The 71,156-nt window shown below is 38.4% G+C and overlaps 4 protein-coding genes and 1 long non-coding RNA gene across 7 annotated transcripts; 3 read left to right on the forward strand and 2 right to left on the reverse strand.

The window, feature by feature from the left end:
- Window positions 1–715: 715 nt before the first annotated feature.
- On the reverse strand, window positions 716–9,114 carry LOC121633373 (solute carrier family 22 member 2-like). Its single transcript, XM_041975313.1, has 11 exons — window positions 8,007–9,114; window positions 6,317–6,420; window positions 6,019–6,173; window positions 4,383–4,551; window positions 4,031–4,145; window positions 3,682–3,782; window positions 3,355–3,569; window positions 3,164–3,272; window positions 2,687–2,799; window positions 2,258–2,357; window positions 716–948 (listed from the first exon to the last, which is right to left on the reverse strand). Exons 1-11 carry the CDS (start codon window positions 8,406–8,408, stop codon window positions 852–854), a joined length of 1,680 nt encoding a protein of 559 aa, XP_041831247.1. The 5' UTR covers window positions 8,409–9,114; the 3' UTR covers window positions 716–851.
- Window positions 9,115–10,082: 968 nt separating this feature from the next.
- Window positions 10,083–53,534, reverse strand: igf2r (insulin-like growth factor 2 receptor). Its single transcript, XM_041975297.1, has 51 exons — window positions 53,298–53,534; window positions 51,785–51,924; window positions 46,466–46,584; window positions 43,780–43,878; window positions 43,151–43,283; window positions 41,148–41,259; window positions 40,728–40,836; window positions 40,415–40,574; window positions 39,327–39,510; window positions 37,846–37,949; window positions 37,345–37,509; window positions 36,985–37,128; window positions 36,671–36,820; window positions 36,412–36,549; window positions 35,118–35,268; window positions 34,823–34,991; window positions 34,627–34,742; window positions 34,297–34,456; window positions 33,151–33,327; window positions 32,970–33,065; window positions 32,756–32,857; window positions 31,986–32,148; window positions 30,851–31,024; window positions 30,240–30,386; window positions 29,376–29,554; window positions 28,013–28,100; window positions 27,627–27,839; window positions 27,374–27,504; window positions 27,151–27,254; window positions 26,766–26,896; window positions 26,425–26,633; window positions 25,525–25,651; window positions 25,218–25,349; window positions 24,021–24,180; window positions 23,396–23,504; window positions 22,716–22,797; window positions 22,466–22,599; window positions 21,026–21,175; window positions 20,765–20,923; window positions 20,459–20,669; window positions 20,118–20,270; window positions 18,962–19,196; window positions 18,531–18,673; window positions 18,205–18,322; window positions 17,274–17,420; window positions 15,944–16,128; window positions 15,222–15,408; window positions 14,972–15,115; window positions 14,822–14,891; window positions 13,440–13,715; window positions 10,083–13,358 (listed from the first exon to the last, which is right to left on the reverse strand). The coding sequence occupies exons 1-51, from the start codon at window positions 53,429–53,431 to the stop codon at window positions 13,206–13,208; spliced, it is 7,476 nt and encodes a 2,491-aa protein (XP_041831231.1). The 5' UTR covers window positions 53,432–53,534; the 3' UTR covers window positions 10,083–13,205.
- Window positions 53,535–56,145: 2,611 nt separating this feature from the next.
- Window positions 56,146–59,202, forward strand: LOC121633375 (high choriolytic enzyme 1-like). 3 transcript variants are annotated; one of them, XM_041975315.1, is made up of 12 exons: window positions 56,146–56,254; window positions 56,333–56,383; window positions 56,466–56,528; window positions 56,600–56,650; window positions 56,738–56,788; window positions 56,898–56,941; window positions 57,092–57,161; window positions 57,448–57,562; window positions 57,799–57,971; window positions 58,709–58,790; window positions 58,872–59,018; window positions 59,093–59,202. In XM_041975315.1, the coding sequence occupies exons 1-11, from the start codon at window positions 56,191–56,193 to the stop codon at window positions 59,002–59,004; spliced, it is 897 nt and encodes a 298-aa protein (XP_041831249.1). In that variant the 5' UTR covers window positions 56,146–56,190; the 3' UTR covers window positions 59,005–59,018; window positions 59,093–59,202. The 3 variants fall into 3 exon arrangements, with proteins under 3 accessions (XP_041831249.1, XP_041831251.1, XP_041831250.1); XM_041975316.1 differs by having other exon boundaries at window positions 56,185–56,254; window positions 56,339–56,383; XM_041975317.1 differs by lacking the exon at window positions 56,600–56,650.
- Window positions 59,203–61,510: 2,308 nt separating this feature from the next.
- LOC121633609 lies at window positions 61,511–63,852 on the forward strand. Its single transcript, XM_041975748.1, has 11 exons — window positions 61,511–61,578; window positions 61,708–61,802; window positions 61,911–61,936; window positions 62,101–62,122; window positions 62,216–62,243; window positions 62,342–62,426; window positions 62,787–62,933; window positions 63,017–63,228; window positions 63,318–63,421; window positions 63,520–63,638; window positions 63,751–63,852. Exons 1-11 carry the CDS (start codon window positions 61,511–61,513, stop codon window positions 63,850–63,852), a joined length of 1,008 nt encoding a protein of 335 aa, XP_041831682.1.
- Window positions 63,853–64,270: 418 nt separating this feature from the next.
- Window positions 64,271–64,752, forward strand: LOC121633984. Its single transcript, XR_006009160.1, has 3 exons — window positions 64,271–64,312; window positions 64,403–64,515; window positions 64,687–64,752. It is a non-coding gene; the product is annotated as an uncharacterized LOC121633984 (long non-coding RNA).
- Window positions 64,753–71,156: the final 6,404 nt, after the last annotated feature.

Consider the following 71,156-nt stretch of genomic DNA (forward strand, 5'->3'; position numbering starts at 1 on the left):
CGAAGCAGCTAAACCTAAAGGAAAAGAAGACTAACAGTTCAATCTCAACAGTGTTTATTACTGTTTGTCTACTGTACCTCGATGGCTCTTCTGGCTCATCTGTAATAATTCTTTGCACCTAAAGTAAAACAAATGTATTCCTTGGTGTCTGTTAGTTTTAATCTGCCTCTACTGTCACCATATCAACCACTGATGCTACCAAGTCAATCAGTTCTGAACTCTTTCAGATCACAACTAAGTGAAAGAAAATGACTTCATGTCTTGTACTATATGTCAGCAGCAATCCTGCTGCCACATCATCTTAAATCAAATATGCGATTGGGATGTGCCGGCATGTCCGTTGAACATTTAAACTGAGTTATTTCAAGCATAAACTCATGGAGAAAATAAACCCAGACATCAGACATGTTTCCCCCTCATGGCCATAAAACAGAATCCAGATTTAAGGAGCTGAAGCTTTGGCTTCACTTTTCAGACCATGAGGATTTTTCCTCGTGGTCTGACGTATCAGTTTGATGCTTTTATCTCTCAGTAGAACTAAAGCAAGATGATGGAGTCAGTCTGGGCTTTTCATTGGGAGTTGGCAATTTGGCTTAATTTCTTTTTTCTATTACAGGAAATGTGCTTTAACAACCTTTTTTATTATTTATTTAATGAAAACAGTTAGAGGTCCAGTTTTGTTAAAAGAAAAGTCTTTAATAAATTAAAACTGCAGTTCCATGGCAGAAAACACAACAGATTAATCTCAACACAAACATCTTACAGACACACACACACATTAAGGAGATAACTAATAATAACAGGAAACACTGTTTAACAACATAAATAAATACTTTGGTCACTGAAGAAGATTAAACAGTTGACGGATCTTTGTTGGATGAAACGTTGTTGTCGTTGGGCAGCAGGTTGGCCAACTGCTGGTTCTTCAGTACAACCTTCTCCTTCACTCTGGAAACCCAAAGAGATTTATTTTGTGCATCAAGTACAGAGAATCAGTTATTCATATACCAGTAAAATCTTGCTATTATTGATGTAAAAGTAGAAACCATAAAAGGCATAATTGGTTATTTCATATTTCATTGAGAAGATAAAAATCTGCAAATGAATCTATAGCTGATTAAAAACCTTTGCTTTTGTATCCCTGATGCTGTCCACATCACTGATGAAAATACAACATGAACACAGTATAAACAGTCATATGAAAAATAAAGCAAACCCTCTTTTAGTCCTGAGGTTTATGTCTTTGGATATAATGAAAATAAAAAATCTGGTTCTTACCAGGTCTAAATATTATACAGATACAGCTTCACATGAAAAATAAAACAAGCCCAAAATATCAGCCGTCTTCCACCAAGCTGGAGGTTGGGTGTGAAGTGTTTGTGATTATATTTTTGTTTGTGGCCATTTGCGTTATTACCAAATATCTCTACTTCAGTCTTGCCTCTCCGAAGGACATTGTTCCATAAGTCTTGCCGTTTGTTCTGATGCAGTTTTGGAAGCTTAAGCAGCGCTACCATGTTCTTTTTAGAAAGCAGAGGCTTTCTCCTGGTGTTTGCTCCAAACAAGTCATACTAGTTCTGCATTTTTCTAACTGTACTGTCATGAACTTTAACAAGTTAACACTTTAACACCATTTAACAAACTAACAGAAGCCTGGAGGGTCTGAGGGGTAGCTGTTGTTTCTTTTACATTTTCTTTGAGCATTGCACGGTCTACCTTTGGGCTGAACTTAGTGGAACGTCCACTCCTGGGAACACTGGCAGCTGCCTTGAATGTTTTCCACTTGGAAATAATCCTTTTTTCTGTAGATGGACCCTAAGTAGTTTGGAAATTACCTTATAACTGTTCCTAGATTGATTGGCAGCAACAGGTGCTTCTCTAATATCATTACTGATGTCTTTCCTCCTTGACACTGTGTTAACATACATCTAAATGCTCCAGACCAGCAAACTATCAAAACTTCTGCTTTTATAGAGGCGCTCACACTGAAGATGATCAGTTAATCAAGTGCATTTGATTGGCAGCATCTTGCTGTTAATTTCTGTGGAAGCAGTAAACTTTGATTCATACAGTTTCTGCATGATGGCTCAGTTTTTGGTTAATGAATAATGGCACAGTGTAACACGTTATGGGCTGTTGCTCATCTGAGGTTGCACTTATCCAACTTTAGAAGCTGGGTAAAGATAATATTTTGCTATGTGCAGAGACATAAAACCGTGGTACATGTCTTGTAGATCTTCTTTTGTGGACGACTTACCTGTCGGGGAACTCAATGTCATTGATGGTGTCGGGTAGCGGCACACCTCTGGTCTCAGGAAGTAGAAGCACTAAACCACCAGCCAGGAAAGCCAGAGACCCTGTGCAGCACAGGACACCATAACCACAACCTTAACTTTAATAACAGGTTAGCTCTGTATTTGATGGTGCTGGCATTTATCTACAGCTAGTTAATTACCATCAGGTAGTTTTAATTTTCTGTTTCTTTCTTTTCTCAATATTTCTGTTTCCAAAGAAAAGAAATAATACACTTTTCTGCAGTGGTTCAGAAAAATCTATTTTGTGGTCAACCAACAACTTGTACTTACAATTTAAAAAGACATGTGCTAATGTAGATGGAGGAGTCTGTGAAGCACCTTTTTGCCTCTACTGGTTTCTCAGATGAGCCATTTCATAATTTAAAACTCACCAAAAATGATGAGTGGCAGTTCCAGCCAGATTACAGCCAGTCTGTAGAGCAGGAAGGGAGCCATGATGCCTCCAACATCACACAGTGTGGAGCAAACCGATACTCCCAGGTTCCTGCAGACACAGCAACGAGTCAGCAAATAAATGTGGGGTATCTGTGACTTTTTTACATTGTTAAGCAGCTTTTCTGACAATGAATGGTGGATTTTTATCTTCTTAAAAAAGATATTCAGCAGCCATCTAAGCTGTGAAGCTGTCATCAAATCAATGTATACAAAACTCTGGTTTTAAGTAGGCTGTCAAACTGAAAAAGCGGCAATCATCTAACCATCCAAAGACCCCCAAAGCCCTGATTAAAGGGCTAGATGACCACCGCTGCTCATTCCTAAAAGAAAAGGGACAGCTTACCTCTGCAAACCAGTGTGTAGGAATAATTAAGATCGATCGATGTAGAAGTGTGTACATGTTCTAATCATACCTGACAAATGTTGGGTAGAGCTCAGTGTTAACAAACACAACCATCTCAAAGGCCATGGTGATCCCCAGCCGTCCAATGCAAGCCACCACGGTCTTAAACCAGAACATGCCTACGGAGATGGAGAATATAGGGAGAATATTTGACTTCACAAAACATGGAAACAATGACTTGATTAAGCATCAAAGACTCACTGTCAGGAATGAATGCAGTGATGAAGCAGGAAGCTCCGGCTATGATGTTGGCTGAGGCAAACGGGATGCGCCTTCCAATGCGCTCAATGGTGAAGAGGATGAGGAAGGCGGCAGGGAACTCCACCAGACCAGAGATGAGGAAGTCAATGTAGACATTTCCTCCCAGAATGCCCAGTCGCATGATCAAACCCTGGTACACCACAGCACTGGTAAACCTGGAAGAGGCAGAGAAAAGTAACTGCGGCCTCTAAAGCTCATAGATGGACATCTATTACATTTTGTAGCTTCATCTTTGGATAGATTATCTTAGCACTGATAAATACTCACCAATTGTAACTCAAAATTAAAGTGTGTTTCCTCATTTTTGGAGTTCTGATTAGGTCCATAAAGGAGGCAGTAGAGGAGTCTGCGTTATCATCAGTCAGAGTCTGCAGGGTCAAACAAGCACTATGTTATAGTTATTCCTCCTTTTAAACATAGTTATTTAAATATTTTAAAATCTGAATATGGTATTATCTCCGTGCTTTGTCACAGCTGTTAACATCATCCACCAAAAACCACTTAATCCCCCTTCTTTAACACCAACCAACGCCAAAGTATGTTATGTTGGGGCTGAAAAGATTCAGGAACCACTGATAAGCAACTTGCTTTATGTTTGCGATGACTCAGCAGCTACCTCGATATTCTTAGACAAAGTCATGCCATTTTCTTTGGCCATGTCCTCTGTGATCTTCACAGCTCTGGACTTCTTGTTCTGAGAAAGGAGCCACCGTGGAGACTCTGGGATAAACCTGACAATTAAAAATATCGACAACAGACAGGACATTGTTTGTAATGTGTTTTAACATGATGTGTTTGTATCCAAAGAAAAGCTGCAAAAAGTTTTAAATTTCACAAGAACTGATGTAAAATGGTGGGCGGTGCCTGATCAGGCCAATGAAGCTGACCAATCAGAGCAGAGTGAGCTTTGCAGGGTGGTATAGAAAATGTGGTGCAAACTTTAAGTTGTGTAGTGATTGTTTTCTCACCAGTAGTAGGACATGAAGATGATGTAAGGGACGGTAATGACCACCTGCAGCCAGCGCCAGTCAGTGATGAAGTAGGCAAGCAGAGGGAGGATGAGGATGCCGACACTGAAAAACATCTGGTAGATGACACCCACTGTACGTCTGAACTCCACCCCCACAATCTCTGTGACTGGGAGAAATTCGTCATGTTAATTAATATTAATTTCGGTCACGTTTACAATTAAAAATAGCCTAAAAATGAGACTGCTTTAATTTAACATAATATTGTTTATCTCATGTTGCAAACTCAGTAAATGTGTTCTTCACGCTGGCATGCTGTGGGAAGATGTGAACACAATGTTGGTGAACGGTCCAGACAAGCAGAGGGTGATAACGAGAAGTCAGTGGTAGGAAAAACCAGAGGTCAGGTTTTACATAAAACATGACGGATAAAACGGATATGGATTAAAAAAAATGAAATAAAGCTTTAAAGAAACAGCTGGCTTAGCAGCATTAAACAGAAAATCAGATTCTGATTAAGTCCATGAAACAAAAGGACTGAATTATTTGGTAATAATTGTAATTAAAACAAATATTTTGCAAGCACTAAAGAATGTTTCAGCATCATTTAAAGGTCCCATATTATGCAAAATTCACTTTTTAATGGTTTTGGAACAGTCATACTGGTGTAGGAGACCCGTAAGTGTGAAACTCTTTCAGGCGCTCTCTCTCCCCCCTGCTCCACCTCTAGGGAAGTAAGCGCTGAAATGAGCTTGTTTGAAAGCGTGTACGTTATGACGTCATAAGGGACAATAACCACTCCCCACAGAGCGATGGACCCGTCTACCGGCTCTCAAAGCCCGCCCTCTAAAAATCACCTAGCGCCCAGTGTTTTTCCCTCTTCGGCAACCCTCGTTAGCGGACATGGCTAAGCGACAGAAGCACTGTTCTGTTTGTGGCTGCATAAATGAACACGAAAACGTTTTTTTACTTCCATCCACTGAACCCACGAGGACTGAGTGGATTAATTTTATTTTTGGAGGAAATGTACCCGGAAAACTTCCAAAGGTTTTGCATGTCTGTGGCCAGCATTTCAAAGAGGACTGTTTCCACAACATGGGTGCATGGAAAGCAGGCTTCGCCAACCGTTTGAAGCTGAAGCCAGGTTCAATACCAACTGTCCGTGACACAGCTGGAGAGGTAAGAGCTGTACTGTTAGTCTTCTTGCTCGAACTTCTTCAGGAATGGGTTCCGGTGTTCCGGCGTTTGTTTATCCTTCACTACGCTGTAATCAGCGTCTAGTAACCGCTAAGGCCTAACCTGTCAATCACCTCATGACGGGCGATGCGATGGGCGGAGCCAACAGCTGAGCTGCTCCACCAGGGTTCCGCCCACCATAAACGGCACATTTCTGAAGCTGCTAAAAAGAGGGAGGTGAAGAGAAGCCGCTGCACTCAAACTGAGGGTCGATTTGTCCATACCATGGCGGAAATATTTCATTTAGATATTAATGAATGGTCTCAGATTGGGAATAAAGTGTATAATATGGGACCTTTAATCAACATGATGAGAACAAAACAAAAAGAAAACAATGGCATATCAAACTTTTCACAGATGTGCAAAATGTAATACAAGGGTTAGGACTAAACCTTCTTACTCAGCACATATCCAGCCACCCAGCCTCCTTTCACTCCAAACCCATAAAGGGTCCTGAAAACCAGTAGAGCCACGTAGTTTGGAGCTATGGCCACCAGGATGCCTGTGATGCCGTTCAGGAGGTTGGACATGAGGAAGCTCATCTTTCTGCCAAACCTGAAGACAAACAGTGATGATGCAAATTGTTCTTTAAGCAAAACAGAGCATTATCATCTTACTTTGTATTTTCAAATGAAGATTACTTAAGAATTTGAAATAGGAGGTGATGAAAAACATTAAACTGTCAAATGCAGCCTCACCTGTCAGCCAAGTAGCCGATAGCAATGCTCCCAATCAGAAAGCCCACGTTCAGAGTGGCCTGATACATGTCCACCAACCATCCATCAGCACACACCAGGTCAAACTGCAACAAGGCACAAAGTTAAACTGCTTCAGGTTTGTGACTTTTGGAGGATTTTGTGTTTATATACAAGGCTCATCATTCACATTTAGTGATCCAGATCCCAGTTTGAACTTCCAGTCTGTATTTCAAATGAGCTATATATATGATATGATTAAACCCTGAATAAAACTGCTGAACTGGTGTTTTGGTACCTGCTGGCTTCGTACTACTGACTGTAACATGAAAGTGGTTCAGAAAAGTGGATACAAGATTTGTATCATTTTTAAATAGCTACATGTGATCTAATTGCTTTTTGTCATTTTATTGAATGATCATTTTTAGCATTTTTATTTTGGTGCATTTATGATCGTTGAAGGGTAATTTGGGGTATTGTTTTCCTTTTTTCATCTAATTTTTGTAGTTTTTATTTTTTAAGCGGTATTTATTGGTGATTTTATTGGACAGTCATGTTTGGTATATGTAAGCAGATTTTATTGTTTGACGTTGTAATGGCTTCACTGTGGACCTGTATGTAAACAAAGTTTCCCATTAGGAACAATAAAATGACTTGACTAGATTAAATAAATGCCGTGCAATAAAACTTCAAATTAGGTTTAACTTGCTACGAAAACGTCTGCATGTGTGGAGGAAAAAATAAATATCTACTTATTAGATAATCAGTGCACAGAACATTTGACTAAGTTTTACAATAATTCATTTATTTTTAGCAACGTTACCTTTAGACATGTTGATTTCCTCTCTCAGCTATAGACTTTTAAGAAATGTATAGAAGGTTCTGACGTTGGGGGACCTGTTCTGTACTGAAACCATATCTAATGTTTTTGTTCTGCTTCTCTTCATCAGAGTTGGTCTTTCTAGAGATAATGTTCACATGTTGTACTTTGATCGTCCAATGAAAAGCTACAAAAGTTTAATTTTACAGTTAATGCAGAATAGCTCAGATTTTATTATGATTTGATAGAGGTTTAGAGCCACAGCTGCAGAATTACAAGGGAATACTCATATTCTTAATATGAATGATGCTTTTGAATGTGTTTTTGTTTAGTCTTTTTAGGCAAGCCTGAAACTTTTTTTTTTCCATTTGTGCTTTGTGCCATCTTAAATTATTCTTCACCAGTAACACATGCACTATGTATATATTTATACATCCTAACAAATCTCACACATTTTCCCTAAAAAAGTACTCAAATAGACCTTGTGGTTGCAGCGATATACTGATTTCATTATTCATTCAATAAACTTGTTTTTCTGCAAACACAAAGCGTGAAGAAAATGCTAAATTTATATCTTAGATGGACATGTTTGCATATACAGTGTATGACTTCTCTTGATGTTAAATAAAACAAGTTGTCCTTTAAAGTTTTTATAACTTAACTAGCTAATTACAATACGTTTTAATGTATCCATAATTAATTAGTTTTTCAAAGAAATTGTGTTTAATATTCAGTTTTATTAACCTAAAGCATCCAATGTTGTTGGTGAATAAATTATGGACAATAATGCATGATTAGTTTAACTAAAAAAATATGGATAATTTAACTTGTATTTTTCAGATTTTTCTTTTTTCCTCCTAAATATTTCATTACCTCAGTAACAAAGGACTGCCTTCCCTCATAGTCGTACTCCCAGCCCTCTGTGCAGCCCGTTGTGGGAGTCCTGCTGAGATCCAACTTCTGTGCACCACAGGTAAGCCCCGTGGCATTCCAGTCCACCTCGTACAGCTCGCAACTGCTGTGTTGTAGCACACCAGAGTTGTTGACCACAGGCACCGTCAGCTGGTGACTGTCTGCCAGGCTCCAGCCGCATGCCTGCCTCATCTCCACCACTGCACAGTCCCGGCACCAGTGATCCGGGGTGAAGCCCTGGAAGACGATCCCGACGTAAACACCGGCCCAGGGCATGGACACCATACACAGCAGGGTGAAGATTCGCTTCTGGCAGCGTCCGAACTTCCCAGCTTCTTCCAAGATGTCATCAAAAGTGGTCATCGCTGCAGAGATTTCTCTTCTGTAAACAGCTGCAACAAACAACTAAGTCAAAGTGCAATTTGTATGCAGAGCCTCCTTCTGCACAGTGACCACTGAGAGGCCACCACAGTGGGTTTTTAACAGCACAAACCAGAGCAAAGGTCCACAGAAATACGTTGGTTCTTTACACACCGTGCAGCGGAGCATGAAGACATTTTTGGTATCACTTTTACAGACGTCAATCCAACTGTAAGAACTTGGCAGAATGCCTGCATAAATTGCTCAGAGTTCATTAACATAAGTGCATCGGTGGGCCTGAAGGTGCTGCCTGTCCCTGCATCTCCTGCATACATTAATGTTGTCAGTCAGTTAACACTCAAACATAGAGCACCGTTTGGTCATGAGGACATGAGAGAAAAATGTGAGTACTTTTAGATTTAGCAGCAATTTAAGATTTTAAAAATCTGAAAGTTTCAAATTCATACAAACAAGTCAAACGCAGGACAAGTTATGTATGAACCAAAGTACCCGGAGCATGAGATAAATGGAACGTCTAAATCAAGTTTTTAGCAAGTAACACCTCATACCAACATGATAGTGGAGGGCTCATGATTTGGGCTTTGCAACCACAGGACCAGGACACCTTGTAGGATGGCTGAAATAGAAAATCATAATGGGTGTATTTTGTTTATACTTTATATCCTGTTCTCATATGTCAACCTGCAAAGAGAAAGAGGGTTTACTTTTTTTTCCTCACAAGCCTCTAGATGAACAGCTTTATAACAACTTCAAATCAAGTCTGATGTATCACTGTTGTCTTTTCTTGTTTAATACGTTTTGTTTATTCAGTGACATGTTGCACATCTAAATTTAGGATTAAAAGTCAAATTATTCCAGAAAAGTCTGATTCATGTTAGCGATTAAATTCAAATCTTAAATTCTCTGAAGCCTGAAACATAAATATAGAATAAATAAATAAATACATTTAAAAAAAGAAGCTGATTCTGGGCATGTAGGTGCTTTGCCACAGCGGTGATCCACCAAAAAACTCTTTATCCCCCTTATTTGTGAAGATTCTGACAGTTTTCCAGCCATTTAGAGACCGGCTGCAAGAGGATCCATTTGATACATCACACAGTCATTAAGCCCTTACGTGGGGGTGGTGGTCGCGAACACCAATGCATCTTATATTGGGGGTCGTGGCTTAAAAAGGTTGAAAACCACTGCTTTAGCACATATAAAACAAATCTCATAATACAGTTTGAAAGCTAAGAGGTTCTCACTCCATACACAGAGTTGTTTGTCCATTCAGAGGCACCGTAGTAAAAATGGTGGCACAAACACAGCAGCTGCCATGAATGTGAACCCACAGCAAGTAGATATAAATGGTTCATTCTAAGAGAATAAAAGAAAAGTTATTTTCGTAAAGTGATTAGATACCAGTAGAAACAGTTTTTGATGATAGATGATGATTAAATTTTTCTGTCATTTATCTTTTGTTACGAGCTGCACATTTAAAGAAAACCTGCCGGTGACTCTGGGTTTGATTTACTTCTTTCTAGAATGAAAATCCAGACTTTCCCTCAACTCAGGGTTAACGTTCTCAGGGATACCACCCAAGTCAACATTTCTTCTATTTCCCCCATGTTTTGGTCTTACTGGTCACACCGGATGTGATTGAACCACAACAGCAGGTAACAGCAGATCTCTTATTTATTCAAATACATTTTTTTACATCAATTTTCTTTTAAATAGGAAAACAGGCAAAGAGCTGCAAACATATCAGACTACAAAACTTACAACAAAAACATAATAATGATCTCCAACAGTACCAAATCATCACTGCTGCTTTAGTCACGGTTTCTGCCCAGTGTATCGCTCCTCTTGATTTAACCCATAATTTCAGTGAATTAACTTCACCCAACATAAAAGATTTTTCAGTTTCAGACAAAAAAGCACAAGGATGTTCAGGAAAATCTTCAGGAAGAGATGCCTCAGTACAGTACCATGCAGATGAGCCACACAAACTTTGGTGCCACATAAAGCCGAAAAAGACTCGATGCACTTGTGAAAAAACAGGACTTCACACACTGAACAGAACCTGCTGCTGATCTGTGACGAGGAGTGCTACGTCGTCTCCTCAGGAGAGCTGAGTTACAAAGATTTAAACACAGACAGTTGCTTCCACTTGATATAAAACTGCCTCCGAACAGGGTCAGGGATTTACTGACAGGCTACAATCAAAACTCCACACGCTGAACAAATGACGATAAAACTAAGTTCGTCAAGTCTGCTAACAGGCTGGATATCGTTTACCTTTAGCTGGACTTTTCACCACATATCAAAAGACATGAGTTCATGTTGATATTTTGTTTGTCTTTGGACTTAGGTAAAGTTAGCTCCTGTTCTTACGCTTTCAAAAGTAAATTAAAAGCTGATAAAATTTCATATCACTAATGAAATAACTGACCAACATAAAACAAAATAAAATTTAGAAACAGGAATAGTGACTGAGACGGCAACGTGATGTTTTCTACTTGTTTGTCAGACTATCGTGGAACAAGTCAAGCTAATCTGTACAAAATACTGAGGTTTCCAATGCAATCGCCAATTTTTTTTTTTTTATTCTTTTGGTCAGTGTTCTGGGCAAATATTTTTTACAAAACCTTGTTTATGAAACGTGTGTACAAAGCTTTAGAAATACCCTGACTGGTAAAGTTTATGACTGAGATTTCAGCAGGTTACAATGTTTTGTTGATAACTTTTGGCTGAATACTGAGAAAAACGGTTAATCTGCACTATAGATGAGTAACTGTCTCCTTCCAGATCAACGGGTTCACTCCTGAAGATTCACCTAATTCCAGGATGTTTGGAGGACTTAATGCCTGGATTGTTCACATCTTCTAGTTTGCTAGATATGAGGAAAAAGGCCTCAACACATCAGCCAGACTGAGACCATGTGAGTAGCATGTATATGAGGAGGTGGGTGATACAGATAGCTAACGGTGCTGTGTTTACTTCTCTGGTAAATGGTTTAGAACATTCTGTTTTGGCCAACCAGCAGTCGAAAAACTCACTTGTTTGGTTTTCAGTGAAATAAAACAGGTAAGCAGCCAGAGATGTGAGCCAATAAATGGGAGTTAACTTATCAGGTTAAATCTCTTTTCAAGAAACAAAATGCAGAAAAATGATTAAACCAGAGTTGAAATAAAGATCTTAATAATGAAGTTGGGTTTATCATTTCATTCAAAACTGTGTGAGAATGTGGTCGCTTTTCTTTTCTCAAGTTTGAATAAAACAAAGTTTTCAGATGTCATGTGACAGATTAAAGATAAAATATGGCACTGTTCACTCAGGATCACACGTTACCAAAATCAGGAAACTTGATCCGTTTGTGATTTTGCAAATTCAACCAAATGTGAGTTGGCGGGATGAAAATCACAAATACTGTTTATGAAACACTGCAGCTAGTTTGTATTATCACTGACACCTTCTATGGTTGGATTACTAAGGAAGAAAATACTTTAAATGTAGTTTAACATCCTGCATTTTTTCTTTGCTTCTTTCTTTTGATTATTTCATGCATTTGGCTGAACAGGGCGACTTCGGCACTACAAAATCTTGGCATTACGGAGTTAAAATCTCTCTTCAATAAACCAAGCCTGTACCATACCAGAGAAGTAGCAAAATCTCCAACTTTCTAACATTCGTACCAGCGGTGGCAGTAGAAATATGGCTTTAATGGGGGGGGTCGACTTCAAACCAACACAATCCAGACAGACATCTCCCGTTTCCCTTCAATCAACTATCCATTCACACTTAAGGCCAAATTCATTCTCACACACAACTGAGACAGACAGAAAATCAACTCAGAGAACCATTTAAAAAAATCTTGAAAACAAATGTGAGGATTCACTAATGAAAACAAAACAAAACATCCGCTTTATAGACATTATCTTCTATGTACAATGGTTCTGATCAAAACAAGACGAATGGATCTTTCGCTGGACAAGATTCATAGTCGAAAATGTAAATTCATCATCAGGAAGGCATCATACTTTCTTTTCAAGGGGAAAGAAAGAGAAAAAAACCTGCTCTAATAGCAACTGTAAACAGCAAGAAGACAGACCGGTGTCTTCATTCCCTTTAGAAACACCACCAGCCGACACCTTCGCTACCTGGAGCTGAACCTGCCTGCCATCATTTTAAATACAGTCCAAAAGGGCAAAAAGAAAAAAACACCTACTCCCTGTCTGCAATGAGACATCAGTTCATCAAAGTGCTAAAGCAACAGCACGACTTCATCCTAAACCACCAGGAGAAAACAAAGACATCATATAATTTAATCTTCTTTCACATCTTTTCACCAGTATGCCTCGTTGCAGAGCTAACACCCTGAGGAACCAACCACGCTCCTCCAGGATCAATGTTAAAGACTTCCAGCTGTTTGTGTTTTTATCATTTATAAAAGTGATGAGACTGAAGTAACTACAATGACTCAAGTTCTGCTGATTCAGAATTGTGAGAGAAAACTGGAGAAAATAAGGTGCAGGTCAAAACTGGCCTGAAGAACAGTTTAAACGCTGAGCTCTCAATAAATAAAAACCAACATTGGCAGTTTGCAGATGGAACTGAAGGAGTCAGAGTCGGCCCAGTAAAAGGTGTGGCCCGAATAAAAAAGAAAAACATCCCCAGAAAGAGAGAAGGGTTTCTGCTTTCACTACGTCGTCGGTGTTTTGTTGTTGTTGCTATTATGAAGACATTCACTGAGAGAAGAGTTCAGATTGGATGGAGGGAAGCAGGACGGATGAGGTGACACTACACCCGAAGGAGGTCCTCGTCACTGTCATCCTCGTCTTGTTTCCTGTTAGCCGCTGTGTTGTTAACGTGGTTAAAACCTGAAGGTTTGCTGCCCTTCCTCTTCCTGTCTGACTCATCCAAGAGGCCGACCAGGTCTTCGTCGCTCTCCTCCTGAAATTAAGACCTTATGTGAGGTTTTGGGAGGCGAGCCGGGATGCACGAATATATTTAGAATGTGGGGACGAAACTCACCTGTAGGAAGGCGCTGCGCTGAGCCGCTGAGCTCCTGGAGAACACGGAGGATTTTACTACTCGTACCCCCGGGACGCTCAGCACCTCGTCCTCGCTGTCGTCCTCCTGCTCGTCCAGTGAGAAAGAGTGTAGCCCATCTGTGTTCACGGGCTTGGTCCTGATGTGACCATTGCTATGGTTACTCCTGTCGCGATGCACGGATGAGGATGTGGGAGGGGCTTCGAGCTCCTCCATAAGCCACTCCATCTCCTCTTCACCACCTTCATCAGTGTTGACCTGCAGATTTAATGTTGAGGAACGAGAGCAGGAAGGAGAAACGTGAGGAGATTTTTCTGCATGTTTCATCATCCTTGTTACTTTTTCATGCTGCAACCAATTTTTTTTTTTTTTTTTTTAGATAAAAACCAAAATTTACCAGAACTGCAAATATAAAAAGTAAAATCTGCACCAGAGTTAAATTTAAACATAATCTCGAAGTAATCAGTTCATCATCGCTGGGTTTGCAGCTACAAACCAAGGACCAATCAACTGTTTGCAGGCTAAAGAGCCTCCAAATGCCAACACAGAAGAAGAAGAAGTAGTGTCGACTCTTCGTGTTTTTTATGATAGTGTTAAGGTAATGTTTAGACATCTGAGAGAGAACACAGTGCACAGAACATGAGCAGTACTTCGCCCACCTTCCAAATCAAGTTGAAGGGTCACATTTTTACATTTACAGCAGGTTAAGTGTTGTTAATATAAAAATGTGAAAATCAATGCAAAGGTTCAAACACCTCCCAGGTTCAGACTTTTGGATTCTTTTTGTTTCTTTGCTTTGTCAGACTATCTCCTGCTTTTCAATTCAGAGTACAGCCTCATTTAGTCTTAAAATTGTGTTTTTGGTTGAAGCTCAAGCAAACATTTAACAAATAAGAGATTCCTGCTTCTAAAACCCTAAAACAAAAATTAAAAATTGTAAAATGTGGCTCTTCATTTCCTCCAGTTGAGTTTTAGGGATGAAGACATGGAGGATGGAGTGAAGAGAGGACACAAAAATGGAAAGGCTAAATAAGCAGTTAAACAATGGTTTGAACCTTTTCACTGTACAGCACACAATGTTGTGTCCTTCTGACCTCATCCTATCTTACAAAAATGTGTGTTAAGTTACCAGAGAGAACAGGATTTTCAGAGAAATGGGGCCACTCTGCAAGTAAGCTGTGACTGATTACAGTATTGCAGGCTGCGAGGACGGGAGTGTGACGTGAGCTGCTGACAAAGCAAAAGGTCACACGCTACTGAATCAGATGCAGCTTCTTTTAAAAGCAAAATCTAATCTAATGTATGTAGCTAAATAACATAAGTTTTCAGCTGCGTGTTTGAGACGATCAGTTTGATCAACAAACCTTGGAATATTTATATGACACTTGGTTTCTTCTTCTACAACAACCAACAACCTTCTGCATCACCAGCTCCCTGCAAGGAGACAGAATGATTAAAGAAAGGTATGAATAAAAATCTACTGATGAAAGAAAGAGCAAGCTGAAGATGCTCACCTCCTTTCTCTCTTGTAGAGCAGAAGTCCCAACAGACAGACAGTTAAACCTACTAACAGGAAGCTCAGCACCACCCCCACCGCCTGGCTCCGTGGAGAAAGCGTTGCATTGCTGCCACCATCGTCTGTCTGACGATCAACAGTCCTGCAAGGCAGTCAGGAGAGGACACGTTTGTCTACTTCTGCCACATGGAACAAAAAACTAAATAAAAGATATTTTTCATGTGGAATTTAGAGCAAAACTGACTCACGTTAGACCGCACACAGCGTTTGTGTACCATACAAACAGATAATGGCATTCATCAGTCTCCATCATAAACCTGGGGATGCCGACGCCTGCCATGGGGTTGCAGTAGAAATTGATGGTGGAAGAGACGTTTTTGGTCTTCTCTTTACCACACGGGGAATTCGAGGGTACATTAACGTCCAAGTTTCCTCCTGAAGAAAAGCACAGCATTAACGTTCGTCTGCTGTTAATGTGGAATGGTTGAGTGGAACAACAACAGCAGATCACTAAAAGCATCACATTCATGATAACACTAAGACTGTCACACTTGACTTATTATAAAGGCTAAAGTTAGCATAACGCCATAAGAAAATGCTGGAATCAGCCCTTTGAATGCATCATGCAGTGGAGGGTGGACTATAATTAGTCATGTTACACATTGCCAGGCAGATATACCGAGTGTAGGTTAAAATATGCCTCCGTGCCATGTCCTCATTTATTCTATAAACTTCCAGATGAATTTACAGCCACATAATGTACAGAAATAAGAATTAAAGTAAATTTATGTTTATTTATAAAAAAAAAAAAAAAGCCTGTAGCTGTCATATTTGTGCAGAAAGGATTAAAAGTTTATGTAAAAAAAAAAAGAGAAACAGGGTCCGGTAAATTTTTTACAAACAATCTTTGATTTTTTTCCCCATTTACAATGACGAATGATTTAAGTATGAAATGAATTACATAAATTACCTCTGATGTAGTATGTGGCTTTCTTAGAGATGCCAATTCTGCGTGTGAAGGATCCGTTCAACTTGACCTGGCAGATGGTGGCACCAACACAGCTGGACAGGGAGTCGTCGGTGATGCCTGACAACTGGATGTGGTAGATATATTCGTCGCGATTGGTACGGATGTCTCCAGATGCCTGATGGTGGCTTAAAGAAAAATATAACAATGAATTAATATAGTATTTAAACTAGGAGGTTTTCCATGAAAGAGGTTTCAGTGCTGGTTGGTAGCCAGAACTAAATTTAGAACTGGTTCTTTTTTTGTTTTCACCACCGAAGCACAAGAAGTGTTTCTAAAATACTGTTGCTAAGAGTTGCATCAACTGGAGTCAGAGACTGGGGGCAGGGATATGGAGACTAACCAGAACAACTCAAATGTTATGATGACCATGTTTAAAAATCTTAAACATTAAGCTTAATTAAAGAGAGAAGACTATACCAGCAGAAGAAAGTTTTATACCCACCAGTGAAGTTTGTTCATGCTGCCCAGTGAACGTATACAACATCTTTATTGCTGTTTCAGCAAAATTTATAAATAATGTTTAAAACTTCCTTCATAATTATTCATAATTATTGTCATATGTTTTAAATTTGCCAGATAGTATTTACAGATCATTCTCTAAACCAGCCTTTCCCAAAGTGGGGTCCCAAGATAATATAGGGGGTCGCCAAGTCGCTATATATACATATATATATATATATACATATATATATATATATATATATATATATATATATATATATATATATATATATATATATATGTATAAAATAAATTATTAAGGCTATCAAAATTTAGACATTAATGCAAAGAGATTAATCTGTTAAATTAACGCTTTAATTTTTTTTTTTTTAAGTATTAACCCATAAACAACAAAGTTTCTACTTGTGCAAACATTTGCTACTTACTTTATAAATCTGTACCTAATTTTCCAGCTGGCATGTTTATAAAAGCTGTGTAGAGAACAATCTAAACAACATGAGCGACATTTATAAATGCTGTTCAGGGTTTGCAAAGAGCAATCACAAACCTCACGTTAAAACAGCTAGCGATATGAGGACATTATTTTTGCAGGTAAATGAGACAAATACTGTTTTGTGAAGATAAATGTTCTTTTAAAAATTAAGAACACACTTTCCTGATTTAGAAAACTAAACCAGTTCTTTGCTGGTTCTCTGTAGAACTTATGTAGAACTCTAGCATCTATCCTGATCCACTTCCTGGACCAGTTTTATCAAAAAGTGTTACTGGAGAGTGCACTGCGAGAACAGTGAGTGTTTTCCTGTATTACCTGAAGTAGACCTCACCGAGGCTCAGGCTAACCCCAGTTTCAGGAACTTTTATTGTCCCGTTCACCATCTCCACTTCACGCTGCTTCACCGCACAGGCCAAGCGGGTCTCCCAGCCAATCACAAACTCGCATGTTGCTTCATTGGTTCTGCTCACACAGACAGATCAGAAACACAGAATATTTCACACAGTAGTAATTAAAACTTTGAAGACAAATTTTACCATTTAAGACAAATTTAAGAGTGTGGACCCAGGCAATGTGCCCGGCTCATGTAACCTACTGAGAAATATGCAATGTATCTGAAATGATGCTTTAAGAGGAAATTTTAACTTTGAAGATAAACAAACTGATCTAACATTAACTAAAAGTCTGAAATCCTCCACCAGAGAGTAAATCAGTGTTTCTGTAAGATGTGATGTATCATCTGTGTCACGTATGTTTAATGAGACACAATCATCATCACTGTAAACACCCAGCACTTCAATTAATAATTTCTCCCTTAACAGTAGTTAAGTTTTACATTTCCTGTGTAGTGTTAAATTATTTGTTTTCAAATCAAATCAAACTTTATTTATAAAGCGCTTTTCATGCCACAGGCAACACAAAGTGCTTTACATTTAAAAACATTTATGCATATTAAAAATAAAACAAGCCTTTACATACATCAAAGTAGAATTTCATAACAATAAAAACACGCATTAAAATCTTTCACACAGTCACATGCACACAAATGTATACATACACAGACACACACACACCAAGCAGCCCTCTTGACTCTCTAATTTCTGTCTCCAAACTGAATGTAGTTATAAAATACTAAAAGTGATAAACATCTGGCCTGATGCTGCTGTGAGGAAACAATATCAATATTTTGACTAATCTAATCTGTAATTTAGCTAAAATGAAAGAATGATATTAATCAGGCTGTTACCTGATGAGTGATGGGTGTCCAAGTGTGGAACCACAGCTCAGCTGGATCACCGTTGTGGCCTTCACGTCGTTTCCACAGGCAACATCTCCGTCTGAATACCTGACAATGATCATTCCATCTGTAGAGGAGGAGAAATCTTAAAAAATAAAGCTGCCGCTGGTGCACTGCTACATTGCTGTTGGAGGTAAAATGCTTGTAAAATATTCGGTTTAAGGAAAATGTTCCAACTTTTGTGATACTAGAATAGTAAAATGTATCTAAATGCTGAAACTCAAATATGGCATGTTTAAGTTAAACATAATAACGTATTTGACTTGTCTGCCCACCGGTGTAGCTCATCTTCTGAGTGTAGACTCGACCCAGGGTCTGGGTCTTCGTCTGTCCCGCTGAAGAGTACCGGCACACAGTTGCTCCCTCTGGACAGTTTAACAGTCCGCCGTGGATGCCCTGACACAGGTTGATGAAATACCTGAGGCCACATAAACAAAGGAAAGTCCCACATTTATTTAGATCCAGGGCATGCAGACCCATCTTACAGATGCAGGCAAGTTATATTTGGTATGATTCCTGCTCCACCAACTTAACTTATTCCTGTTTTTCAGGAGTTTTTCAATCATTTTTTCCTTTGACACTTAAAAATATAAATATATTGTTTAAAGAAGCTAAGTTATGCATCTTAAATGAGCAGAAATTTGAGGCAATGATGAAAAAAGCATAATTACACAAAAAACATATCACGGCCTAAAACGTAACTTACGAATATCCTGCGTTGCTAAACTTCCAGGGCTCGGTGAGGGAGGATAGAGATCGTAAGTCAAACGTCCGATGCTGGCTGACCAGCTGGCACTCCATCTTCTTCGGGGGACAAACGACGCTTGTGCTCCACTGGAAGGTGGCTGAACATCCGGCCGTCTCTGACAGCAGCTCTGGGGAGCCGCGGCCGGCAGACTGGTCGCAGATGAACAGGATGGAGGACTGGCGCTTCCCAGAAACTGGGAGAGACAAAAATAGAAGAGCTTAATAGATTTGATCAAAGTGATGGAAAAGGTAAAACAGTGGGCCAAAGATTCTGCTTCTGTTCAAAAGAAGGTAACAGATAATACACTTCCCAATAAAAATGGATCCTTTAAGATGTTATAAGGTTATTTTCCCCAAATTTCTCACTGTAAATACAATCTCTGGATATCTGTAATTGTGCATTGCAACCAATATTTATTTATTTATGGATTAATCACGTTTTAAAAAGATCCCTATCTCTACAATGCTGCTAAGAGACGTCTATTTTGACCCAAAAATTATGATTCAGCCAAACCCTGTCAGTTTTCCTAAATCAGAGCCTAAACTGAAAGTAATGTCTATTCAGGAGCAAAAAAAGATCAACAATTGACAAAAAAAAGTTATACAGCAGTCTGAAAAGAAAAAAAATAATGATCTGCTATGGCTGGAATAAAGCCAAGATTATGTTTTTGATGCACAGTGGCGTCAAAAAAGAGAATGATATGCAGATGAGAAAAGGCTTGTTCGCTGTTGATCTGTGTGTTATTTGTAGAAAGTATCTGTTAGTAAAAAATTCAGTTTTTTTTTTTTTTTGCCCTTATGTATTGATACATTAATTTTTGCAATACTTTAGCCTCATAATCTGACGGCTGAGGCCGTCTTGTACGGTCTGTGTTTTGACTATCTACATTTTTACAAAAAAAGCAAAAAACAAAAAACAAACAAAAAAAACAAAAAACAATAGGCGGCACAAAAATAGCTTCTTTTTTTAAGGTTTAAAGCAAGGATGCACAAGATTCCTCTTAAATAAAAATGAATTTTCTTTGTTTTGACATCTATCTGAATCCCAAAACCAAAAACAAACCGGCACCATCAAATTTCAAAGTACAGAAGATGTCTGTGTAAGGTTGGAAAACCTGTGCTGCAGCGGCCCCACTTCTGGTCTTTGTCATAGTTGGCAGTGGTGGCGCACCACTTCTTGCCGGATACCATTATTGCGTCAGTGCACTCGTTATATGACTTTCCCTGGGCGATAAATGGAAACACGCACACCTCACCTTCAGCGGTCACTAAAACACAGAGACATAAACAACTTGTTAAGTTTGTTGTTTTCAAGCTGTGTTTTTCTCTGGTTTGATTAAAAAGTTAAGTTGCATGTCGGTTGATTAACTTAGCATCATGGAAGTATCTTCATTTTTTTTTAGGCTGCACACAGATGTCGTCATACATGTCAGCATCTGTCACAGCAGGTTCTCACCTTGTGGGCAAAGATCTCCTCCTCCATATTTCATCAGCACTGCCTGCTCCTCGTGTTTGAAGTCCATTGTCATGGCCTTGCTGATGCCAAATGAATAAGCAGACCTTTCTGAACCGGATCCAGACACCTGGCAGACTGGACTCTGCTTACAGGCCGGCTCGCTCACCGAGCTGCAGATATTGATGAGATATGTGCCAGATTTCCCTGGAACCTGGAATACAGACATTCAGGAAAAAGTAGGAATTAGATCTTATTTTTTTTCTGATGCAACGACACAGTGACAGAACAAAAGGCAATAAAGCTGACCTGGACTTCACTAGAGAGGGGTGCCAGGTCAAACGTAAACTGGAGCTGGGAGTCTGTGAGCTTGCAGCCACTGGTGTTAGTGGCATCTGAGCAGACTAGAGGAGTCGCCCACTCAAACAAATAAACACAACCCTGGAGTCTCAGCATCTGTGGAGAGCCCTGGATGCAGGTAGAAGGATGACAGCTTTTATTTAAAAAAAAAAATCCAGACAGAAGTAATGACACATGTGTGAGTACTAAAATCAATCAGTGCTGACGGACCAGCTCCAGGCCTCTCTGGCAGGTAAAGATGATGGTTGAGTTGTAGTTCTGCGAAGGGTCAGCAGCACACTTTGTGGAGCTTTGGTAGGTGATGGACACTTCCCCTGTGGCACTGTTGAGCTCTGGGCCGGCGGTAGTTCGTCCAATGTCCTTCAACATAAACAATGAAAGAAAAAAGTTATTTTAAGGTTATAAAAAGATAGAAAGTATGACAAAAAACATTTAAATATATTTTTAGCCCTGTTTTATTGGAATTCACAATATTTTTACTTAATTCAGATCCTACAAGCTGCACCCAGATTATTTAACATATGTGATTGGATCCCTCGTACTAACAGTGTTTCCCAGTTCTCTATTCTGGACCACCACCAATTTAGGAAGGAAACAAAAACAATGCAGGCAATTCTTATTGTTACATCCATCTCAAAGTATCTAACGAGCCCACTATCACTCTCCCACCATCCCTTTCTGACTTTTTATGCATAAATCTTCATCTTCATCCACCTAAACCCCATTATAAAAACTGTACACCTGGTTCATCACATGGCCAACACAAAGATAAATTAGACTGTTCACACACCTAACATATATGATCTAGTAAACTTTTCATTTTAAAGATGACAAGTTTACTCTTGCTGAACTTGTTCATTCTACCTGCTGAGTTACAAAGCCTATATTTCATCAAGCAGGCATAAATAATGCAGCTCTGACACTGCACTGCCTGCCTCTAAAACTCCTCCATAAACCTGAGGTCGCTGAGGATTCAGCTGCAGGCATGATCATCGGATTCCTGCCAAAATACTGTCGCCTCACATCAGAGCTGCCCCCACCCCTGGAACACTTTACATAACCCATTTCTTCTCTTCTCCTTTTGACTTCCAAGCATCACCATTCCTGCCTTTTTAATATATCAAACATTTTTATTTATTGATAATTTCCTTGCTATTCTTAAATCTAAATTAAACAGGTACCTACTCCTTTATGTTTGTCTTTATCTGATTGTCTTTCTTTCTTTCTTCCCTGCTCCCATATGGTTGCATAATGTCCCATGTCCTTTCTTTTAACATCTGCTATCACAATAAAAAAATAAACAAATAAATACATTTTCTTCCTGATCCACTGTCATATGCACTCTCTAGTCTGTACTGGTAATAACTTTAATATAAATATAATACTGTAGTATACTACTGCTTTGTTTTGTGAAATCATGTTGGAGGTGCTATTCCTGCTATTCTTAAACGGCACCTCTAAATAAAATGAAAATAATTAAAATAATTTCCTGGTCTGCAACCAAGATGTTAATACAAAAACAAATGTAAAAAAATCTCCTTTACAAATATAATGTCGGCTGCCTTATAGGTCGGGTCATTTATAGTAACTGATCAGTTTTTGTATTTTCTGAGAAAAGCATTAAGATGAGTATTTATCCTCATTTCTCACCACAGGTGGTCCAACATCAGGATCCATACAGACAGCTGCTCCAGGTGGGCAGGTGACCCCTGGGATGGGGTTCAGAGGCTGGCAGACGTTAATGTAAAAATCTGGAGATCCATCACTTTGATCCAGCGCATCATCTAAAGGGAAGGTAATGGAGGAGAAAAACAGAAACACCTGGATAAATGTTGCATCATGGAAAACAATTTGTTAATTGTTCTGGATTTGCTCCCATGTGAAAGCTTGGCCCACCGACCTGTTGCTGTGTAGTATCCACTGACATGAATGAGAGGAGTCAGGTCTATTATAGAGGAGCCATTCTGGACTGAACACTTTACCTGAAGAAAAGAAATGCATCTGGGTCATGACACACTCAACAGGTACAAATTCATCCACCTTCTGTACTGTAATGTCATTACTGCTTAATTCACTGCACAACAGCTACAAGTTTTCTTCTTTTAACCTACCAAGTCATCTCTTTTATTACTATCTAAACATAAATCTGAGAGAATTTATACACATCTACAGCTTAGAAAATATAAACCAACATTCCTGCATCCTTTGATGTTCTGTCGTGAAATCGTTAGAAGCTGACGAACCTTGTTCTGCTCTCTACTCTCAACTTGAAATAGCAAATTTAGTGTTTATATGTGAAGGAATGTCACACGTTCTTCACTTGAATGTGTGGAAATAACCTCCAAATATAAAGGTCACTCTCATTTACAGTATCACATAAAAATTTATAACCTCACAGTGAACATATCTGTATGCATGTTTTCTATCTACACAGCTGGTTTCTGAATCATTTGTAAGGCAAATACAAGAAGATCAGTCACTCTCATGAAATCATAAATGAACATTTTAAAACATTTGTGTTTCAAAATAAATAAAGCCATTCACAGTCAATGGAGTTAGAACACAACATCAGATACTTACAGGCTGCTCACACACCAGCTGTGTGTGGAAAGAGAAGAAATGTGTGCAGGTTTCAGCGTTTGAGTCTATGAGGACTGGCTCTGGTGGGGATGAACCCATGGTAGGTGGCCTGTGCAAACACAAAGCAAATGTTGAGAACACACTTCTGAACGTGTGCACATCGGTCAGCTGAAGAATAGATGCAGCGTTCAACGTTATGTTGACAATAACTTTTCAATATATTCTGCAGCCCTGAGATACATTTCTGGTGTTGGACGGGTCATTTATCTAAAACTAAAACAACTACTGGAAAAAATGTCTTAGACAAAATGTTAAGTCACTTATTTCTCCCCAGTATGCTCAAATAACATTTACAGAAAAGTTTTTAATATTTACATACGTTTCCCTAATTAATAATGAAACATTTTCCCCTCTGTTAAAAAAAAACATATCTTTTCTACATCTGGTCGAATGAGCTTTAAATGGTCAGTATAGAAGATTTTAAACCACGATTCATTTGCACATCTTAAAACGCATGTGAGGTTGAGCAAAATCTTCATACTTCAGCATGTACTTGGAAAAACAGCACAGGTAATAAATGTGAAACCTAACAGGGAAGTCAAACTGCAGTCGAAGGAAGAAATACCTGCAGATGAAGTGGATGACCGTTTTGTGTTTGAGGTTGGGGTTTGCTGAGCAGGGACTTCCTCCTTCATATGTCAGCTCCAGCACATGATCCTTGTATGAGAGTTTTCTGCTCACCTGACCCCCGCTGATCACATTATTGAAGTCCTTAATACACACAGCTAAAACACAAGCACAAAGAGATATTAGAACATGTTTAACTTTAACTCTGAATACGCAACTTGCAAATAAATCATGTTCAGACAGATAAAATCTGACTACTTGAGATCAAATTTTCTTGTTGTTTCGGCTTTTTAATAAGTATGTTAAAAAAGTGAGTGACATTTAGAGTTTAAACATCAATTGTGCTGATCATTGCACTGATAATCCAAAGTGTCTTTTCTCGACTTAAAGAGGATTTTCTCAATCTTGCACAGAATGAAAAAGTATCTTAATATGAATTATTGTTCTCATTTTCAAAAACCAAATCTTTCTAAAAGTCTGGATTGAGCAAGGAGTAAATGTTTCAAAATATTTGCATAATAATAACTATGTATTTACTTATCATGGTCAATTATTTGAGAAGTACTGTGTGTCAGGTGTCCCATCAAATTTCCTTTCGCGCTCTGTGAAGCACTTTACACACACGTGACGCCTGTCCTCTGTATTTAATAAGACATCTGAATGCGTGAGCATAAGCAAACAGTAACCAGAGGAGATCTACACGAGCGATTTTCTTATGTAGGGTTTGTATGTGCGTTCAAATGAAAATGGTTTGATAACAGTCCGCAGGTGAGGAGCTCTGTTGTTACATGAGATTTCTTTCCCATAAAGCCCAATTTTTAATTCATCTGCAAGTTGATAGCTATGATGCAGCAAACTTGCACTCTTTCAATTCAAGTACTAATCAATACAACTCTCTATATGAAACTATGAAGTTCTACATGCAGTTTTGACTCATTACAGTCTGTTTTAGTAAAAATGATTTGTTTTAAATTGCAAATCTGACGTTTTTCTGTGACAAGCAGTAGACAAATGACCTTTGAGCCTTTGACAGACTGAGGAAAGATCAGCTTGTTTAATAGATAAGCTCATTTCATGCTCAACTTTAAGAGTTGAACTCAAAGTGTCTCCTCATGAGCTGACTGAGCCGCTAATGCGAGTCTGTAATGTGTTAATTTTTCAATGATTACTCCACTCAGTAAGTGGAGATGCATACCAGTTTCTGGGCTGCATCCAGCGTTGGACACATTTCCACAGATGTTCATACGGAACATCTTCCCGTTATCATTATGATCGTGCACAGTGTAACCTCCATCCTTCGTCAGGGAGCTCAGGTCAAATAAATGACCTGCAGGAGAAACATTTAACAGAATATCGTTGAATATCCAATTTCAGACAAGTAAAAGAGCAGAAAACAAGATGCGGTTAACTAAAGAGTACAACCTTATTTCAAGTCTGGGACTTTGCAACAAGAACAGTGCATGTGAAGTATAAGTGTAGTTTGTGTGTGTATTGTGTCTCACCTGTAGCAGGATTCGAGACTTTGCAGTCGTCATGCTGGGTGCTGCTAAGAGGGCAGGCAGCAGCTGTTGTCCAGACGAAGTTGTAATCACATTGCTCAACCACAGAGATCAGATCGGGTCGGGAATCCTAGGTGGAATATAGAGATACACAAAAGTTTTCATCTGCTTTTTTATTCATACATAAACCTGTTTTTATGACTGCAATGCCCTGGTTATCTTACAGAAGTTAGCGATTCTTTTTTTAAAACTACTTATAAGCAGTGAGCATCGTTTTTTGCAGCCGACAGAAATCAGAGCACTCGTGAAGAAACAAGGGAATTCTGATGGGGAGCAAACAACTACAGAAAAGTTCATTTTCTCCATAGAAAATCACCTCACACCTCTGAACACACATTAAATAGTTGAACACAAATCTTTATTTTGTCACAGTTATCTCAAGCGAAGAATATCTACGTTGCTTTTTATCATTGGATGCACGATGGCATCAGCTGTGCTGATTCTTATATATTTAAAAAAATGTCAAAATTAGTAAAAAAACCTGGAAAAGCATAAAAATAACCATCTTTTAGTTGTTAAAAGTGAGCTATCCAACAAGTCTAAGGAGGCTGTTAACTTGGATTTTCTGTCTGCTGCTCACTGCAGGTTAGATCCTGAATGCTCTTAAGCCCAGTTTAGAAGCAGTTATGGTACAAGGTCTAAGCCCAGCCAGACAGTTCAATTTGTTTCAGTTAACATGCAACTCATGTGACAATCTCTGATCTCCCAATGAGCTAAAAAAATAAGAGTTAAGTCAAAATAAAAAAGGTTTTGTCTCAACTTTTTCTGTGAGATAGGGATCAAAAGACCAACATTGGAGGATCTTTTTTGTCTTTATGAATATAGGTTCACTGAATCTCTCACCACTCTGTCTTTGTCACACTTGAAGTGGATAACGCTGGTCCTGGTCCTAGTGCTGCTGCCGCTTTCGTCTGAACAAGCCTGGCCGCCAGTGTACTGAAGAACCAGGACATTTTTGTCCAAAGTAGGGCCAGACTCCACCTGCCCCAAACTCACATATTTATCTCCATTCTTCATGCAGGCGGCAGCACTTGATGGACACTTCCATGAGCCTGTAGCAGGATGAGCAGAGGTCAACCTTACATTTTCACCTGAACTAGTTCAGGAAGAGAACATATAATGATTCAAATTAGACGTCATAGCATTGCATTATGCTGCATTAAGACAGCAGCGTGCACACTGACCTCCTTGCTGCACCAGCGACCGGCAGACATTGATGTAAAATTGCCCTTCTGAGACCTGATTCGAGTCCACCTCCCAGTTACGAGAGTCAAGAGCCAGAGAAGAGAGGTCATACGAAAGGCCATGACCGTTACTGAGGACAGAATAGACAAAATGAGCAAAAGTTAACTGTAACAACTTTCTATGGGGATTTTGATGCTAAGCATTACTCAAATAGTCACTTTCCCCCACATCTCTAAGCACAGAGTAAATCGATTATTTTGGAAGAAGACTATAAATAGTTTTTTTTCCTTTTTTTCCGAGGAAACTGATCCTCAAAAACTTTGATACCATTAAACTTGAGAAAACATCCACATTTTTAAGCAAGAGGAGAGTGTAAATGGTTACTTGTAAGAGCAGCTGGTGGATTTGACTGGGACGCAGGCCAGTGCAGTGGGCCAGCTGAACAAGTAGGTGCAGCCTGGGGTCTCCTTAATAAACTCTGGTGCTCCCTGAACAGATGAAAATGCAAACAAACCAGTTTAACCCAGTTTCTGGTACACTTGTTACATTTGTTTGTTTTTTTTTTTTACAAGAAATCACTAAAAACCTGGATACTAGTTACACTTACAGGATGTCTGTCAGGGTGGCAGGAGAAGTAGATCTCGGTGGATCTTTGGTAAATTTTATGACAGACATCTCCGCTAGTGTAGTTCAGGATGATTTGATCCCCCACAAAGTTCAGGACCTGGTTTGCCATTCCTACATGAAAACACGTGTTTGTGAATATACAAAAATAAATAAAAAAATACTACAGTATAAACATAATAATTACACAAAATTAAGATTAAAGACTAAAATTTTTTTCAATCTCATTTTCATACCTGCTATCTTGTGCTTGTTTTTATCCTCCACCTGGCAGGAAGACACAGATTTGGTGCTGGTGCCTTTATCTGTGCAGACGTCGCTCTGGAGCGCCCCGCAGACTGACAGGTGGTAGGTGTACTTGCCTACTTTGATGGGGTAATCGATGCCCTTCAGAGAGCTGAAGTCAAACTGATAGCCAGTCTTTGGGTCACTAACCAGACAGTTGTCCCCTGGGAGGAAAAGTTCGAATGATCTGTAAAAACTTTATTGCAGCTTCTGAAAGAGTTGATCTGACTTGTTCAAACTTTGGCCTTTTGTGTTTTTTGGGCATTTTGTCTTTTGTTATTTGATTGTCCGAAAGTTTTAAATATTCCTCTCCACACTGTCGAATAGATATCTTTACCTCGAGACTTCCTGATGGCGCAGGCCTCAGATGTCCTCCAGATGAAGACATATTCACAACCATCTTGACGGTCAAATGTGGGGGAGCCCTAGAAAGAAAAAAAAAAAAAAAAAAACAATCACACATTAATGCACAAAATGTTGGCTTAAAATGGTAAAACTTCTTAGATGTAGTCCAAACCAATTTTTCACCACAGATACATTTGGTTTGGTTGTTATTCAGGTATATGGAGAGCAGCTTCTGCACAAGTACACTATATGCTTTTACATGGGATGAGCTTTAGAAAATTACAGTCCGTATGCCTAAGAAAACTTAAAAGACAACAGAATTTGCATTTATGATGTTCTTAAATGATTTTCCCAGAAAGGAACAATAAAAAAAAGGTTTTGATTTTAAATGATTTAAATGGATCCACTAGGTTAAATTACCAGTAGAATTGCCAAAGAAGATAGAAGAGGCTTATCTACCAAATCTGAAAAAATAAAAAGATTTTCTTTTGTAGCGCTGTACAACTATTACCATTTGTGGCATTAAATAAGAAGTTATCCACCAAATCTGATCCACAAAAAGACAAATAAATAGATTGAGTAATAAACTGAGTACAACTGACCACAATATATTACTTAAACGAACTGCGTGGGCCTCTCTGGGGCTGCACTACGTTGGTCCAAAACTTAATTTGAGAAAGGAAAGTAACTTTACATCTGAGCAAACAAGAATTACATGTGGAGTTCCCCTGGGTTCCACCCTGGGGCCTCTTCTATTAAACATCTACATGCTCCCACTGGCACAGGTCATTAAGAAAAACAACATTAGTTACCATAGCTATGCAGATGACACACAGTTTTATATTACAATGTCACCAGGAGACCGAGGCCCCGTACAGGCTCTTGGTAAATGCATTGAGGAGATTAATGACTGGATGTGTCTGAACTTTCTTCAGTTAAACAAAAACAAAAATTAGGTGCTTTTCTTTGAAGCCAAAGAGAAAAGATTAAATATCTCTACAGAGCTTCAGTTTATACACCTAAAAAACACCAACCAGGCCAGAAATCTGGGTGTATTGATGGACTCAGACCTAAACTCAAAAACACATTTTGGTAAGACCAAGAAAGTGGACCATATCAGTCCAGCTCTGAGGTCTTTACACTGGCTGCCTGTTCGTCAGAAAATCGACTTTAATTGTCTGCTGCTGGTCTATAAAGCTCTGAATGGTTTAGGACCAAAATACATCAGTGACCTCTTGACCCAATATGAACCTAACAGAACCCTCAGGTCATCTGGATCCAGTTTCTTATCAGTTCCATGTGTCAAAATCAGACACGAGGAAGCTGCATTCACCGGGAGCTCTAGTAAAACTTACAGGATTATCATCACACTGGAAGATGATGCGTGTTGAGTAGCGGGACGAAGTACCACACTTGTCTCCGTTCTGGTACACGATGCTGACAGATCCATCATCCGCCACCTGCAGGCTGGACTGCACATATCCCAGGTTGTAACTTTTCCCATCAATTACACCACATGAACCCAAAGGACCGACTGCAGGGAGGATAAAAAGTTGTTGTTTGATTAGTTTCTTACTTCCCAGATCTGGTATTTTTTCTGATTTACTGATGTACTTCATGCATCTAGTTTTCAAATTATGTGCTACAGGGTTATCACAGTGTACTGTTATTAACAACAATCATTGTATAAAAAGTATGAAAAATAAATATTGTATAATACACATTTTATATTTTGTGGTGAATTTAAAATAAAAAAAGAAAATATAAAACTCAAAAACATAGATTAAAATGTGTGATTGAGGTTTTCTTTTATAGCAATATCATTGTCATTTATACTTCTGTATGAAATGATCTTGTAGTGAAAATAAAAAAAAAAAAAAACATAATAAAAAAAACATAATAATAATAATATGATACAACCAACCGTATTTGATAAACAGGAACCAGTAAAAAAAAAATAGCTGTTTCATGAGGGAAAAGTCCTATCATAATTAAGTCAGTTATTTCAGCCATGAGATGAAGCATAATCAGTACGATGTATAATTATATAAATGAGTTAAAATACAGTTTTATATAAAAATAATCACCCAACTCAAATCAGACAAAAGTTAAAATTCTGTTGTGCAAACGAGAGAAACTCATAATTCTGCAGCTGCTAAACTTGACATTTTGTTTAATTCCTTTTATCTCATGCTGGTCTAAACGTCTAATTTTCTGACCTGGACAGTCCTTCAGAGTCGGGAGGGGTTTGCACACATTGATGTAAAAGCTGCGGGATGTCCCTGAATCTGTGTCAATGGGAATCCATGGGCTGTCATCTTCGTTTCGGATCAGGCGACTCAGATCGTACTCATTTCCATGTGGATCTAGAAGGAACGGAGAAAATGTTTAGCTTTCTTTTTAATCATTCTGCTAGTTCCATTCAGCTTTTCTGTCTTACAAATAACACCCTGGACTCTGACAACCCCCATCAACACTTTTTACGCCCTCAGGTGCAAGCACACAGTCACTTTAACCAGACGATAAGCTAACTCAGTCTTCTTTTTCTGCACTATAACCGTAAACATATACTGGATTGACTGTAATTTGCCATGTCTATTTATTATTTTGTTTTGTTTATTGGTTTATATTCTTGTATTTCTTGCACCAAGGTTTGAGAAAACCGTAATTTCAATTCTGTTTGTCTTGTACACACTGCAAAATTAACAATAAAGCTGACTTTGACAAAATATAAAATCTTACAGTAAAACTAGTTATTGCAACTGTTCTGCAAATACTTAATGTTTCATTATTTTCTGGTTATACGCAGACAAAGTGTGTGTGTATGTACCAGTGATTCTGCAGTTAACCGGTGCAGGCACGCAGGTCAGGGCAGTGGAGAACTCAAAGTGGACGTCGTGGATCACGCGGCCTGAAGTGCTCATGTCCTCATGTACCAGTTTTAATGAGCCAGGGTGAGAGTTTGGATCACACACAAAATTAATCGTGAAGGTGTCCCGGGCTGCTGATGGACAGAATAAAGAGCATTGTGAAGAAAATATTCAGTAATTCAGTTATTCAAAGGTTTATTTAGATACAAATACATAAAGCTTAAAACATCTGTCCAATGCAAGCATCAAAGTGTTTGGAAGATGCCAATTTCAAAACTTGTCCCTAATTTACCACAGTCTTTATCTGTTATCTTCATTTACACGTAAAGGTTTAGATTAAACTATAGTTGTCATGACAGTTACATCATTTTGAGATCTTTGTGGACAGATATCAAAATAATTTGTAATATATATAATATAGTGCACAGAGTTAGACAAGGTCTAATCAGCTGGAAAGCAGAGGTTAAATTACTATCTGCTGCTGTGTGTGGTGACAAGTTTATCATTGATCATCACCATAACTGATCATGTGTGCAGACAAGAGGATGAAAGCCAGATTTATAATGCAGGACAAATACACTGATGCACTGTAGAAAAGCTGCAGCTTCTTGCCTAGCTTGCTCATTTCTACTTTCTAAAAGAAATACACGCTACGATGTTCCAACATGTTAAATACTGTAAGGGACAATGGTCTGATGGAGCAGTTTTCAAAGTCCTGGAGGAAAAAATACTCTGTTGTTCTCCTGAGAAAGACTTATGCACAAGACACATAAGACTTTTATCTTACTATGTTTTATTTCCAAAATTTCAATATATATATAAATTTAAAAAATATATATATATGAAAAAATTAAAACTCCCAATTTAGTTTAACCGTTATTTAAATCGGTCCTGTCAGTTTGGATTAATATTCAGCTTCAAGATTAATTAGCCACTTCCCAAAGAAATAAATCTGTGTTGAGGACCAGATGGTTCTCCAACTGGACTAATAGTTTCCAGCTGATTGGTACGATTCAATTACCCTGAAGTGACAAGATATATGATCGCTTAATATGAACACTTCCTGTCATTCTAAGGTGTTTGTGGCTTTGGTACCTGTGGGATCGTCCAGTGGCCCCTTGTATGTTAGTTTGAAGATGCCATTGGTGGAGTACTGGAGGGTCTTCTCCACCCCCACAAGGCTTGTGGGCTTCCCGTCTTCCAGCTCACAGCCGGCCATACCCTGTCCACATTCTGGTGCATCTGAGCAGATGTTCACCTGCAGGGAAGAGAGAATAAACTGTTTATTTTGTAAATGAAAAACAGTATTTATATCACTAGGAACTAACATCTTATTATTATTAAAATACAACCCAATACATTTTATATCCAAAGAACAATGGTGTTCAACGGTAAAACAAAAACAAAAAAAATAAAAAAACTGGAAATGTAGAAAAAAAATCCCTGCAAACTCAAACATGAATAAATTAAACACAAGGGATTTTTTTGGGACAATCAAAAGAAGGAAACAAACTCCACAAAGTGCTTTAAGTTAAAAAAAAAAAAAATGAACAGTTAATTTTTCATTTAGAATGTATTTTATTCCACATTCATTTAATGCATTTCTGTTAAAAGTTTAGCTTTCCAGAGGTTTATGGGCTATATAATAGTAAATTTGACTGTGATTCTATGAAAATTAAAACCTGGTCTCCTTTATTATGAATGAATAATACATTTTAAATTATAATTTTTGCTTAAGTTAACCTTTGTCTAGCTTAAATAACTTTGCCGGCTTGTGGTCATTCTTGTGGCTTGTGGACGTCAGCAACACATTTAGGCTGCATTATTGAACATTTGGATTAGTTCTATATTAATGTGTGTCTTACCAGGAACTTTTTGCCATTTGCAGTTGTACTGTATCCAGTCTTAGAGGCTAAAAGCTGAAGATTGTATTCAAAGCCAGAGTTCGGGTCGACCACTGAACAGCTCTGAGAAATACAAAAAAAAACAAAAAACAAAATTTTTTTTTCAACTAATTATTTACTACTTTCATAATCTATATGCAAACATTATATATGAGGTTAAAGCAGGTGGACTTACATTGTTCGTCGAGGTTTGGATGGCACACGCTGCCCTGGTCTCCCACATAAAGCTGGCGGTGCAGTTCTGGTTCATCAGAAAACGTGGTCCCATTGACTGCCCAGAGTGGAGCACAAACACAGTCACATCATAGAAAAATGGAGAAAGTTTAACATTAACACAATGAACTCAATTAACTTACAATAGTTCCTCTGGAGCAGACCAGGTGGATGCGTGTCGTGTATGAGAGCTGCTGGCCCTCCGACATGCAGGCAGAACCATCAGTGAACTCCAGCAACAGCCGGTCCCGTCCCTCTATGATCGGTCCTCGTTTGGAAATCCCCATGTTACTGACCGAGACCACCTCCTTTGGAGAGACCTGAGAGCACGGAGGAGGAAATGCTGCTTTAGATACCATTTACATTTTGCACTGACTCACAAACAAATGGTCATAAACTAGGTGCTTACACTCAATGTATGAGGATGAACGAACAAATAGCATAGAAGAAGAGCAATAAGTCAGTTACAAATGCACATTATATTATAGATTTGTTCCTATTTACTGACATAGTTTGGCCAGTAGGAAGCAGTATAGGCTGCATTACACATGGCTGCAATAAACAAAAGGAAAACAGATTGCTTATAAACAAAAATCTCTTTGGCCAAATAAAAAAGACAAATGGAATTTAGTTCTAAAAATAATTTATTATTTGTGTACCTACAATTACTCCTTAAATTCATATGACAGTTGTGTTACTGATCATATGTTTGTCTGGTTTGCAGGCTTTGTAATTCTATGAGACATATAAGTAAATCCTGAGCAGCACAATGGTTCATTTTTAATTTTGGTAACTGGAACCGCATCTAGTTTATTCTATTAAACTTATGTACTGGATATCTAAACATGTAAAAACCAGCCTCACAGGCAGATATTTTACAAAGTTTACAGTCAAACCCAGTTCAAACAGTGACGGAAAAGGAGGTCAAGCAAAGCAGCTCATTGCTTGTTACTCTGATGCCTCCTGCTTCGGTGAACACTTTACAGCCTCTGAGGTCCACTTAACTAGAAGAGACAAACATTCCCTCCATGTATAAAGTATTTCAGAGCAGTTTTTAAAAATGTGTCCATCTCACACAACCTCTATCTTCATCTCAAAAGCTGTGTACACCTGAGGAGTGAAGTTACTTAAGCATGTATTACTTTTAGTTGTCAAATCTGTATTTCTTAGTTTCTGTCACTGTGTAATATGCTCTCATCCCTTCCTATACCTCGCCCTTCACTAATAAAGCAGCGACTCTGATTTAGCCAACAATCGCAACCATTTCTACCTTCTGGTTGCTTACAGACCTGCTCAGTTATGTACTTCATCTCGCAGACAGATGCATCGCGGTCGCAGCCTGGTACCGGGTTGATGGGCCGACATACATTGATGTAGTACTTTTTCAGGTTCGATGTGTCAGTTAAATCCATCGTCTGCCAGTTTCTACTGGATGCAGGGTGTGACAGGCTGGAGGAAGAGGGAGACACAGGGCAGGTAATGGTGGTGGTGAGGAGGGTGGCAGATTAATGACTATCATGTCATGCTTGTTTTGGTAGATTCATTCTTGCTTTTGCGAATACTTAACATTGTTTTATGTGTTTGTTGCTTTGTGGATGGTTAAAATAAACATATAGTACCTGGATAAGTCGTACTGGTCAAGAGTGTTGGGATCAGTCACCAAACATTCATGAGGTCTTTCAGGACAGGCGTAGGATGTATACCAGCGGAAGTTATACGTGTAGTTGTCTTCAATCTGTATTCATACATAGTACATCAACGACATGTAGAGAGTGAGCTTTAACAATTGAAGGAAAGAGGAAAGAGGAGTTTTACCTGGAATTCCGGTTTTCCGGGTCCAGCTTCTGGGTCACAGAGAAAGGAGATGAGAGTGGATCTGTGAGTGTGCTGCCTGTTGTTGTACTGGGAGCCGTTCCTGTAGGTCAGCTGGATCAGACCGTCGTAGTAGGACAGATGGGAGTTTGCCATGCCAAGACTCCAAGAACTAAAGAGGAAAGGCAAAAGGCAAACACATTAAGGTTTGAGTGGTTAATGCTGTGCTTGTGGGCAGGTATTTGTCAGTATATGCTGTCAGTATATGCTGTCATACATGCGTGTGCTTCTGTCCTACCTCTTTTCCACCTGACATGCTCCAGCCTTCTCAGGACATGTGCCATATTTGACGGGAGAGCAGACGTTGATGTAGTACTCATAGTTGCCATTGGTCAGGTTGTAGTAGCCACCGTCAGGTTTAGTGAGAGGCGAGAGGTCGAAAGAGAACCCTGGGGGTGTATGAATGAGTCAGAGGATAATTAAAGACAGGTTAAAGAAATGCACATCAGGCCTGGTTTTATAAGATGAAAAATCTCTTGAACGACAACTGGGGCTTTTTACTTTACACATACCCTGATGGACTGCTGTGACATCAGTTGACTGAACTGTGTCTTTATATTTAAACATTACACAAACAGGTTAACTTCCTATTCCAGCCATTTCAAGTTGCTTCAAATTACAATAAAGACACAACAGGACGTGATGCCCTCTGAGCTCAGTCAGACGGAGGCAGATGTAGTGATTTCTTAAATTTCTGTTCTTACTGCTCTCTTTCAACATTTGTTTTAGAATCTCATTCTCCTCAAAAGCACCTTTTACGTTAAGCGGTCTTGACTGGCAGAAAGAGGTGACATCTGCTCTGGAGGAGGCACTTCTTCCTACTATAAGAGCCTGAAGTGACCTTCTCTCTTCTGTCCAGCACCTCTTCTCACTCTCAGAAGCAACCCGTCAGACAGCAGGTGTAGCTAGCAGGCTAGCAACACTGTTCAGAGAACGAGCTAACTGTTCAGTCGCTTTAGCTACCTGGTACTGCACAGCCATTCTGAGAAACCAGCCAGGCTGTCATTAGTATTTCAGAGAACCAGGGTTCATTTCTTAATCTTGACTTTAAAATTAGTACTGATAGTTGTTTTCCCTGAGTAATGAACAAAAACATACAGTGTGTATCCATTTACTTTATATATTATTAAATTATGTATGCATGCTTTTTTGATACAATCCTACATTCATTTATTCTTTAGCAATTACCATATTTATTTATTTTTTATTTTTTTGCCTAATTACCATTCAACAGTAAATACAAAAATAGAAATGGGAAACATAAATAAAAAATGAGTAATGAATTTTTGATATTACTGAAGAAATATATAATTCGGATTATTTATTCATTACTGTTTTTGGCATTTTTGGTTTAGACAGGTGAAGCCTGAAGCCTCTTGGTTCATTTTTATGTTTGAGGAACATGAATAGATCAAAAAACCCTTAAACATTCATAAATGTTCAATAACTCTTGTTTCTTTGTAATCTTTCATTAGCACTTCACAAGTTTAAGCACAGGCGACACTGTTCAAACTTGTTTGTGCTTGTCGTACCAGCCTGAGGGTCCTCCACCCTGCAGTTGTCTCCTTGAGTCTTTGAAAGGACGCAGGCAGCAGCGGTGTACCACTCCAGCTCATAAACACACTGGTCAGCCGAAACGCTACGAAGCACAGGGGCACTCTCGAGATCTCCTGCAAGCAAGTTAAAAGAAAAAAAAGACATATAAGCACCAGCAATATCCAAACAAAACGGAAAGAACATCTTTGATGAGGAATATTATTTAATATCTACTTATCTCACAGCTGAACCCACCTGGTTTGCATTTGAGTGTCAGAATCGTTTGGATCCTTTTATTGTGACATAAGCTTCCATCAGTGTACACTAGTTTGATGTCATTTCCTATTTGGGTCTTCTGGGGAGATGAGAGGAAGCTGCCCAGGCTGGTGGCAGTTTTATTCTTATCTGGATCAGAGAGACACAATCAACTACACTGCTCATGTTCACTTAAAGAAAAACAGGATTAAAGTCTTAACTGCACAGTGATGTCATGTTATTTTGAAATAATAATCTGAAATAATTAAATCCCATGAATCATTAAAAATCTCCTTTCCTGTGTAATAACTTACCCACAGCGCAGATGGAAGCTTCCTCCGGGCAGCCAGCAGCACCTCCAGCCTGGATAACTTTGTGGCAGATGTTCAGGTAATAACGAGAGTCTGACTTTGCAGATTTGGCATCCACTGCCTCCCAGTTCGCAGTAAAATCAGACCCTAAAGCATTAAAAAATTCTCAGTTTGCAGGCAACAGACAGCACGATGCTGAACACATGCAACACTGAGGAAACACAAGGTATCTATAACCTCTGATATTAGATATAATTGAATTGAAACACAGACAGATAACTATTTTATTGGTTCAATAATTATGTTAAAAATGTCTTCATGTTAAAGATGGACTTAATCTAATTGAGAGTTTTATAAACCCACCAGGGTATCTTGTGAGAGGTGAGAGATCGTAGCGTTTTTTGCCATTTGTGACCTGACACAGCAGATCCTCCTTCTCTTTGACGCAGGCGAAAGCCGTTTCCCAGTTAAAATAGTAAGTGCAGTCCGTCTCCCCAGCAAACACTGGATTCCCGTGCCCATTGTTGGCTGCAGAAACAATCAGAAGAAAGGTGAAGTTGTTGAATACGTCACATAATTCATATAACATTTTTTGCTGAATAATTTTCTTCTTCCTCCATTAAAAAACAACATAATTTATATTCTATTTTTCCAAGTGAAAACAGAAAAGAACTTGTTTTCTTTCAATACAGTATTAGACAGAAATCCCTACGTTGATTCTTTCTACCACTAGATGATGCCAATGTGATCAATTTCCAAATTTTACTTTGCCAGTGTCTTTCATGTAAAGCTGATTATAAAAAGCAGATTAAACTGCTCAGTAAACATCATTCACTGGTGAGAGTCATTTGAAACCTGTCTCACATGCAGTCTTGTTGCACTCAAAGTTGATGATGGTCATTCTCTGGAAGCCAGTGGAGCATCTGTCGCCATCTGGATAGATCAGAGTCAGATCTCCATCTGAATACCTGCAAAGGAGCAAAGCACAGGGAGGAATGGGAGGTTTGATTCACTGTAAAACATTTCAACAGTGGCTTAAAATGAAAGAAACTTGGTGTAGCTCATTGCTGGGGCAATTAATATTTTTTAATTAGCTAAAATACAATAACCAACCACTTATAACTAAAAGATGTGATAAAATCTGAAAATGAACAATCAAACAGCTTTACCTGAGCGCTACCTCCAACACCAACATTTCTTTTAATCGTCAAATAGTGTTTGATCTGACATAAACATGACTGTAGAGCATCTAAAAAGAGGTTTATCCCAGAATAATGGCCAACTAAAAGTTGTGGATGACTCACAATTACATAATAAATTAGTCATAATCATATACATCAAATATACCTTTTATAACAGATGTAACTGTTTTACTCCACTATTCACACACCCTTTAACAGCCTACTCTGTTTGGTAGAGCAAAATTTTCACTGATTATAATCAACATTAATTGTGGAAATAAACCTGCCTGAGTCATCTTTACCACTAGCTTTAGGTGAGTAATAAAATAAATAAAATGAAATGAAATAAGTTCCAATAAAATAATTTCTAAATAAAATTATATATTAAATAAAACTGATAATAGTAAATAAATTAACAATAAAAATAATAAATGCAAAGCAAATTCAACGCAAAAGATCAAGCTGGTCCGTTATAGCCTTCATGGTGTATGTACGTCACTTGAGGTGCACATTAATCTGTGCAAACCTACACATATTTTTCTTGTATTAGGAGTTACCACTAATGTGAAAAGTCTGCAACCAGCCCACAGTGGCAAACCGCTGAGACCGTTGAGGAAATGGTAACTACCGCTACAGAAACGGTAACTGCCGTTGTAGCGAGAGTGGCTGGCCTGGATCTTAGCGTTTCTCCATTTCTCTCTCTCTCCCCGCCGCCACCCTCCCCTCGCCCTCCCCCTGCTTGTAGCCGTTGAGAACAACTGCACAAAACTGACGTTACTCCATCTGCGATCGACTAGTTTTGCCTCACGTCAGGTCCCAGATGTGTGGCACAAAAGTTTGAATTTCAGATCTGAATTTGAATTTCAGATATGAATTCGAATGTAGAGAACCGGACCTGAACTATGAAAATTAATTAGGGAAAGAATTTTTTCAAATACAAAAGTTTCAACTTTACCAATATACACATTAAAAAAAACAAAGATTCAATATCAAATATGGTCATTTGGATTCAGTTTTTTAAAGCAATTATTCAAACAGGCATATTCAGATTCAAAGTGAATGATTCATATTCAAATATAAAGAATTCAGATTCGCTCCCCAGTGGCACAAAGTTTATCCCCATACATCCGACTCAGATCAGACACACACACTTGCAAATATTACCTTAATGTCTGGTTCTTATATTTTCCAGCCACTTTTTTCATGTTTTCGGACTTCTTCATCTGGCAGGACGATATGTACGGGTCGTCTCCACATTCAGCAGTGGGGATTTTTCCACACACATTGAGGTAATAGGTGTATTTCTCGTGATCGTCACTGTGCTCAGAGTGGTAAGGACTCTCTGAAGCTAAATGAAGAAACACATGGTGGCATCAGAGGGGTTAATCAGACAAAAGTAAAAAGTCACTGTGAAAGTGCTGTAGGTTTACTTAACTTTTTTGCTGCTGACTGTATTTTATAACAGACAAAGTGATGTATGGTGTGTGTTTGTGACTGATTGTTTTTACTGCTGGCTGTACAACAAATTGCCCTCACTGGATATAAAGATTCCTTGAATCCTTGATTTTTCCCGCAATGAGAAATGGTATCCTTTCACAGCTTAACTTTTAATATAACAGCTCCTGAACTGTTAATTAAAAACAACTTAATATCAAATGAACAGTGCTTCTGGTTAACTAATATACTGCACACAAAGAGCTTCCATGTGCTGTGACAGTCAGTGGAAAATGACTTTTCTATTTCTAACAATGAGTCGACAAAAACCAGGAAGGTCTGGTTTACTCATGAAGAACTTCCTCTAACTGGGATAAGACCAGCAATTCTATGAAAAATAACAACCTTTGCAGTTTAAATACATAATTATTAGTAATCGGGGTGAAATTAATACAAACATAAATGGTCGGAATAGTACTTCTACTGTACTTTTATCTTCATAGATTCAAATGTCCCCCTAAACTAGTTTTGAGCTTTCCGAACCAACATGAGGAATAGTGTGTTTTGTCTTACCCCTTTATCTCCTACCGAACTTTCTTAACATCTCCTGAAGTAAATCAGGTCAAAATTTATACTTACTAGACTTTACACAGACATAAGCTTTCTCGTTATGAAAGAGGCAGATCGGCTTTTTGAACAGCAAAGATGCCAGCCAACAAACTAGCATGACTAATCATCACTGAGGCATCCCCCAATTCTGCACCACAATATATGATGATACAGTATTTGGCTTTTAGTTTAAAGTATGAACTACTTACAGGTCAGCATGAGTGGTGTGAGGTCTATGGAGATGTCATGCTGTTCACTGGTCAGTTTGCAGGTATGGCTCTCCAGATAGTCTCTGTGACAAGCATATTCAGTCACCCACTCCACCTCATAACGACAGTTTGAATTGGCAACCATCTTCGGAGGGCTGCCCTACAAAGAAAAAACAAAAAAAAGTTTTCATATTAATTCCTCCCCCCAAAAATAAAGATATGAATATGAGAATAAAGTGAAACACGAAGAAACTTTTTCTTTTCTTACAGGTAAATTCTCATGTAGAAAAGTTATTTTAGCTGCATGACCTACCGGATGCCTGCTTGACGGACAGATGAAAGTGATGGTGACAGCAGGTTCGTGATCTTCACAAAAATCTGGACGAGATGAGTCGGCACTTACGTTATAATGCAACCTCAACCTAGAGAGAACAGGACACAAAAAAAACAAAAAGGGAAAGAAAAACAGAAAGAAAAGCTCAGAAAATTTCAGATAAAAGATGATTTCCAAATTTGTTTCTTCATTTGTCAAAAATTCAATAACTAGCATTTAAACACGTCAACACATTCAGGACACATGAGGCCAAAACTAAAATATCTGAATCAATGTTTCCTTCAAATGACAAACTCATCCCTTCTTTCTTTCACTACTCATCTTTTAACAGAGACAGATAACATTTGAGGAGCATTCTTACATATATTCAGAAAGTTTGCAATAATTATAAAAAGGTACCTGTCACTGGACACCAGCTCCAGCTGCCCTGTAGGAGAGCCCATGTTGAAGGAGTTCTGACTGGTGACGAGGCAGGCTGCAGAGCCCTCTGGACACGACTTATCTGGGCTGTCTGAGAGGATGCAGATGGACATGGGATGAATGCAGGAGTAAAATGTGACAATTTTACTATCAAAATGAGCCATTAGAGATTAATCAGATGGATTTTCAAGTGCATCAGTCGCTATTGACAGCTGAAATGTTCCAAAAACCCTAAAATACACAAAAAAAAGCAGGTAATTAGGTTTTGGTGAACATGGTTAAGAACTGACCATATAAAAAGACTCTTCAGAAGTGGGAGGAATCAGCAGAGATTCAGAAAGATGACTTGAATTACATGCTTACTTTGTTTAACCTATTTAGACTCAGATGTAACAGAGTACATACCAAGCACGCAAAAACAATTCCTTAAAGCTGAAGAACTGCTAATTTAGCATCTGTCTTGCATCCCGTCTCTTCCCTGAGCTTGTCCAGCCGCTGAAAGTCAATCCAATGTTGACTCTTGTCTCATCTGTAGCTTTGTCACTTTTTCTTCACTTCCTCTGATAATGTCCTTTTGCATTTCTTTAATAAATCATCCATGAACTGTGTTTAAAATGGTCAATATGTTTATATAGATTTGAGGGAGTGTTATGCATAAAGCAAAACACAGCCATCACTTCATGCTCCAGGTTGGGGAAAGAGGGGTTTCACAGCCTCTGGATGCTGTACAGCAGGGGTGTCAAACTCCGGTCCTCCAGGGCCGGTATCCTGCAGGTTATTGTGAAAAAGTTGACAAGAAGCTGTTGGATCCATTTGATTTTATTCAGGTGTGTTAGATCAGATGTTAGAACAATGAAAACCTGCAGGATACCGGCCCTCGAGGACCGGAGTTTGACACGTGCTGTAGAGCAACAACGGCTCTAGGAATGTACATAATGAATGTCAGTGTGACGTCAAAACAGGTCAGAAGCACAGAATTGTTTTGTTTTGTTTTTTTTTTAAAGCACAGGTATTATTGGATTAGGATACATACACTAACTGTACACTGTGTAGGAATTACTGAAATCTAGTGATAAAGATGGGCATAGAAATTACTCATTATTATATATAATAATACCAAGCACTGCTAAGAATGGTTGGTGCATGTTTGTGGCTGAAATTATCCCAGACATATAGATGTTTTCATCTGTGAGTAGATAAAGTGCTCTCAGGTGCAGCAATGACTGCACTACTGGTAACTAACTGAAAATTGTGTACATGCATACCGTCTTCTATGTGTCTTTTGAGGTATTACTTATCCCAAACGGTGCTTTAGGAGCTATCAAACAAATGTGGTACTGCAGTTCTAAAGCTCAGAGGGTTCTCATTTCATATAGAGTTGTTTGTCCATTCAGAGACACCGTAGTAAAAATGGTGGCACAAATATGACACCTGTAATAAATGTGGACCCACTGTAATTACATATATATGGTTCATTCTAAGAGAACAAAAAAACACAATTTAGTTATTTTAGTAAAGTAATTAGATGCCAATAAAAATACATGTTGGGTATTCCATTAGGATTTTCATAAAACCTTCATCTTTGAAGAAGATTTTTAAAAAACTGCTCAGATTTTTAAAGTATTGCCTATAATTCAGTTACGACGGCCACAATAAAACTGCTGCGTCATGGCTCTTTGTAATTGCTTTGTTGAACCTCCACAGTAGCAACATTTCTTTGTGCCTGAGAATAAAAACTATAAGCCTATTGTTCAGATTCTTTATCAGAGAACTGTGATGTGCAGAGAGATTTCATTTTTTTATCAGGCTGTGTGCTTTAACAATGACGTTTCTCCTTGTTTGTTTCTATTTTCCAACCCTTTCCTTTACTAGACATGACAGCTCTTTAAGATCCTTGTACCTTTTGTTCCGATTCCAGAAAGATTCTGTTTTATTGAATCAAATCAAACATCCATTACATCCACGCTTGCTCAGGGACTTACTGAGGCTTCGGCAGATGTTGATGTAGAAATCGATGTTGTCATCGCCATCATCCACCAAATAACCATCCTTCTCCTTGATCAGGGGGCTGAGGTCATGTTTCTTACCATCTGAATCAAACACGTAGCAAGGTACCTGGACAGAGAGGAGGATGCACATTTAATCACAGATATATTATCAGAGGTACTTGGTGTTGAATTCTGAGGCATCAGAGATGAGGGAAGAGTGAAAGTCGCCCTTCTGCAAACATAACAAATACGTTATTTTAACATTTTTAAGAGGGCCTTTAATAAAGAGAAAAAACATGTTTTAAAATTGATGTGAAAAACCACAATTTTACGAAATTTGGTTAAAAATGTTTGTACAAATCTGTTGCTAAAGGAACCATTTTAATTAATTTCACACATTCTTTTATTATTCCACATTAAGCAGACATTAACCCGATCATTGTGACAACATGTGACATGTCTGCACCACATGGTGAACTTCCTTAGCTGAGATGGGGTTAGAAAACTTCACATTTCCTCTCATTTGCCACACTGATTCTGATGATCGTAAGAGATGAGGTTACAGTTTCATTATTACGTAGAAACAACCAAGTCAGCCACCTATCTCATGTTCCTCCACGTACCTCCTTGTGTGGCTTGAATTTGTCCTTTTTGCAGGCGGTGTAGGTCTTCCACTCAAAGTAATGCACACACTGAGAGACTGCAACAAACTCTGGAGTCCCCTGCAGCACACAAACACAGGAGCATGAATGTGAGAGATAGATGCTTGGCAATGAGGGTGAGAAGAACAATTGCAAGGCCGAAGAACAAAGAGAAACACTGTGCATGAAATCAACACCTTACCAAGCAAGCTAATTACAGAATGTGTCAATGTTTCTGCTAAAAAATGGACCTAAATTACACACCTAATTTGTTTATTTAATGATGGTGAACATTTCTTGTGTGTTTTCATTTTGACAGAAAAAAAAAATCAACATTTGAATAAACGTTGCTAACATTTACAGCAGAAAACTGCTCAGTACATCACAATTTAGTGTTTAATGCTTTAATTCTCTCCCCAATTTCATTTTTGCTGACACTCCACCTTTTGTATTATATACAAAAATCACACAAGATTAATTTTATCCTTCATATCTTTTGCTGAATTGGGCCACTAAAAGATCCACTTTAATTGGAATATTTTTTATCATTAGGCCTGTATTAAAACAGTAAAATAAATAAATAAATAAAACAGAATATCAGGGTTTATTATAGCTACACAAACAAGATCATTGTTGAAAATTCAGCTTAAATAAAGTTAAATAATGTTAGGATTTAATTAAAAGAAAAAGTCTGGCAGGAATAATTACATTGAGAAAATGAGAATTTATTTAATAAATATTCTACATCTGGAGGCATGCTATGTTTTAAATTAATTAGTTAAATGTACTTGTTTGTGCACTTTAACTGTAATGAAAACTAAAGAGTATTGTGATTTTTGTATAGAATACATTAAAAATGAAAGTCAGATTAATAAATATTTGTATATGGGGAGCATAACTAAAAGAGGCATCATTTTCATTACATCATCTCCAATTACAGCAGCGTTTTGGGAAAGCTGCTTTCCTTTTTCCGCTTGAAACTTTATTTGTAGTGATCATCTTTTCTGGTGTAAGAAGTCTTCATTGACTTTACCAGGAAATGTTGCTCTGATGACAAACCACCACTCAAGTCAGCCCAAAAACCACAGATCCACATACACCAACACACTCAGTATACGGTGAGAAGCATGAGGTGAGTCATTGTTCCACATCGTTTCCATTCACAGATCAGAGATAAACACAGTTGTACATAATTTGGATTAAAATAATCTTAATGTTTGCTTTAGAGGTGTTCTTTGCATTATTGGGGGCTTGCTGTTTCTTAAAGCTTTAGTCTGGCATCTTTTCAAAAGAAAAGACTTTTTGCAAGTCATAACATGTTCAAGTGATAAAAAACAAGTCACAATAACATTTTCTTAGTGTTTCTAGTGATTCAGCCATATGATCAGGCTCACGCAAAGTTAAATATTATTTACTTTTGTAGCATTTTTTAAGTGTTAGCCATGATTAGCGACAAACCAGATCTTAGCTTCATCCTATAACAGCTATATGTTTATGTTGATGATTACACCATACACTGTAAACTCTTTAGCTGTATAAATCTCTGCTACAAACCAAAGCACTGACTTACACTGACAGAGTTCAAGGAAACACAAAACAGCCAAAGGTTAAACGTTTGATTTAGTTCGAGAGCTTCTTGCAAAAGGATCACACAAGCTTCTTGGACCAAATTAATCACAGCGGAGATTACATGTTTACTCTCTTCTTTTCTCATAAAAGACACTCAATGGGACAATAATTCCAATTTTTTTTTTTAACCATGCATTAATTGAGGCACACAGGTAGAACTTGTTAAGCTGAGCCTAACAAAGACGTCTAACATCAACACTTTAAAATCAGACACCAGTAACAGCCATCTAAGGCACTTAGCCATGTTCAATATATTCAACTACGTAATGTAATTAAAATAAATGATGGTACTGTTCATCCACTCAGTGCATCTTTCTTGCATGTATTAAAATGAGCTTTTATGATACATTTGCAATTTACAGATCAGCTATAACATTGCGATCATTTGCCTAATATTGAGTAGATCCTCTTCATGTCAAAAAAAAAAAAACAAAGTGTGGGGACAAAGGACATGCGTGGACATCCTGGAGTGTGTGGTACAGAGACAGTAGCAATAGATCCTTTGGGTCATGCGGGTTATGGAGCAGGGTCATTGTGGATTAGTCTCTTTCCACAGATGCCATCAGATCTCATCAGGTTGGCATCTGGGGAATTTTTGAGACTGGATGATCTGCTCAGACTGTTAGTATTGTCTCTACAGTCTTTCATAAGCAGATGTTTGTGCAGAGCCTCCTCCAGTATCATCTATATGAACACTAGGATGCATTCTGTTTTGACTGATGTACATATCCTTTTAGTTTAGGGTTTGTAAGCCAAAATAGTGTGCACAGTGTCCTTCAATTTCTGGCTATCAGGAAGACATTAGAAATCTAAAGGGTGAAGAAGCTGTAACTGCAGTTGTAGTGTATGTTTATTCATCCTGTGACGACACATGATTTGTTCATCTGTAGGCTGGCAAAGCAGCACTGCTGTAGCCACAGAGGACTGAAACAGCTGCTGCACAGTCAGCACAGACCAGGTGTTAGCTGACACAAGACTACAAAAGAAAATAATGCTGAACAGCACTTAAACATTTTATTATTTTGAACGTATTTCTTACCATAGTTTTTCCACACTGGAAGCTGATGCTGGCCTGAATGCTGCTGTTGCTTCCAGGACATATTTTTGTACTGTTGTAATCGAGCACTGTGCCAGAGAGCCTTTTCAGGGATAAATCACCTGCACACAGACAAACACAGAATCAATATACATCTCATACATGGTTGCACAGTTTTACAAGGCCTTAAGCCTTGATGTATTTCACTAATGACAAATATACTGAAAATAATGATTCATTTCTACAAAATTACACTAGATTTTATCGACTTGTTTCAACATTAAAAGGATGAAAAGGCTGATTACTGCACTGAGGATAAGTGGTGAATAAATATAACATCAATAGCATTGAAGATATTCGAATAACGACACCACTAGCAGTCTGTTTCATCTTTTCCCTTTATCCAATTTTCCTCACTTTTCTCCAAATATTGATGGATAATTGTATAAATGTTACTGGATGTGGTTGTTTACAAGAAAAGTTGAGATTCTTACAACAAATTTAAAGTCACAGGTTCTCATTCTCAGGCTTTTCATCCCCGTTAGTCAACATGAGAAGTAGTTTGGCTGAATGATATCCTGACCCATGAACCTTCAATGACCCGACAGGTCAATGTAAACTGTGCAGCACTCAAACACAAACCAAGGCTGTGCACCGTACTATTTTAACCACATTATCAGTATAGAGCCTTCATTAATAATCTTAATGTTCTCAGAAAAAGAAAACCAGTGGGAAAGGTTCTGCTTCCGTAATGTGAAGACTCTGACTGGATTTACGAATCGGGAAGTTAAATAAACTCAAAGCAGGGCGACAACAACAGATGCTTTGAGAATAACTAACATCTGCAAATGCGTTACCAGATGTGATGAGCTGAATTTTGCTCTGCTGACCTGACAAACAGACCAGAGAAACGAAACACAATGAAAAATTCTTCTCAACAGTTAACTTCATCTTGAAAAGTTTATTTAACTGATACAAGAAAATATATAACTTATTTGTATGTCAGTAGGTCTTAAATAAACTTGATTTTATGTGCTCTCTAAACCCTGTGAACTACCAGACTGCTATCTCAGAGCACAATATCCTTCATTGTCCTCCTACGGTAGCAGTTTGTATGTGACCAGCAGCGTGACCTACCAACACCACATCTACAGCAGGCAGGAGCGTCTTTATCTTCAGACTGTTTAGCTGAAACAGATTCACAACGTCACCGGTTGGACTCTGCAGTCCTCTGATATCCCGTTTTACCCCTCATATTTTAGCTGTATTCATTTGACTGTTTCCAACAGACTGAGCACACATGCAGGGAGGAATTAAGATTATATAGCAAGCATGTTTTGACTCTTGATTTAAGTTCTTTGGTTTTTATATTACTCAGAACCTGATATAATGTCTACCTTCTTCTGAAAATAAAGCCCCACAACCACTGATTTTCACTTCCTGAGGAGCTTGAAAAAGCCCACTCGCTGCATAATAGAAGGCTTTATAACATCCTGCATGACAATATCATCATGGAAATGCATCACTGCTGATCAAATGACCTTTTAGCTGTTAATAAAAACCACAGACACTCTCAGTACGCAACTACCTGCCGTTAAAGCCATCTCCCACAAACATGACATTTGTTGTGGACGCAGCATCACCGCTAACCCAGCTCCTGGGTAATACCACAGATACCTCTGAACTCATGCCACATGGCTCAGAGAGAATAAATCTGCCAAATTGTCCCATTCACATTTAGATACTTCTCAAATATGCAGTATTGTGCGCTACTACTTAACCATGTCACAGAAAAGTATTTTATTTCCTGGTATGACTGTTATTGGTTCCGGTATTGGTATTATATTGTTCTCTCTTCTCTTGCTCTGCTTGTGTTTTGCTACCCTGGTTGACACAGAAAATTTCATTGTATTGGCTCTGTTCTCTATAATAAAATTATCAGGCAATTGAGTTTCTGACATTGTTTTGTTGACAAAATAAACTTAAATGTTGATTATACAGAATCATTTTTTGCAACCAGGAAGCCATGATCCTCTAGTGTCAAAATATTCCACAACTGCAGCCAACAAAACCAAACAAGATAAAGAAGAAGACAGGGCCGAGACATCAATAACATATTTACATTTGCATTATGATTCAGCAGGTCTTGTATAGGACAGTGTTATGCTGCTGCTAAAACTTAAATTTGAGGGAAAAACTATGGAAATTTAAATGTGTGTTAATGGATTGTGTGTGGTTTGAGACGTGCATGAATAAAGCCTCAAGCAAGCAGCACAAAAACAAGAAGAGTCTGAGACGTGTATATTTGTACTGCTGAGCCTGATGATGTCCTCCTGGGTCATGTGATAAGTCAGCTAGTGTAAAAAAACTGCGACTCATCTGACCAACCAGCTCAGTTACATTTTCTTGCTTCTTTCACTTTCTGTACATGGCAGTCTTCTACCTAATAAAGATATCCAACCAAATAAAATGCAAATAAAGCCTGCAAACTAAACAAGGCATAAGTCCACAGCTTTTTAAAAGCAACACAGCACTTTGAATCAGATGACACTCACAGGGTGAGAGTCACCAAATACGTAACCAAGGGAAGGTTATAGCGGTAAGGTCACTAACCAAAGCAGAAGACGGCCCTGTAAGGACTCAACACAAAGACAGTGACGTAACTGTTTAAAATAATCACAGTTAGCTTGTAGAGGAAGTTTAGTGAAAGTTATTACACGTGACATTTGTCAAAAATGTCTAACGTATTACCCAACATATGAGCACTGTGACACTATGCGACAGCGACTCAACAATGACGAGGCGTTCAGTGACAGGTTACATCAGCAAAAAACACAAACAAGGTAGCATTTTAGCACAAATTTATCAAATCAAGACATCAACACAAAGAAAGCCTCAGCAGATCAATTAAAGCTTTCAGGTGTAAACATTTGTTGTTTTAGTCAAATCTTCAAATTGCCTTCACTTCGGATTATTTGGTGGCTTAGTTTCCTTAGACCGACTAACAGTCCAGAACCCAAAGAGGTTCAGTTTATCATTATTTAGACCCAGAAAATAAACTAAAATGTGACAAGGTGGAAACAGAAAACATTTTTTATTTTTAGTTTAATTTTTACTAAATTTAGTTTAAATTAAGGTGCAAATGTTTTTGTTAAGCTGACATTGTAAAAAATCTTACAGCTAGCTATATTATTCCATCAGAAGGAATAAGGAATCAAGGAAACCTGAAACAACAAATGTTTGGCTTTTATGACTGTTAAAGCAACTGAAACAACAATTTTAGTCACTGCTGATATAAAACAGCAGCAACAGCAGGAGGAGGAGGAGGAGGAGGTCGTTCAGCCTCATCAGCACAGAGATGAGATCTGTGATGAGGCACTGAAAGACTGATCCAAACAACATCAGTTCAATTAGCATCCAAGCCTCCTGCTGTCAGCAGCAGGACTGAGACTTGTGCTTGTTTGATGCAGCATTTAAAACAAAACGAGCAAAAAGGACATTTTTTTTTATCCACAAACACAGCAAGGTTCATACAATTCAATTATAAACCAATACGTAATAAACTGGTAAACTGTCCAACAAGCCTAAGGTTGTCAACAATCCTCATCTACAACAAATCATGACCCAAATAGCACTAAATATATTTCATCAGGAAATATAAACACATGCTCCTCAGATTCCTGTTATCACGCATAGATATCAATTATCTTACCGTTAAGACTGAGAACTGTTCTAAAAAAGTCGTTATTTTCCTTCTGTTTTCAATGCTGTTGTACTCAGTCAAATACAAGAAATACTATCTCTGAATATTTTGACAATAAAATCTTTTTGTCATGTCGTGGTTCCAGCATCTCTGATGTGAAAGTTTCTTCTTCTTTATTGCATCAGGAGAACTAGCTGAACAAATCATTTAACTATGTTTCCTTGAGCTGTGGAATATCTTTCACCATAAGATATTTTAAGAGAAAATGATTAACTGATTAATAAATAACATTAAGCATCCAAGAGAAACTCAAATATGGAAACATCGATATTTGCACAGAGTGGAAATCTTCTGAGCAGGTGCCTGGGTAGAGCAGGCAAGATGCAAGACAAAATCAATGTTTCTTTATAGGAACTAAAAATGCTGGAAAAGCTAAGCTATTTAATCAAAAATAAAGATGGGTTTTGCACCAGTTATATATATAAAAAAATATTTGGATCTACCCACATTATTGAAGTAACAGAGGAAAGAAATTAGAGGCGAGCAGAAATAGTGATGAAGCAGCTACTGATATCTGGCTCTATGCCTGTGATGACACGTCTTTTTTTCCCTTAACCTCTGTAGGTTCCTCTACTCTGAACTCAGAGCAGCTCCCATCTGTTACTTTTTGACATTTAGCTGTTATTGTTTTGGTAAGAACCAAATAAAACAGATTTCCTTTTCTCTTGTTCACTAATGAGTGACTGAGTTTCACGTTCAGGGAAACAGTTGTTTCGTCTTTGCTTGTAATTTTACTGGCAGGAGTATTAGCTGTGGTGTTAACATTCTCCAGCTACATATGGAAGAAGACTTTGTTTTAAGTAGCCAAGTAAAATGCATAGTCAAAGCAGTAAAAACAAATACATTTCATAATTCATATAGATAGACCTGAATGGAGAGTAAATCAATAAAAGGAACAAAATATGATCTGGAACAAGTCTCACAGCTACCAGCCCCCTCTTCTTTCCAGCATAAGCTGTGAATTTTCTGCTGAGGGGTTTTCATGAGACACATGACACTACTTTCCTCCTTACTGCTCAAAAACAGGAACAAATGATAAAGAACATATTGATTCAACTGTGAAAGACGTTCAGTTCTGGACAGCAGATGCAATAAAACTCTTCCACTAAGTAAACACATTTACACAAGAGATGCTCCTTTTAGTTCGTCTGTTACAGCAAAAGTGGCATAATGTTCACTCACATAAACTTATTTAAAGTTGTTCAATAGAATACAATGTATATATTATCATTATACATATGTAATGTACAACTTTACAGAGGAGATGATTAAAATACAGGCTACACAGCCTGACAGAAAAAAAGAAAACAAATCTAGTTCCTACATAAAGACAAACTCCTAACTTGCAAGACAAAAATACCTGTTTCCTGTAAATTTTAGCTAATCACACATAATTTTCACATAACTCGCCATATGTGGCTGACCACAATGGCAGCTCTTATATCTGTCACTTCAGGCTGCGCAGTTACTTATAAACTGACAGGATGCCACCACACCTGGCTGATAACGAGTATGTGATATAACACTGGGTCACGGTGCCAACAGCTGACAGTACTCACCGACTGACTGCTCTTTGTTGGTGTTGAGGTTGTGGGCACACACTGCAGAGCTGGCCCCACAGCTGGTTGATGGTGAAGACTCACAAAGCTTTAGTGTATATTTAATTTTATTATCTTGGTCTATAGCCTCCCATTTATAACTGCAAGACAAAGAATAAAAGAAATTAAGCAAATAAGAAAAGAAGACATTTAGACTCTTTCTCTCTCTCTCTCACTGCTTGTGTTTTATTGGTTTTAAGGTTCACAGAACAGGTTCAAGATAATAAGCAATTTGAAGATGATGTCTTTACGACAGTCTGAACAGTCTTCATGACCTATCATAGATATATTAGGGTCAGTATTATATATTAAACACAAATATCTTCCAGCATAAAATTTTCCCCACCACCTCCAGACACAGCAAAGCACAATATATGCATAAATAATACCATCCGGTAATGTGGTACAAAAATAAAAACTGGTATGGACATCACTACTAATACTTGACACTGGTTAAGGCCTATTTTCAAAATAGAGAAAATTATATATATATATATTTAAATTCATTAGTAGTGTGTAACATGAGATTAATTTAAGTAGATTTTCTGAATACTTGGTTCACATCACCCTTTAGTCATATTAGCATAGACTGTCCTTAAATAATGCCTGCAATTAGATTTCAGTGAAGTTACATGTAAACCATTTCTAACATGGTTTTTGAAGCTTTACTGGTTGGGTTAAGAATGTCAATCGGATAAGTAAATGCAACCAGTCTGAACTTACAAGTTGACTTTAACTAGTTATCATCTCTGTCTTTATGCCTCATCAATATTGAGGCAGAACAGACAGCTCCAGAGCAGGAAAACAACACTATTTAAGCAGCATACGCAAACATACTAAATACATATTTAGCCGTAATTAACATTCATATAATTTCCCCTTCCTTCCTCTTGTGTAACTTATCTATGCTGACAGTCACACTACTGTCCCTGTCACAAACAAGCTAGCTATGATGTCTATTATTAGCAGTTAGCTTGGTTGAACTTTTAGCTTGACAAAAACAAACAAAATAATCATCGAGTCAAAATTTTAAAAAACAACAATGTGAGTAAAAGTCATGGCTCATCCACTTCATCTGGATGTTAGCTTATTAAAACGTTTTTTAAAAAAAGTCCGCTTTAAAGCAAAAAAACTACTTTTGTGGATGTGACAGCTAATCTAACTGCTAGCTTACGCCACTTAGAGGTCTGCCATTACACAGAAGCTAGAAAGTAAACACTGATATTGTGACTGAAACAAAGAGCTGGCAGTGTTTGTGAGCGAATTTTAGCAGGAAGAAAATGCCAAAGGTCGTGTGATAGCAGAGTAGCGTGTCTGGAAATAAACAATTTAACATCAACTGGCACACTGCTGAATCAATTTATGTAGTTAGACGTAATGTGAAAAGCGGATGCAGTGCTGCAGCATTTAACATTGCTCGATCCGTTGTTTTTTTTTTTTTTTTTTTTTTTTGGCTATGAGGTGTGTTTGTTACCTGCAGAGGTCCTGGTACCACGGGCTGCTGTCCTCCGCCGCTCCGGACTGGACCAACAGACATGTCATACACGCCACGAACCAGAGAAACAGCTTCATACTTGGCCAGCGAGTTAACTTACTCTGAAATAACATGTTTACCGTGCTGGATACTGTCTGTGGAGCCGAACTAAGACGACATGATACAGCAGAGTGTATCAGCTCTCACCCGCACCAGTAGGAAGTGACTGCAGCACATGACAAGACATCACATGACTCTCATGATGCTGACTAATGACGCGTTCACTGACTGTGGGAAATATTTCTCCAGGAATAAGCAGGGCTGTGCTACAGTCTTAATCTAGCCCTCATTTTTTAAAATATTTTACTTCCAAAGAGCCAGAATCTCTTTTAATAGTTGAAAGTAATATTGAGGAATAGTTCTTCAGACTTTCTGAGCATATTTTAAAGTATTAACGAGGACTTTGGCTATGTTTTCACTTATTTTCACCCCAGCCCACTTAGCACTGACTTATGAATAATATAATCATAAATAGGACCTCACTCAGGGGGTGAACCTGTTTTTCAGATGTATCTTTTAATGCACATTGCTTCTAGCAGCTTTTCATATAGACAGTACTTGTTTCCATGTCTTAATTTGAATCAATGAAAACTCACAAAAGTAAAAAAATGAACAAATAAAAAAAGAATGAAAGAAAAAAGACAGACTATCATAAAATACCATTTTGCACAAACATGGTGATTTCCATAGATGGTTAAATAAATATGGGCACTGTGTATAGTTGGTGTGTTATGTGAAATGAACAAGGGGGACCAAAGAAAAAGATTCAGACCAAAAAAGAAACACAACAAATTATAGCAGATGAAAAGTATCTCTCTCTCTTTTTCTATTTGTTTATAAAGAAATGTTTCTAACACCCTCAGTTTCAGACAACTTATTACAGTAGCAAATTAACGCAGGCCAGTCAATACAATAATTAAAATACAAAAACATACAAAACAAAAAAGAAAAAGAAAGGGGATTCAGCAACACTAGAAAAGAAAAAGAAACCTTAAATAAATTACTTGTCTTAGATGATGATTTAGTACAATACTTTATTTGAAAAAAAAAAAAAAAAAAAGATGAGAAGGGGGTGAAGAGCTTACAAAACACATTGTCTGTGTAAAAGTCTTTAAAAGATCTCAAAACTCTAAGATGCCAGTCAGAAAAGCAGGGGTCGGACAGTGAGGGAGAAAATAGATTATTGTTTAATAGGAATAGATGCTGAGGTAAACGTGAAAGGCTTAGTAAACTGCTGCCAATGTTTAGTGTAGAGCTGACTATTTGATTGATTTAGTTGGCAAAGAGGGGTAAATCAAAGCTAGTAAAGAGGAAACGGCAACACATGACTGAGCTTCTAACTTACAACGTGGTTCAAGTATACATACAAGTAAACTAAAAGAAAAACAATATTTTGACTATTTGCTGCCCAGTAATATATATGTATATATATATATAAAACACACACACACACACACACACACACACACACACACACACACACACACACACACACACACACACACACACACACACACACACACACAAAACAAAAAAAAAATACAGTATCTCAAGGTGATGTTCTTAAGAGAAAGGAAAACATAATCCAGCCAAGACCTGACACTGGACATGAGAGGTGCATCTGGACCTTCAATGGACCTGCATTTTCTACTGTTGGCTCAAGATTCATTAGAAATGGTCTCCATCGAAGGACGGCTGTCAAAGGGCCATTTGGGGAAACAGAGAGAAAACTCTGAGGTATGCCAAATGACACCAGAAATGGACTGAAAAATCAGAGGCAACAGGTCTGACGGAGCGATGTATCCAACACAGAGCCCAGAACTCAACGTTCCTAAAGAATTGTGGGATCATTGTAACAGGGAACAGAACAAACGACAGCCAACATCCACACAAACTCTTTAGAAAGTCTCTAAAGAAGCCTGGTGAACTATTCCTAAGGACTACTAAAAGAAATGACAAGAAATATTGTTTAAAAGGGGGTTGTGTTGAACAATAAAGACTGTCATACTAAATACTGACCTAATATTTACCTGCTCTATCATTTCATAGAGCAAATTTTTAAGTAGCTGTTTTGAATCCTATTAAAAAATTGTGGAAATAAATTTGCTAGTACCATTTCCACCTCTTAGTTTGGGCATGTAATATCAAAAGTAAATGTTTGTTATCCTCTTACTGTTTCAGGTTTTACCTTTTAACTATTGTTTCTATATTATTAATTGTTATCTTAAACATTTCTTTAAAAACAAATCTTAGTATTATTGTCCAAAAGAAATTACAGTAATAAATCATATCATAAAGTGCAAAAGAAAAATAAGTCATGACAGACAAGTCTACAGTGAATCCAGCATAATGAACCCATCATATCAGGTAATAAATATTTCAAACTCTGCTAACCATTTATTTCACCTTCATCATCAACATTATTATGCTCCTAAGGAGTAACTAAAAGGATGGAGTCCTTATTGTGCAATAAATATTCCTGAAATGCAGCTCAAATGAACAGAGGAGGATACGCTGTTTATTGCTCTCTACCGCCATCTAGTGGTCATGATGTATCACCACACAAATCTTGAGAGAAAAATAGGTTGTTTCTCCTGTCTAAACATGAGCCAACTGTAGCACTTTAAATCACCACTATATATATATATATATATGTATATATATATACATATCTGTTTTCTCATTGCATCATCTATCACTGATAAGGCCCTGTTGTCTTCAGCTTTGAACTAAGAGGCAGTCATTAGCAGAGTTGAGTTGATTGATGGCAGCTGTGAAATCAGATTTAAGTTTGAGCATCAGCAGAGGCTGCTTACTTCCTTTTAGTTAGGCTATGGTAATCATGCTGCCACTGAGGTGTATGGCATGGCTTCTGGTTTTCAGTAGTCTGTCAACAGGTAATGGTGTTATCCATTTATTCTCCACATGTTCTTTGAAATTGCTGAAGATCAGTTGTAATGTGAGTGTGTGTGTAGTTACAGGTGTGCCTGTCAGTCCAACAAATGATACTACTACATCTAGCCCTGGTTGGTGTGCACTGGAATCATCTGCTTTAACCTTTTTGTTAGATAAAAAGTGTATTAAATTACTAAATTGTCTATTCTACAGGTATTGTTACGACCATTTCTGTAGTTGGAGTGACGCTCCCAAACACAACGACGATATCAAATGGTATGTTGTCATACATGTTGGTTCACCTTCACCAATAGACAATTGTATGAGTTTTTTTGTCTTTGTTTTAGTTAGCGTCACTGCTTTAAACAACACCCAGAATGCAACCAATACTACCTCAGGTCAGTGCTGCTTGATCTTGGAATGTCTATATTATTCTCCATTTCCAAGTTTAACATTAAATTAGCTGAATGTGTAACTATGTGCAACGTCCCCTGTACTCACAAGCACAGATGATGGGACCGCAGAAACTTTAGAAGGTACAATCTCAAACTTCCATATTTTTTTTTTTTTTTTTTTTTTTTTTTTTTTTTTTTTTTTTTTTTTTTTAAAGGCAATTTACAATGATTTAATTTCTCTTTCTGTCAGAGCTACAAAAAGATGATGCAATGGAGGGGGATATCTTATTGGTGGTAAGAAATTCCAATATGACTGGGAGAAGTATTACTGCATAAGGAATAAATGACTCTAAAATGGTTAAGAATTTTTTTTTTCCCCTTCCAATATGAACTGGAATGGAAAATATTTTATTCTAAATTATTATATGTGGGGGTTATCTACAGGATGACAGGAATGCTGTGAACACTCTGTGGTCAGATGGCATTGTCCCTTACACAATCAGCCCAGAACTAGGTTGGTGGTATATCAAGCATGACTATTTGATCTATACAAGGCATCGCCAACTTCAGACCTCTTGTGCCAGTGTCCTACATGTTTCCTTGCTGCAATGCCTCTGGTTAAAATTAAGTGGTTATGCACAAGCCTCCTAATCACCTAATCACACGGGTGTGTTGCAGCAGGGCAATGGCCCAAGAGATCCAAAGATTTAAGAAAAACGAATTTAAAAAAAAAAAAAAAAAACCTTTGCTCTATACTGAGAATGGGCAAATTTATCCCCTCCCCCCCCTTTTTCAATCAGCTTCTCGATGGATGGACATTGAGGCAGCCTTCAGGATGATAATGAGTGTAACATGTATTCGCTTCGTACAACACACCAATGAGCTGAACTACATAGAGCTCAAGAATGGAGAAGGGTGAGGCTTTGCTTAAATCTACATCACAATCTTACAAACTATTGGATGTACACATTGTGATTTAGCTTTGATTTACAAGCTTGTTGCATGACTTTATAATCGGATGTCTGGACGCTTTACAGCTTATTTCAGCTGAAACTAAATTGCATTTGGAAATGAATTTCCTCCACAGATGCAGTGTTATTAGTAAGGTTCACTACATAAATGTCCTGTCTTTGCCTTTCTTGGCTCTCTAGCTGTGCATCATTTGTTGGTTGCAATGGAGGAGCTCAACCTGTGTACTTTGGCAAGACCTGCTCAACAGGCAACCTTTGCCACGAGCTCCTGCATGCTCTGGGGTTGCATCACGAACACACCAGGCATGACCGAGATGACTATGTCATAGTGAACTGGGAGAGTATTGTACCAGGTAAATGCCTAACCTCAACATGGTTTAACTATGAAACCATCTAGGTTTTTAATTCTAGAGCAGGGCTACTCAATTTGGTCCTACTAGGGCCGCAATCCAGCAGGTTTTCCATGTATTCCTGCACCAACACACCTGAGTCAAATTAGGTGGCTCTAACAGCCAATCAGGTTCTACACAATAACTCATTAATTTGACTCAGGTGTGTTGGTACAGGAATACATGGAAAACCTGCTGGATTGCGGCCCTCGTAGGACCAAATTGAGTAGCCCTGTTCTAGAGGGTGACTGTAAAGGATTAGCGTGCATTTGTAGCTTCTGTAATAACCCATCCACACTGGCCTTAAACAGTAAAATTGTGTTAACCTGGTAAATGTTAGCAAAATGTATGGGATCCACCTTTTGCGCTGAACACTTGCCAATAACAAGTTAAAAATTTAACTATTCATATCTGTAAATTCTGCCTGGTGCCACTTGATGGGTTTAGCTTAATTTTGAGCTGAGCACATGATCTGACTAAAACTTGGATGGTAGTTGCAGTGATGACTTGATGTGGGTGGTTCATGTAAAATGCATTTAACTGTAGTCGTTGAAGGATCTTAGAAATGTGCTTTTTTTTTTTTTTTTTTTTTTTTTTTTTTTTTTTTTTTTTTGATTTGAATTTAAAGTAACATGCTTTAAAAAGCTTTCAGTTTTAAGAAATGTATAGAAACATGGGTAACTGGTCATTTATATTTTTAGATCGTCAAAACAACTTTAAGGTGAAGAAAGGAAACACCCTCAACCTGCCGTATGATTTGGAATCCATAATGCACTATGGGTTGTAAGTACTACCTGATTCACTTCAGTGTAAAATGGCTTAAATTTTGGGTTAAAAAAATAAATGGTCCCCTGGTTGTTGCAGCACTTTCTTCAGTGTAGATGGAGGGCAAACTTTGCAGCCCAGAGAGCCAGGTGTGGAAATCGGCCAAAGGACTCGACTGACGCAGCTAGATGCGAAAAAACTGAACAGACTTTACCACTGTGGTGGTAAATGAACTGCCATCCACAGGTTTTTAGTCTTTATTACAACTAACATATTAAATGCTATGAATGTTCAAGCAATAATGACATTTCTATTTTCAGGTATGGAAAATGGCAGCCCCACAGAACTTGTTTTTATGAGATTTAATAGAATGAAAACAATCTTGGCTTTTGTTCATGCACTCAAATCCATTAAATGAACATGAAACAAGCATGGGTGTAAGATTCAGTCTTGTCACATTAACAATGTCTATCTGAATTTCAGCTCTTGAAACGGTTGCAGGGGTACTGAAAGAACACAGTTGTAAATTTTATTGGGATACTCAAGGAATTAAGTGTGCTACTTATATTCTTACTCTGTTTAATCATATTAAATCTAATCTTTAAGCTCATATACTTACTAACAGCGTGCTAGTGTGCTTGAGCAACAATGACTCTTCATATGGGGTGAGTGAGAAGAACAAGTGAGAGGCTGACTAATTGTGTCTGCTGGGAAAACATGTGAAATATTACACTTAAAGGAAATGTCTAAATTAAAGTCCAGAGGAAATCTCCTGCTTGTCTGTGCATTGTCATCTTCCTATTTTGGACACAAGCTGATGAGCGTCACAAGGAAGGCTGTAGATATCTGCATGTGGTCGACCTGTGACTGCAGCTGACCCGACTTCTGCAACTGCAGCAGTAGTTGGCAAAACTGTGTATAATCAGACTCCTATATAAAGGATACAGAAGTATAAGAGGTAAAGAGAAACAGAAAATAAGTGAAAAGTGTAATTTTAATTGTGGAGTGAATGATTGGATGTAGTATTTAGAAGTATTAAGTGTTATGGGACTGGGGATCTCAAGAACTTGACGGCAGTAGATAACAGATCTTCTGTAGAAGCTTAAGAGATGAAACAAAAGGTCGGGGACCTTAAAGAAACTAAAGAGGAATAATGCCTTGTGGTTCTTCTGTAGATGGTTTAGCTTTGCATTGCTTGATGTTGGAAATGAATTTGCCAAACATTGGTTCTTTGAGCTGGGTCTTAAATACTCATCAGAACCCAGAATGGAATCGCAGAGAGACTGAAGACTGTGTGCAGCAAGGTCTGGGACCTGTAAAAGACCTCTACCTCGACGTTGGGTGAAAGGCCAGTCATCTGGGGTTCTGAGTCTGGCATCGGATGGTGACAGGAAATCCGCCTTCAACAAGAGAGCAGACTCATGAAGAGAGCAGCTGTGAAGTAGCAAAACAAAAATTGGAAGATGGACTGGCCAGATCCAACATCATTCCCTAATCACAGCCGCTCTGAAAAAGAATGGTTTGGCTACTTTAAAGGGCCAGTTTGACCTTTATTATGCCATTATTTTCTGGAAACTTTCTCAATAAAATATTCAGTGGTACCAAATGTGTCATGAACGGAAACGGACACTTTTGATGCCTTGTTTGACTGTTTCTCTCTGGTGAGCAGGAACTAATGGAGGTGTGGGTCTGGCTTACTTTGTTACACAGCTTCTAATGGTCAGCGAGCCCCATTGGCTGGTCACTGTGTATGGAGGTGTGGCTAGACTGCTGGGGTCACTGCACTCTTTCCTCACATGCAGTACTCTGAAAGGAATGCGAGTCACAGTAACCAGCAACTATTTTACTAGTTTGAGCAGTATTCAATATTAGTCACAACTGTCAGGGCATCGGCTATTTTAAATGAACTGACAGACAAAAAAAAATCTTATGTAGAAAATAGCTGTCTGGTTGGTAAATCCCAACCATTTCCTCCGGTTCACAGAAACACAGCAAACATTGGTTTATGGCAGTAAGTTACCAGCGCATGTATTGGATGTGATGGCAGAGCGCCCTCTGCTGGCTCATAATGCAAATTACTTCTAATAGTTTGGAGCGTGCAAGATTTGGGTTAATATATTATACTTTATATAATATTTATTTCATACACTTATTTAAAAGGTTTTACTTTTAATTTTATTTTGGTAACAAAACGTACATGTTATAAAATACATAAAGTTAGTTTGACATTCAATATTCAACAGATATTCGGACACCCAGTCTACTCGTCATATTTACCCGAGCCTATGCGCTTTGTCACGGACTTGAGAAGCACGATGCAGCGGTCGTGTGGTCTTCGCTACCAGTGCAAAGTTAGGGACCGTCAGCAAATTACAGATACCATCATTTTTGAAAAACAATATCGCCTCAACGACATGAAATATAAATGTCAAAACAATTTAAACTATTCAACATTTCTTTGTGCATACTATTTTTTATTCATTTTTGAATATTTCAAACTTCAATAGCTTTTTAGTCACGTGACCTACACACACGCTGCCAAAAAAGCTTTATTGATAATTATTTGTATCCTTGTATGTATACAGAGTCAAAAGGCCTCCTGTATGAAAAAAATTAATTAATTAAAAAAAAAATAAAATAAGCACAAGCACAAGCAGCAGATAGACACAACAACAGAGGAACCAGCACATCCCAAATGTTGTGGAACTTCTTTGGTTTTCTGAAAAATAGATTCAGCTATGGTTCCAGTTCTACTTGCTTCCTATGATAGCAAGCCTCCAGCCATACAGCTTATGGGTGATCCCCAGTAACATCAGCTGCGCATCCTATGAAGCTATGTAAGACACACTTATCCAGAAAACTACTAGATTTTTTTAGTCAGTATGATGTCAAACTGCTTAAAAATGTCACAAAATGGCTGTTTTTTCTTCTCTAGACTCATTGGTCTTGAGGAAAGTTTGGAATTTCTGCCACTGGACCTTTCCATGGGTGTCAGATCAAACATGGATTCACTCAAAAACGCATTCGCATGTACGTGTCAAAAACGTTTTTCTGATAAACGTTTTCAGAAAAGCCCAAGGCTACCACGTTGACAATATATGCATGTCATATCTAAGTACATTTTTTTTTCTGAAACAGGTTGCTCAGTACCAGATTCTTTCAAGGTGAATTCTTTTCTATAAGCATATTGTATGGATTACACATCATTTAATTAAATTTTTCAAGACACCAGTATGCATACCAACTTTAACAGCGACCATATTAAGGTGTTACAAATCACGTAGCCTCATCCACTAGACTAACACATTTTCTTTCCGTTTGACTTCAGTGCAAGGAGACAACTGTTGATGGTAAGCTTGATAAATATTATTTCTTTCCACTATAATTACACAGCCCCATTGTTAAGAACCAATATCTAATAGCCAAAATTTCACCTTTCACAGAGGACCTGATCTGTGCTGATATCAATAGGTGGGTATAACACAGCTTCACCAGGTGCTGGGGTTGCCACTTCTTTTACGCAGTGTAACCAAGATCACATGGATGTCTTTTATTGTTGTTTCTTTCAGATCCCAACTCCAGCAGAAACTGGTGGACGACAATTCCACTACAGCCCTATGCAATCTTACCATCACTGAACATGCCTGTACCTTGGTAAGTTTATGTCAGTGTTTCCCAATCCAGGTCCTCCGACCCCCTGCCCTGCATGTCTGAGACATGTTCCTGCTCCAACACACCTGATTCAAAGTAATGAATTTCCTCATTAATTTCTTTGCAGCCTGTTAACAAGCCATTCATTTAATTCAGGCGATAAAGTAGGGTTACATCTAAAACATGCAGGGCAGGGGGTCCCGAGGACCTGGATTGGGAAACACTGGTCTATGTCAAGTAATCTTTGAATCCTGTAAAACAACTGCCCATTTGCCACATCACAAACTCGAAGCAACGCTCTAAAATCGCTGAAAAGTTTTCTTTTCGTTTTTAATTATTCGATTTTTTTCCCCCACCCTCAAGGCTACACACCTCGCACAAGAAAACTTGGCCTCACTGCTGAACTGCTCTCTGGAAAGCCAAATGACATACCCAGTAGAGGTCTGGAAGCTTTTCTTCCAGAAAACTTCTGCTGCTCTGGACCAGGCTCTTGATACATTTGCCACCATGGTAAGTCCAGTCCCACAGCTTCACAAAACTGATTGTAATCCTGCGCTGGATTCAATGTCCAACCTCATTTCCTCTAATTCTAGGCCCCCAACAACAGCAGCCCATCCTTGGCAACAGCTCTTGAGGCTTTGGGAGAAGTGAGACTTGCCAACTTCAGCCAAGCACAACTTCAGAGTGAAGACTTCATCAGGAATTGGTTTCAGAAAAAGATCCGTCCTTTCCTGGCTTCTTCATCCACAAACTTCCTAATCTGCCTTAGCAACGACAACTTCAGCTGCCTCACATACCAGATAGTGTAAGTTAATATCCATCCCTCCATTGTGGATAATGTAACGGACAAATCCACAGATGTCTTCATGTCAAAGATCTTTGCTCATCTTTTAGAATCAAGGCATTCAGCAACCAAAAGGTCTTGATGAACAGTGACACACAGCGAGCAGTCTTCACCCATTTCAGCAAGCAATTCCTGTCAAGAAATGATTCACCAGGTAAAAGCATGTTCTCAGGCTTGATTTGGTAACATCATTAAAACATATTCTGAGGTGTTGATATCTAACCAATGTCTGTTCTTCCTTATCATATGAAGATCCTGGTTGCGTGTCATCTGTCAATGGTAGTCAAACATGGCAACAAGCAAACCTTGGAAGCTTTTCTGTTTTTGCAACCCTACAGGAATTGCTGGTCCTCAATCCCAACTTCTCAAGTGTGAGTGCCTGCTGCAGTTTTTGAGTTCTTCTTGCAATCAACCATCTTTTATATTAACTTCTTGCAGTTATGTTGTTTTCATATCATATTGTTGTTTTTGCTGCTGTTATAGACTGAATTCTTGTCAGAACTGGATCCCGCTCAGGTGGCGCAGGTATTACTGAGCTCAGGGACCATAAATGACACGGCTCTAACTGATTGTGTCTTTGAATGATTCGAGGTTGGCAATGCTCTGGAAAATGTGGATCAATTCCTCACACAGTTGACAGCAAATGGACAGGTAAGCTACAATATCCAATTCAACTAAAAGAGCACTCAGACATGCAACTTACCATTCCTAGTACCCAGACGGGTATCGAAAGCTTTGCGTCATTTTAGGGGATTAACTCACATTATCTCAAGTCATCCTACCTTTTAAAACATCCCGTAAAAATGTGTGTGGTGGTTGATCCTTCCTTTTTTGTCACCTGACAGGTTCCACAGTTCACTCCTATTGTGCGAGATCGTGTCATGAACAAGACCATCATCATCATCAGTCCCCGTTTCCAGGGCTTCAACAAAGATGACTTTGAGGCTTGGTTCCATGTCAAACTGGTTTTCATCCTGGCAAGTTTTACTCCAGAGATGCTCAGCAATGCAACGTCAGGCATAAACTGCACAAACTACCAAGTTGTGTGAGTAACTTTTTCAGACAAAACTACATTTAAGTGAAGTACAATGTATTTTTGAGGGACTGTAAAAACCATTTGTCCTAATTTTTCAAGTGTGAGCAGGATGGCCAAAGTTTTCACTGCCATACCGATGGCGAGACTTCAAGAAATCACAGACGTTTTGCTGGGCTACCTCAGAAAATCTGCCAGTGTCATTAATACAGCAGGTCGGGCCTAATACAGTATCATCAAGGTTGTCACCTGCCAAGACCTTGAATGTTTGGAGACAAAAATAAAAAATAGAGCACAAAAAGCACTGACATGAAGCCAACATAACGTAATTGCATCTGCAAGATGCTTTCTAAACTGCACATATTTTAACCTCATGCATGTTTCAGTTTGCAGGCAGGAAATGTTGAATGATGTCGATTGGGTTGAAATAAATTTGGGTCCATTTTCTCAATATACAACATACTCTGACCTCAAAGTCTTTAACCTCTCTCAGGTAAATATGTGATTCTTTGAAATAAATGCCATGTTTGTGCTCTAATTGAAATTTGAAAATGTGTTCTTTCAAAAATTTAGGTTTACTTCTAGTTTATATATTTAGGTGATGTATTCTAATCCTACCAAAACAAACAAACAAAAAAAAGTTTTACTCATTTTGGTTAATTAAAATAAAAATTGACATCTTTTCAGTGTGAAAGGGTTCAACAACACTTTTACTCAACTATCTGAGAGACAAACCCAGCAAGTTTACAGATTCACATTAGATTATCTCAGGGGCCGACCCTCCTCAGGTAAATTGGACTTCAAATTGGTCTAATATACACTCTAATATGCAAAACTGAAAAAAATATTTATAGAGTGTCTCATATAACATTTTTTTCTAAGGTCTCTCCTGTGTGGAACCTGATACTGATGACAGACAATGGCTGGAACGCAACTTTGGCCAGTACTTTGTTCAAGCTTCCTTTATGGATCTGGTGTCCTTAAAAAAGAATTTCAGAGGAGTAAGTGATCAGTATTAGTACTTCCATGAATCTACACACAATTTACACAAAAAAATAATTTTCAAAGTTGAAAATGAAAAAGGTAGACCCTTCTGACTTTTACTGTAGCAAACCCTGTTATTGCCATTAATAACTTGTATCAAAATAGTTTGCACGGAGACTTGTGGATAGCTGGATTTTATAGTTATATTTTTTTTTACCTAAACTCAAGTTCCGACCTCGCTGAGTGAGGATTTCTAAACACCACAAAAATTCCCATATATAACATGATGCCAAACAGAGTATCTTCATAATTCAGTATTCTAAAGTTCTCAATCTAGTTGTAAATGATCCATTAATTTTAGTGAGTATAACACATACCTTTATACATTTAAGGTCAAAGGACTTTGTAATGTGGGAAGTTTGCAGCTGAACAAAACCATATGGTTGTACTTCTTAACAGGTTAAGTTGTTGGTGTTCACTCACTGAACTGGTGTTGGTCACTTCTAGGTGGAAGTTGCAGATCTTCTGACTACCAATCAGCTCAGCCAGCTGGCAGCAATCTCCACTCAGCTGAATGGGGCACTGGATGTGTCAAAAATCATGGCAGTCATCAACCCTGCTGACTTTGCTGCTTTCTTTAACACAGTCTCAGCAGCAATTGAGGTAAAACATATTTGGCACTTTCTATTTTTCGATGTGTAATGATCCTTGTTTTGATTATATACTGCATCAAACTTTCCACGTCACACGGCTTGTTCACTTGTGATTATGATCTTAAAAGAATAGAACTGTTATTCGAGGTAAATTTATTCATAACTAACTGAATTGATAAAATTTCTGTGCTAGCATAAAACAAGTCTACAATAAGTCAACCTTTCATGAAGGTTATAATTAACCAAGAGTGCACTAAAAAAAAAAAAAAGATTAGTAAACTGAAGCTATTTTATTTCTTTGCTTTGTGACATGTGCTTCATGTGTAGCAGTGAAATGGGTAAGCATGTGAACCATGGGAATTATTTATTAAAAGCTTGAGGATTTCTTCATTTAAAACTCTGACACTGTTTGAGTGCTAATCTGGTTCTTCAGGATGTTATTATTTTATTAAAAGCTCAAGCTAAAGTAGCTTTAGCTAGAGCATAATATAAAATGCCTTGTTTCTGAACTAGCTAGTCCTGTCTTTTCAGGATAATCATTCAAGGACTTTATTAGTTTCTAACACAGCTACTAAAAGCAAATTACGTTAATATTTATAGGGCCCTTTTTTGTCTGTGAACATGTAAAATGGGTAGGTCTCACAGCTATATATATATATATATATATACACTGCTCAAAAAATAAAGGGAACACTAAAATATCCTATACCTGAATTAATGAAATATTCTTATTAAACACTTTGTTCTTTAAATAGTTGAATGTGCTGACAATAAAATCACACAAAAATTATCAATGGAAATCAAATTTATTAACCCATGGAGCTCTGGATTTGGGGTCACACTCAAAATTAAAGTGAAAAAAATACACTACAGGTTGATCCAACTTTGATGTAATGTCCTTAAAACAAGCCAAAAGGAGGCTCAGTAGTGTGTGTGGCCTCCACGTGCCTGTATGACCTCCCTACAATGCCTGGGCATGCTCCTGAAAAGTTGGCTGATGTTCTCCTGAGAGATCTCCTCCCAGACCTGGACTAAAGCATCTGCCAACTCCCGGACAGTCTGTTGTGCAACATGGCATTGGTGGATGGAGCAAGACATGATGTCCCAGCTCAACTGGATTGAGGTCTGGGGGACAGGCGGGCCAGTCCATAGTATCAGTGCCTTGGTCTTGCAGGAACTGCTGACACACTCCAGCCACATGAGGTCTAGCATTGTCTTGAATTAGGAGGAACCCAGGGCCAATCGCACCAGCATATAGTAACATGAACCTGCTTTCATCTGTGAAGGGCATAGGGCACCAGTGGCAAATTTGCCAATCTTGGTGTTATCTGGCAAATGCCAAAACTCCTGCACGGTGTTGGGCTGTAAGCACAACCCCCACCTGTGGACGTCGGGCCCTCATGCCACCCTCATGGAGTCTGTTTCTGACTGTTTGAGCAGACAAATGCACATTTGTGGCCTGCTGGAGGTCATGTTGCAGGGCTCTGGCAGTGCTCCTCCTGTTCCTCCTTGCACAAAGGCGGTCCTGCTGGTGGGTTGTTGCCATCCTACAGCCTCCTCCTCGTCTCCTGATGTACTGCCTGTCTCCTGGTAGCGCCTCCATGCTCTGGACACTAAGCTGACAGACACAGCAAATTTTCTTGCCACAGCTCACATTGATGTGCCATCCTGGATGAGCTGCACTACCTGAACTACTTGTGTGGGTTGTAGACTCCGTCTCATCCTGCCACTAGAGTAAAAGCACTGCCAGCATTCAAAAAGGACCGAAACATCAGCCAGAAAGCAGGAACTGAGAAGTGGTCTGTGGTCACCACCTACAGAATCACTCCTTTATTGGGGGTGTCTTGCTAATTGCCCATTTTCTGTTGTCTATTCTATTCGTACAACAGCAAGTTAAATTGATTGTCAGTCAGTGTTGCTTCCTAACTGGACAGTTTGATTTCACAGAAGTGTGACTGACTTGGAGTTACATTGTGTTTTTAAGTGTTCCCTTTATTGTTTTGAGCAGTGTATATGTACACACACACACACACACACACACACACACACACACACACACACACACACACACACACACATATATATATATATATATATACACACACATTATTTAATTTGTGAAAATGTAAATGCAGTTTTTGTGCTATTTTATAGATTATATCTTAGGTCAGGGGTGTTAAACTCAAATACACAGTGGGCCAAAATGGAAAAACTTTGATCAAGTTGAGGGCTGGTTCAATTTTCATCAAAAACTCATTCAAATGACTTTATTGAACATATTGAACCTGGAACAACACAGTCTGTAAGTTACAACCTTAAATTATTAACATTATTAGTAAGGAATTCCTGATTGTCTTCCTGCTTTGCTGCTGTACAGACGCTTCCTGCTTTTGCTCTCCTTTCTGCTGCATTCTTCCTCTTTTTATTTTGATTTGTACACTGATTTTTCCTCTTTTTTATCTACAAACCCACCCACAGTAGTTTTTTGATACCTATAAGTTGCTGGGACTAAAGAATTTTTACCAGAAACCGTAACATTTTTTATAGCTCTTTTATCTGCAGCGCTCCGTGTGCGTGGCCTACACACAGTTGAAGCCTACAAGTAGCACTCAGCTAAAGTTAAGTAGCTTGGAAAGGTGCTAACGCTAGGCTAACAAGCAGCAAGATGCCTTCCATCTCCACAGATGACTACCAAGACCTATTTAAGAAGATAACAGCACTGGAGGCGAAGGTTTGCTGCCTTGAAGTCAATATTGAAGTAAATGGACTGCATGGAAATTAAACAACCTTGTCATTGACCCACAACAGCAGAGGTGAGCAAGCTAACAGATGGCTAAAAAGCACAGATAACACTATGAAAAAAGAAGCTGCCTCTGTGAATTACAATAAATCCTCCCTGGAACTGTCTTGGTGCAAAGCTAAAAAGTAAAGCATGCCTTCTGGAAAATGGAGGACAACGTATCACAGGCCGGGCGCAGCCAACTGAAGTCTATGATGAGACTGACTGGCCTCCGCTCCCTACAAAACAAAGGTCCACTTTTACCCCTCTACATGGTAGGAAACAGGACTGGACAGCCCAGACTGGAAAGGTTAACAACAAACCTCCAAAGCGCCTGCATGTGGAACTACAGAACAGATTTGCTCCAATATCAGATGACTCGGGATCTTCATTGGACGGCCATCTATCCCAGGACTGCGAGGTGAGGACTAAAAGCTGGTCAGAAAGGAGAAGGCCCCAGGAAAAGCTAAAGGCTGGGCCTGAAACTCTGATTATTGATGATTCTACTCTAAATAATGTTCAGTGGATGTGTGGAAAGAACACCAAAGTCCTCTGCTTTCCTAAAGATATGATCAGTGACACGCAGGAGAGAAATCTGATCACCCAGATGTGAGAAACATGGTTCTACATACAGGGTCAAATGATGTGTCCAAGCAACAATCTGAGGTTCTGAAGCAGGACTTTACTGGACTGTTAAACACAGCGAGCTCTCTGAAAGCAGCTGTTTTTATCAGTGGACCTGTGCCCCCCATCAGAAGAGGAGAGGAAAGATTCAGTAGATTACTGGCATTAAATAATTGGCTTATTTCGGCATGTGATTACAACAAACTGCATTTTATTAATAATTTTTACATCTTTTGGGAACGCAGACATCTTTTTAAGGCAAATGGATTAAATCTGAACAAGTCAGGGGTGAAACTTTTCACCTCCAACCTTTTCCACTTCCTGCGTCATCCTTCTGTATTCAGTGCCAAGACAAAGAGTGAAAAGCTTGAGGTTTATCAGTGTGTCTGGCAGAAAGGCTCATTCAGATTGATGAAGCCCTGGATTATCAGTAGAACTGATTTTTACCATTTTTACCATTTTGCCTTCTTTATCTACCGTTGCCTCTATTTAATTTTAAATTAGTCTAGTTATGCTTAAGTACTAACCCCTAATGTCAAGTACTAACCTTTAATGTATGCATATGCTACTGGATGCTTGAATTTCCCTCGGGATCAATAAAGTATCTATCTATCTATCTCTCTATCTCTCTATCTCTCTATCTATCTATCTATCTATCTATCTATCTATCTATCTATCTATCTATCTCTATCTCTATCTCTATCTCTATCTCTCTCTCTCTCTCTCTCTCTCTCTCTCTCTCATATATATATATGGACTTTCTTTTAAAAACAAATCTAAAACCTTTGGATGCCAAATGAAAAGACTTAGAAAAACCGAAGAACATGAAAGTGTGTTTAAGAGGATAGCTCAGTGGCATGGAGACCTGGCTGATGTTCTATAAGCTGAGGGTTCAAATCCTACAGGTGCACGTGAAGAATTATGCTTCAAAACACCATGAATTTGAAGCTTCTAAGAGTCCAGTCTGAAGTAAAGAGTGAAAAGTTTCAATGTAAAACGTCCATGTGGAAGAATATCTCAGGCTGGTAGGAGATCATTCTGGAGGCAGGGGTCACATCTCTTGTGTAGGAGCCATAACTATAAACATGTTTCATGTTTGTACTTTGTTGATGTGTACACACTTAATTGGTGTTTGGGAAGTGGGTGTGGCACTTGAGTCTTAAGTGGTGATAAATAATTGCTGTCACCTGGGCGCTTGGTCGGTTCTTGATGATGAAGATGGGTCAATGCATGAGTTGGATATACCAGCTAACATGCAAGGGATTATAAAGAAATTGCCATATAAACTTAGAGATAAGTGGAGACATATTGTCTGTGACTTACAGGAGAAATGTCATAGAAGAGCTACATTTAAGGATATTGTTAAGTTTATTGAAAGGCAAGTCAAAATTGCAAATGACCCAGTTTTTGGAAACATACAAGATTCTTCAGTACCTGTAAGAAAGGAGGCAAGGAACCCCAAAGGTAGATCTGATTTTAGGGCAAAGGGAAGTAGCTTTGCAACAACTGTCCATGCAGTAGAAAGGAAAGATGAGTCTGGGGTGAAAAAAGTGAAAGATACGTCCCATGGAAAAGTTTGTCTGTTTTGTGGGGCTGGACACATGTTGGATATGTGCTCTTCATTGGGAAAGAGTACACACATTGCAAAAATGTCCTTTTTGAAAGAAAATGGGGTGTGTTTTGGTTGTTTGTGCATTGGACACAGGAGCAAAGATTGCAGGAAACGTCTTTCTTGTAACATCTGCAATCTGAAGCATCCCACTGTGTTACATATCTACCCTGTGAAAAAGGAATTTGGTGCAGAACAAACTAAAAG

The sequence above is a fragment of the Melanotaenia boesemani genome, chromosome 22 (assembly GCF_017639745.1).
Source record: "Melanotaenia boesemani isolate fMelBoe1 chromosome 22, fMelBoe1.pri, whole genome shotgun sequence".
NCBI classification, from domain to species: Eukaryota; Metazoa; Chordata; class Actinopteri; order Atheriniformes; family Melanotaeniidae; genus Melanotaenia; species Melanotaenia boesemani.

What these genes read in the sequence shown, in the direction of transcription:
- LOC121633373 (XM_041975313.1), bottom strand. Translation starts at nt 8,408, where the DNA reads ATGACCACTTTTGATGACATCTTGGAAGAAGCTGGGAAGTTCGGACGC. An exon ending in GGTGGCTGGATATGTGCTGA is followed by an intron (nt 4,552 to 6,018) that starts GTAAGAAGGTTT and finishes AATTTCTCCCAG; the next exon opens with TCACAGAGATTGTGGGGGTG. An exon ending in CTTTGTCTAAGAATATCGAG is followed by an intron (nt 3,783 to 4,030) that starts GTAGCTGCTGAG and finishes TTGACCCTGCAG; the next exon opens with ACTCTGACTGATGATAACGC.
- igf2r (XM_041975297.1), bottom strand. Translation starts at nt 53,431, where the DNA reads ATGTTATTTCAGAGTAAGTTAACTCGCTGGCCAAGTATGAAGCTGTTT. An exon ending in AGTGTGACAAAGACAGAGTG is followed by an intron (nt 25,652 to 26,424) that starts GTGAGAGATTCA and finishes TATTCCACCTAG; the next exon opens with GATTCCCGACCCGATCTGAT. An exon ending in GCCAGAGAGGCCTGGAGCTG is followed by an intron (nt 20,924 to 21,025) that starts GTCCGTCAGCAC and finishes ACCTGCATCCAG; the next exon opens with GGCTCTCCACAGATGCTGAG.
- LOC121633375 (XM_041975315.1), top strand. Translation starts at nt 56,191, where the DNA reads ATGGTAATCATGCTGCCACTGAGGTGTATGGCATGGCTTCTGGTTTTC. An exon ending in TTTCAGTAGTCTGTCAACAG is followed by an intron (nt 56,255 to 56,332) that starts GTAATGGTGTTA and finishes GTGTGTGTGTAG; the next exon opens with TTACAGGTGTGCCTGTCAGT. An exon ending in GACCGCAGAAACTTTAGAAG is followed by an intron (nt 56,789 to 56,897) that starts GTACAATCTCAA and finishes TCTTTCTGTCAG; the next exon opens with AGCTACAAAAAGATGATGCA.
- LOC121633609 (XM_041975748.1), top strand. Translation starts at nt 61,511, where the DNA reads ATGGTTCCAGTTCTACTTGCTTCCTATGATAGCAAGCCTCCAGCCATA. An exon ending in CAGTACCAGATTCTTTCAAG is followed by an intron (nt 61,937 to 62,100) that starts GTGAATTCTTTT and finishes GTTTGACTTCAG; the next exon opens with TGCAAGGAGACAACTGTTGA. An exon ending in TCAATCCCAACTTCTCAAGT is followed by an intron (nt 63,639 to 63,750) that starts GTGAGTGCCTGC and finishes CTGCTGTTATAG; the next exon opens with ACTGAATTCTTGTCAGAACT.